The following is a 69,091-nucleotide window of genomic DNA, read 5'->3' as shown; positions in this document are numbered from 1 at the left end:
AAAATATACAAGAAAGCCGTTTTTACATTTAACAAATGTTGGATAAAGCATGTGGCATATCATATCGCTAGTTGTTCCTTGGACGCACAGGGACACAACACAATTTAATGTCTTTATTACGCCTTTCCATTCTGCAATAGGTTTAATATTTTGATGATTGAATGTGCAGAGACATTAATCTACGTAAAACAACTTTACATGACATAACTTTTAACATTAGAATTTTCTGTTGTATGACAGGTGTATTTATATTTTTAAAATGTATGTCTAGGACATAACATGGACTGGGATTCTAAACTAAATGATGTAACACAGGACACCATAATTGCAACTGGTGAATGAAATCATGGTCAAAAAACCATGAAGAAATCTTGAAACACCTCTATTTTGAAAATCTTTAAAGGTATCAGTTATTCTGTTGCACTTTAGAAGAAAAGGCATTTTCGTATATTAGTACCAAAACATACTTACTGATTGCAAAACATTATGTCCTGTTACGCGCTTTAATTAATTTTTCTGAATAAAACATATTTGATAGCTTAAAACTGAAATAACAAATTTTCATGGCAATACCTTATTTTGTCATGAATTTGACAGAAAGATGTACATGGGAAGGAAATCTACAAATGTACAGTTTTTGGTGTCCTGTTACATCAAGGAACTCTACATAAACAGATTTATCCTGTAACTGGTGTGGGCAGTGACAGAAAACAGTATTTAAGCAAGTGCGTTAATTCTGAAATTGCTTTAAAATAATATTTTTCTACAAAAAATAATTGTTGAAATATGCGATTTTCTATGTTGTAAAGTACAGGTTATGAGGCAAAATTCAACGTAACGTCAATGTAAGGTAAACAAAATTTGACAACAAAATAGTTTTCATTGTCAGATTTTCAATCAATGTTGCAGGATGAATAGAATACATGGTCAGTGTCTTAGAATATAGGCTGTATTTTTGTCTTTCTGTCCTGAGCCAAACTGCAGCTTAAATTTTAAGACACTGACCATGTATTCTCTTTGTGTTTTCTCCATCATTCAAAGCAAAACTATTTTCTTCTTTATTGTTCAGGATGCAACATCATTTTGTAATGTGAAATATATCATATCGTAGTGTTTCACTCTGTTGTAAATTTTAAAAAATGATTGTGCGGGACGTATCAAATATTTTATGATACCAAAGACTTGCTTCTCATGTTACATTGATATGAAAAGTGAAAAGAAAAAGGAACGTTGAATCATAGGAACTGTTGAATTTCTGTTTTATTGATGATTTTTTTATGTAAACCTTTCAAAATTAAGTGAGGTAATACAATATCAGTCTGAAGTGGGGAATAACACTATATCATTAATGTGCATACATCTTGATGTAAACTTAAAACAAAGCAGCTGAAAAGAAAGCTTCCACGGAAACTTATTCTTTATTGCTATTTCAGGTCAGATGGACAAGATGTGACAGAGGCTGAAACAAGGTCTTCAAAGCTGGATCAAGGATTAAAGGTTACAAATTATCAGATTAGGGAAGAGAACTGGCAAGAGGGAGAGAAGACAGTTTACTAAAAGCACAAGGGTTATTCAGAATCTTTACAGCTAGAGCAAGAAATGCAAGTGAGAACAAAGGACCAAAGTGGCAAGGATGGGACAGGATCCTCTCACCTAGAGCAAGACCAATTGGGGATAACAAATAGAATTGAAACTTCACTTAAAAAATAAAAGTGAAGAAACAGCAATTGAAAACAAAATATAACGTGGCTTCACTTTATCCTACTACACCGGTATTACTGTTGCAAGAAAAAATTGGACGCCTTACTGTATATATATACAATAGACATCATACACTTTGTACATATGTACACCATTTAATTGGTGTATATCTTTATCGAAATACACGATCTCGCGTGCAGCTTAAAGATATGAAGTTTCAAAATTTATACGATATACATGTAAATAATCTATACGTTCAAATACAAATACAATACAAGGGACATAACCCGTATGCAGCTATTGAGGACATACTGAGCACACTATGAGCATGCGCGGTTTTCACGTTCCAGGTGAACGATTATTTTACTATAGATTACATAGCGGCATTTCAGAAAAAATATTAATGTAACGTTTTGTAGCTAAAAATATCCCAAAGGTATGTCTCTGATCAGTAAATTTAACATTTCTTTGTTATAAATATACATATCCTTTATAATTTTAGATAGAAATTAATTGTGTCATTTTTTAGTTGAAACTTACATATGAATCTCCCATAGTCTTACGAATTTCTTAACAAAACGGTTATTTTGGCTACTTCAGTGTGAAATAAAAGCAATATTCAATATTACGAAAAATCTCCAAATGTATGACTACGGCTTTCCAGTATAGTAAGCTTCCAACACATTGATATAATTTTGATAAACTTTAATAAAAAAGAAAGCTAGTTGTGTCATTTTTTAAGTGAAAAAGGCACACAATTTCAGTTTACGGAAAGTTTCAAACTCCCGTCAATGTACGTGTATCGAGAAGTAATTAAGACGGACTGCTGTTTATATATACTAAAAGTAATATTGTTCTATGATCAAAGTACAATTGATATCTTAAAAATAAAGGATTCCATATGTGTTTAAGGAAATGCATGATAAGATATCAACGATCTTTCCATATAGCGTCAAATCTATAACCAAAACATAGTTCACTTTTAGCTTATTTTGATGTCTCGGTTATTATCTTTTTCTTCATTTATTTATCTGTAATTTTATCACTCTATACATATATATAGATAATGCAATATCAAATGGAATGTACAGTCTACGACTGACATTTGTAACCATTAAACTGACTGATTCACTTACAGTAAATAAAACAATAATGACGAATCATGTGAACATTGTGGAAGAAATGTACACTGTATATACGTTGTTGGTACTAACATGTACAATTATTTTTAACGAGGAGTGTACGATGCAGAAATGATCATAACAGACATTCATTCTTGATTTCGTTTTATCTCGGTTCAGAATATTTTCATATACTTTCAGGAATTTTAAAGAGATAGGCAAGACGTCCATATCATACAATAATAGATGTAAGAGCTATTCGATTAGATTAGTGTACGGACGTGATGACGTCATGGCTAATGCATTGTGGTTTGTTTGCTTTGTTTATTTTTCAATTGTTTCTCAGTCAATATCCATGTTTCTATAACTAATTTGTATAACCAGTTCCGTGTCAATAACTATCGGACGAAGTGATCATTAGGTAATGGCCGTAACGACAATTGTTGTACATTGCAAGATTATACAGAACATCCTCTCATTTGAAATTTATTCCATACCTCACTTTAATTAAAAAAAAAAAGTGTACAAACATTTGCACATATATCTATACATATGAATATGCAGGGAGATACTGAGTAACTCCAGTAAAATCTTCTAAATTGACAATTCATTAGATACCATGGACATTTATATCGGACAGTGAAAGCATAGTAATTATTTTATTATTTTGTTTTAAGCTCGTTGCTTGTTTTGCTGTCTTTATAAACCTGTTGCTTGTGTAGAACTGTCTTTATAAGCCCTGTGCTAGTGTGGTATTGTATATATAAGCCCTGTGCTGGTGTTGATGTGCCGTCTATATAAATCCGGCATTAGTGTTGTACCGTCTATTAAAACCTGGTGCTGGTAATTACAATGTATGTATACCATTACATAGAACATTTACTATTGTGCAGCCTTAAATGTAACTCTCCATTTTGAGGTAATAAAGTGGTTTTCTCCTGCCGACATGTTGTCGTTCAAACGTGGTTATATTGCAGTGCTTATGTTGAACTGTCTGAATATAAGCTTGGGGCTAATGTTGTACTGTCTATATAAGCCCAGTGCTAGTGTTGTATTGTCTATATGAGTCGATTGCTAGTTTTGATCTGTCTATTTAAACCTGATACTAGTGTAGTGTTGTATTGCTTACATAAACCTCACGGGTGTCAGTGTTGTATGTGTCTATAAGGTAGGTGCCAGTGTTGTATGTGTCTATAAGGTAGGTGCCAGTGTTGTATGTGTCTATAAGGTAGGTGTCAGTGTTGTATGTGTCTATAAGGTAGGTGCCAGTGTTGTATGTGTCTATAAGGTAGGTGCCAGTGTTGTATGTGTCTATAAAGTAGGTGTCAGTGTTGTATGTGTCTATAAGGTAGGTGCCAGTGTCGTGTGTCTATAAGGTAGGTGCGAGTGTTGTATGTGTCTATAAGGTAGGTGCCAGTGTTGTATGTGTCTATAAGGTAGGTGCCAGTGTTGTATGTGTCTATAGGGTAGGTGCCAGTGTTGTATGTGTCTATAAGGTAGGTGCCAGTGTTGTATGTGTCTATAGGGTAGGTGCCAGTGTTGTATGTGTCTATAGGGTAGGTGCCAGTGTTGTATGTGTCTATAAGGTAGGTGCTAGTGTTGTATTGATATTCGTACGCTGAAATTCCGATAGACTGTAATAGTGGATGTAAACCCCGTTAATTAGATTACATTAGTTTTACTCATTATATAAGGCAGTTGCTAGTGTTCAGGTTGTCCGAAGGAATGGATTATTTGATAAAGAAAGAGTTCCTGAAACTTTTGCTTAAGTGAGTAATGTCGCCAAATATGTTGTCACATTTATTTACCACTCAAACATACCCGATTATACTGACTTCGTTTGCTCCACCTGTCGTTATTCATATCATTCCTCTCATAACGAACTCAACACAACCATCTCCTGCAATGGAAGAATCCCTTGAATATTTTAATGAAGCTTAAGTATGAATATATTTCTCGTCATAGCAATCTATAAATGTTCAGAGAGATGAAATAATTCCTCTAGCTGATTCCTCAGTACATAAAAATGCGGCTGACATACGATGGAAGAAATAGATAACAAAACCAGAAAATTTGTAAGTGGGCATGAACATTATAGACTAAGGTCGAAAACGTGCTTTGTTTTTGCACTTTGCTGGAGAGGATGAAGTAAATGCCATTTTCGATACACTAACTCACATAGAAAATGATTATGAAACAGCAGTTGAAAAGCTAACTGAATATTTCGCGCCAAATAAAAAATGTGGAATTCGAAATATACAAGTTCCATCAAGCAAAGTAGATATCGAAAGAATCTATTGACAGCTTCCATACGAGACCCAGATAACTTGGACAAAGCTGAGTTTCCAGGTACCGAGAGAGAAAAATCAAATCACAGATTATTCAATGCTGTGTATCTCCAAAGTTAAGACGAAACGCTCTTCAAGATGACACGAATCTCCATAGGTTGATAACTATGACCTGCAGCTTAAAAATAGCTGAGAACGAAGCCAAGGAGATTGAACATGACATAGTTAAGAGAGAAGAAACCAACGCTGTTTAAGCAAAGACATCAAAATTAAGTAACTCAAAGTCATATAAATTTTAGCAACCACTATCCAAGAACATATCATCAGAAATATGCCGGAACTGCGGAGAAACGTTCCCTCAAAAGGACAAGCCCCGTCCTGCGAAAGCAAAGGTATGTTACTTTCGTAAAATAAGCATTCAGTTCTTAAAAGTATTTAAATCAAAGAAGCTGGTAAAAAGATAGAAAGTAAACCAACTCTACACAGCACAGAGACAGTCCGTCATTGATGAACATCTCTATGACATACAAAAAGTTGTGATTAACAAGAAACCAGAAAAACCCGACGTCACATTAACAGTTAATGGTTTCAAGACTAAACTCCTTGAAGACACTGTAGCAAGCGTAAATATATTTGGAAATGTTACCTACACAATGAATAAAGGCAAGTCAACTCTAAAGAAACCAAAAACAAAAATAACCGCTTATGGATCTTCAAACAAAATTACAACTGTGTTATTCTATGTTGTAAAAGGGAAACATGGTAATTTGTGCAGTTATGAAGCTGCAGTTAAGCTACAAATCATTTCTGTAATCGCGAATGTTTCAACAAAATCGAATCTGAAAAAAATAAGTTATCAGTACCGTTCATTTCGTCCGGAATCAGAAAGTGTAAGGATATCAAAATAAAGTTACACCTCAACACAGATATTCAACCAAACAGTCAACCTCAGCGCAGAATTCCATTTCATGTTAAAAATAAGTAGAAACGGAGATCGAACGGCTGGAAGACTTGGATATCATTGAATGAGTGTTTGGTCTTACACCATGGTTTTTCAAATACTAAAGTAGTAGTGGCACCCAAGTCGAAAAATCCTGGAGAAATACGACCTTGTGTGGATATGCGTAAAGCTAACAAGGTTATGCGAATGGAACGATACTTAACACAAACTATAGACGACATCGTCGTTGACCGGAATGGATATAAAGTTTTTAGCAAATTAAATCTCAACTCCGGTTATCACCTACTGGATTACAGAAACATCACAACTTTTAGAAATGTCATTGATTTGGAATATCGTCCGCAACGGAGATTTTTCAAAACACGATTAGGACTGTCCTCGAAAGACTGACAGGTGTAGGAAATGTTAGTGATGACGTCATAGTATAATGAAAAATCATAGCAGGAGCATGATGAAAACTTAAGTGCCGTGTTCGATCGACTCACAGAAAATAATCTGACACTTAATAAAAGTAAATGCGAGTTCAACAAGCAAAAGCTGGAATTCTATGGATATACATCCTGTGCTGACGAAATATCAGCTCATCCCAAAAACGTCGAGCCCATAAGGAAATATCCTGTAAACTAAAGCAGTAGAGGTACGTAGCGTTCTTGGTATGACAAATTATGTAGGTAGATTTTTATCAAACTATTCAACCATCACTGAACCGCTGAGACACTTAAATGTAAGAAGCAGTAGGACTTGGCGCCAGTTCAACAAAAACCTTTGACAAACTAAAGCACAATTGAACAGGTGACAAAGTAATGTCGTACTTTGGTCCATCTAAACACAGGAGACTTTTCGAGGATGCCAGCCCGGTTGAATTAGATACAATACTGTCACAGGATGGCAAGATCATCGCGTATATCAGTAAAGCATTGATAGAGGTCGAACAAAGATACTCATTAATTGAAAGGAAACGCTAGCAGTAGTGTGGAGTTGTGATCATTTCCTTTTGTATTTGTTCGGATACTCATTCACCCTAGAAAGTGACCAACAACCGCTTGAATGTATATTCAACAATCCGAAATCCAAACCTCCAGCAAGAATTGGACGTTCGTGATTACGCTTGCTTACAATTTCAAAGTCCAGGGCCTAAATCCATGAAACCATTCTCATGCTCAAGCATAGATTTTGTGCTCAAGCAGAATTTTTTTCTTAATTCGCCTAAATCATATAAAATAATACAAATGTCAAATATAAACATTGAATATAACTTTGATTTTAAGTCCTTTCAAAATTTTTTTTAATCTTTGGCAAAATCAGTCTTATTTATTAATTTTTAACTTTAACAAGACATAAGGCTTGAGCAAAAAATTCATGCTTGAGCACTAGAACGGTTTCATGAATACGGGCCCTGGACAAGCCAGAAAAGAACAGCGATGTTGATTATTGATCAAGGCATTCTGTTGAAAGTCCAAATGACCAACTTTCAAAACAAGCAGAAAAATATGTCAACTATATTGCTGTGAACTCTGTCCAAAAAGTCTTGGCACTTATAGAGCTATGTGCCGCAGCGAAAGATGACAAGATCCTGCAGAAAGTCATGAAATGTGTCAAAGATGAAAAGTAGAACAATATTAACAAGCAAGGCAATAGAAACATTCTCAAGAATAAAACATGAGTTAAGGATAGCATCATTGAATGAAGGTGAAATCTTACTTCGTGACAGAAGGATCGCAATACCTCATCCATTACAACAAAAAGCAATAAATTTAGCATACGAGGCACACCAAGGAATAGCTAAAACAAACAACAGATAAAATAAGGTTTTCCGGTATCAATAAGAAGTGGAGAAAATGTAAACCCTTTCTAGCGTCGTTAAAAAACCAAACATCGGAATCATTATGTATGCTGAATTCCCAAAGCCATCATCGACGCAATTAAGCATGGATTTTTATGGGCCGTTTCCATCAGGATGTTATCGAATGGTTCTCATTGATGACTACAGAAGATATCCTGTTGTTGAAACAGTAACTACCACCACTGTCCGTGCTGATGTACCCTTACTGGACAAAATATTCGCTGTTTTTGGAGTACCAGAAATCATCCGACGGATAGTTGACCTCCTTTTAATAGTGATGAATAAAGGACTTTCGCTGAATATGCTTGTTTTCCCTGCAGAAAAATTACACCATTATGGCCGCAAGCAAACGACAAAGTCGAGCGATTCATAAAAACAGTAGGCAAATATATCAGAGCGGCTTCTGCAGAAAACAAACCATGGAAACAGGAATTATCAAATTTTCTCAGAAACTACCGTACTACACCCTATGCAACGAGCTGTTTTCTTTTTGCTACCTTATCGTATGAGACAAACACAAATGACAAAGACATCAGAGGCCGTAATCAAACTCAAAAAGCAAAAATGAAACGGTTTACAGAAACGAGATTACATGCGAGAGAATCAAATCTACAGATCGGTGATATCGTCAATCAGGAAAAATCGTGACAAAAGTACATCTTCTTTCAACCCAAACACGTACACGATCATAGTAATGAAATAAGCATGATTACTGCGCGGAGACAAAAAATCACAGAAAAAAGCAGAAACACGTCATTATCCGAGAAGGTGTTAATGCCAAGTGATGCACAGATATTACCTTGCACTACACGTGATGGCAGACCATCAGTCATGATCAGCCAGGGAAGACCAAAATGATGGAGACTACATAGAAATCCACTATGGATACAAATCTCAGTAAGTCGTGTAAAAGGCTTACTCAGCTCTTGGTTCACTGCTAATTAATGCAACTACTCTTTGTACAGATCCATTATTCATTATGTGAATAAGTTAAGGGATAGTGTACGCTCTGGTTAAACTCTGATTCTGTACAAGAATATTTCATACACATTATTCTATAGTATACAGCTAGTGTGCCAGACCAAAGGAATTTCATTCAGTAGTTATGATGCTGAACCGTAAACTTTGAATTCTGAACTTTGTAACCCAGTGGTCGGAATTTCTCATTTGTAAAATCCTCCCAACACACCGAGGACATTAAATCACTGCTGATAACTGATTAGCCATATCCGAAGAGGAGGGAGACGAAGCGTTATCAGATTAACAGTTAATTGAATTGATGTTGACAATAACCATAAGGTCACTTGTTCACACGGTCTCAATCTCAGACAGCTTCGGTATTTATATCCGGTACCATGGACATATTGTACAATGTGGAGTCAGTTGTCGTAATTCTAAAACGGACACGATGGAACACTTAAAAATGGAGAACACAAAAGTAAACGAAAATCAAAATTTACATAAATGATCAAAGCAAATGATAAACTTGTCTACGATTATTTGTCACATTACTGAAATAGAAACAACACTGAACCAATTTCGACTACTACGAAATAATAAAATTAATTTGCGATGTCGCGAAGTTCAGAATACGCCAATCCCGGAAGACCTAACACTCAGACCAATTATTGCGGGATCAAACGCACCGACCAATCCGATCTCCCAGAGTTATTTTCCTTCGTTTCTCTCTATTAGCAGTATCTGTATAATTTATAGATGAGCTTGATGGCCGATAGTTGACGTGAATTTGAATGTTTATATTTTGTTATTTATTTATTTTTAACTAATTCATTTATCGATGAAAATAAATCCGTTGGGTTATGGTATATAGTGTTTCAGGAACTGCCACGGATCGATATAGCTAGTGTGTTTAGGTTATAACCAGTTAAAAGATATAATTTATACATGTGCAAACGGACAAAGGGAGACTACTCGTAGTGCTAAACAAAGAAGTGTGGCTTGGGAATATATTAAGAGCTAATTTTAATTTTTAAAATAGGTGTCACCCAAAGTAGTATATATAAAGTAATAAGGATTAGTGCATATATCAACAGATAATATATTGAGGCTATCTACCGAGAATTAGATGCAAATTTGTCTACAATTTTCACTAATTTGAACGTTTAAAGGTCAGTTTCTCCGGATTTGCTTCCTGTTTTATATATTAGAAAATCCGAGTCTTCTTCCGGTTTGAAAATCATTTGTGAGAAAATTTGTGAATCAAGACTTCATTATCACATGGTGTTGAGGAACGAGGTTTGTTGTGTTGTAGTTTTCTTCAATACTATTTGCTCAGTGCTTAAATAGTAATCTCGAATACCATGCGCTGTTCTGTGTATTAGATCGCAAAATATCTCAGTAACTTCATACACAAGGACCATTCTTGACTTCGATAAAAAAATGTGTTTTAATGAACATAGCCTTCAAATTTCACTACCTTTTGAGTGGTAAGTTAATGTGAAGGTACTTTATTTATTGAAAGCACTTGTGTTATTGAAACCAAGTACCTACTACATAGATCCAAGATGTTCATGATTGTCGGAGATGAAAACGGCGGGAGCAGACGGTGTCAGCTAGCGCTGCACGCCATTATTTTGTTTTGATTTGTGGAAATGTCACATTTGATAGATGTACGTGAGCAGTTTTCTTTGTCCAATTTTGATATTTGGTCGTGCACATGTTGATTTATTGCTGTCATAGCTTTATTTTGCTGTACTAACTACCTATTAATTATATTAATTATAGAGTTTTCCAAAATACGTTGATAGTGTTTGTAAGCACATTTACATCGAAACGAATATGTTAGGGAACATTAATTTCTCCATTTGAAAATTTCCAGGATATTTAAACATACTATAGAGTTCATTTTCCATAATAGACTTTGTTCAACTAGACATTTCAATTAATAGAGGTTGGGGAAATGTTTCTGTAAATGAGCAACAAACTTCCTTGGTATGCAAACATTTATGAGTTAAGTTTCAGATCAAATTGCTTTAAGTTAACAAATAAATTGCCGATACACAGTACACTTTACCTAAACGTTAAGCTTAAAACCTTAATATATGATAAAGGTCTTTTGGAATATGATGATATTCAAACAATAAAAGTTGAATATTATTTTCTGGTCAACCATGAATATCAATTATCCACCATCCATGATGTGTGTCCTGGCCAAATTCAACGTGTAAGTGTAACCCTGGCTGTAACTAACTACAATATACTACAGGGCTAGAGAGAACTTCTCTTTAGCTCGAATGGTTGAGCGTCAGACTAGTAAGCCAGGGGTCATGGGTTTGATTTCTAGTGGAAGCATCGAAATAAATAGTGACCTCTGTAACATTGGTGCCCATGTAGGGATCCGGGAATAGTATTTAGCCATGCCCAGCCAGCATCGCTGTAACCCCTAGGACCTTGAAAACAAGTTATTTCCTGGAGGAGGGGGAGGGGATGGTTTGCAACCCTGGTAAAATACTAGCCGCAATATACTACTTAGCTAGAGACAGCTTCTCTTTAGCTGGAATGGTTGAGCGTCCGACTGGTAAGCTAGGGGTCCCAGGTTGGATTCCTAGCAGAAGTATTGAAATAAATAGTGACCTCTGTTACATAAGATTTATTAATATCTCATGCAACACCATCTAGGTATAACTGATATGTCGAGCTACATTACATAAAGTTGTGTTTTCCAGAACAACTGTTAGAATTGGTTTGACTGTATTTGGAAGGGTAACTACCCTTTGTTGTTTTCAAAATGTTAATCTTGTCTGGAGATCTAGATTGTCTGTCTCAGTTTTCAACTGATATTTGTCGAATATATTAAACTTACAATGGATAGACTTGAACCTGCATAACATGAAGTGGTGTTTTTCTACACAGCAGTTTGATTAAAAAAATTTTGAAAGATGACTCTTTTGTTAGCTCTCCTGGCCTGAAGGACCAAGTGAGTTAAAAGCATTCTGTAATGTCCGTCGTCCATCAACTTCTTCCTGTAGGAATGTTTGTATTTTGGTCTGACACAATCTTAGGTGAAGAGGAATGTAGGTCAAGGCCAAACAAATATAGAGAAAAAAAGAAATGGCATTTACCTTTAATCCAGGTCATAAGTCATTGTTTAGAGTTGAGTGTCAGAAGCTCTTTTTATGGAACCTGGTTGAAGTTTATTGTATGTGCCCACTTTGTCAATATATTTGTCATATTAACACTGATTCTAGCTTTGGTGAACATTGAATACCAGATGAGCGATGCAGGCCCATTTGGCCTGTTGTACAATTTTGGCAAGAATTATTGCCTTTTTTACAGCATTATTATCTTTTCCAGATATATTTCCTCCCTCAGTTTTCAAACAATTTCTTTGAAACTTGATATGTTTTAATTTATCATTAAAATAAACAGCACTGCTTTCCCACTTGATATTTTGACTTATTATTACCATTTTCATATGTTTATTTTTTTCCATACAACAAATCATGAATATTTCTCTGATATCTTTTTTAACATAAAAACCCTCTTTGTGAGAAATTATTGAAAATGACATCATCACAAAATCACATTCTGTATTCACTTTGTTTGTTAGGCCTTGAAGGGCCAAGTTAACTTATTGCTGTGTTGCAGTGTTCATCACCAATCTGTTACCCACCAACTGCCACCTAACAATCTATCAACATTTCCCTTCAGGTGACTTTTACACAACAATCAAAAGGTCTAGAATTAAGATATTAATTGGGAAAGTTCCTGAGATGAAATCTGACAAAGTTTGCAATTTGCAAAAAGAAATAATCTTGACCCATATTAAAGGTCAAATGAGTCAAAGATAAGCCCTTCAAATAACCACTGATTGATAACCAAAAAGCCTGGAAATTTGCAAAAGGACATGGCTATACTCCACATTCAAGGTCATAGAGTTCAATTAAAAAAAATAAATGACTTCTTCACAATAATCAACATGCTGAGTTTACAGAAAAAAAGTAGATTGGCCCATATTCAAGGTTACAGGGATCAAATTTCTTAGAACCTTCAAATAATGTAGTATTTTAACAATACATTTTCTTGGATTTAGAGGCTGACAAAGTTGGCAGAAAAATTTTTCCTTGATCAATATTCAAGATCACAGAAGAAAAAATAATTTCAAATGGATTCTAATGAACCAAAAAGCCTAGAACGATGATATTTGACATATGTTGGCTTCTGGGCTGAAGCCTTGTCAAAATTTGTGAAAAAAAGACCATTTGGGACCTATATTAATTCTGACAAGGGTAACTTTTTCTTGAAACCTTCACACAACTTTATATAGTGAAGCAATAGACCTAGAATCATATTTGACTGATACATCAATGGATTAAGGTCAACAAAGAGGTCAATATCCAATGATTGTTTAAAACAAAAGTTCTTCCAATGCAATGAACCAAAATAACTACAATAATGATATTTGGTTAATAGGTTTCTGAGAAAAAGCCCATAAAAGTTAATGAAAAATGAATACTTTGATCAATAATCAATGCCAAAGCTAGGTGTCAAATTAACTGAAACTTTGTAATGACTTTGAATGCCAGTGATGTGAAATATATTTATATATTTCTTTTCATTTATTGGGCATGATGCAATATATTGAAGCATGCTTCAGTCTGGTCATATACCTTGGCCTGTGTGTGGTTGGATCTGTACTTTACTGCAATGATCAGACATTAGTGACGCATGTTCTAATGAAATATGAAGAAGTCACCTGTTCTTAACTATTGAAATAGGTCAAAAATAGATTTTGATATGTGGATATATGAGGAAAAAATACAAACCTGTCTATGTGTTTGCTTAGTTAACATGGATCTTTTTAAGATTTTGTTGGAATGACCAGTACAATATGGAGACTAGGAGACTTGCTTTCTGAAGTCATTTTGAATTTCTCCATATTTTCAGAAAGTTATCTCCCTTCAACATAAAAAAAAAATGAACACAAGTCTGGTCTCCTATGTAACTACTCAGTTTACAATGGATCATTTTAAAACTTTGTGGGAATTGTCAGTATAATATGGAGTTGTGCCCACTGAAGTAACTTTGAATTTCTCCTCCTTTTCAGAGAGTTATCCCCCTTTATATAAAGAATTAACAAAATTTTGTCCAGCTTTGCATTTTAACAAGAAGCTGTTTTTCCAGCACCTGACTTGAAACTTGGCATGATTGTCATTAAACAATACAATTTTTCCATGTTAAACAGTTTTTTTCACTTTTTTGAAATTGTAGTCGCAATGATACCTGGTTGCTATAAACATATTGTAATGTAAATAGCCATTACTCCTTGGTCATTCAATTCAATAAATGTCTATAGTAGGATACATTAGGCGTTCCAGAAACAGTAACTATAGTAACATAATTCTGGCCATTGATTCGTCAAAATTTAGATATTATCTGATTTTGACCAAATTTGGTATAATTGGATGCACCATATATCACTGTATATGATTCATTGCCATGGCAATTTTTCTAGATATTGTCTGATTTTTATATACAGTTTTGTATATAGAGGTATTATAGCCGAAAAATAGTTTCCATTGTTTTTGATTTTTCATTGAATTTTTACATATTTGTTACATAGAAGTCTTTGCATCTACAGAAGGTATTAATTATCATAAGGATGACAGTTAAAGTTGATCGTGGATTCTGTTTTAAAATACTGTGAATTTCCACATACACAATACCATAAAGCACGCACTGCACTTGCTATCAGACTTGTAGAGCTGGTAAATGGAAACATGCAGTCTAGTTAATTTCAAACACAATCCCATGACAACAATTTTGGCAATGACTACCAACCTCATTTCTGACACCTTAAGTAGTTGTGCAGTAATTTAGACTGACACATGCAGTCCTGGTGAATAAGTGGCTTCCTACCAACTTCTGAGGGAAGATTTTTGTTACGCTTAGTCAGTATTGTATTCTTGTGTTCCAGAAGACCCAGGGTTAATCCCTAGTTGAGGAATAACATGATATTTAAGTTCCTCTTGGTTCCTATTTGAATATTGTACCCTTTGCCTGTTTGAAAAAAAAATGACACTATGTGGCCATCTTGGATTTGACTTTTATAGTTTGTTCATGTTGTATCTGTCTTTTGAAGTACTAGATGAGTGATTCTCAAATTTATTACGTAAGTTCACCTTGATCATAAGTTTTGAACTGTCTATACAAGCCACATGGATTGGGCACAAATTCTCTACTCATGGTCCGTATATATGTATTATGATGATAATGGGCACTATTCCTCCGAAGGATAAACTGAACATATGGTGCACATTTTAATATATGATTTTTTTTTATATTCAAGGGGCCGTAGATCTTCGTAACAGTGAAATGTTTTATTTTTTCCAAGTGTGTTTGATGAAAGAGATTAATTAACCAAGTATATGTACTAAGTTAGGAACTGACCAATCTAGAAATTTAAGTAGAAATAGTCCGGTGGACATTTCCCTGTCCAGTTGAAACACGCTCTCAGCTCGGCTGGGTACCTCAATAACTAATGCATATATACGGACCGTGGGTCAAGAATTTGTGTGAAATAACAAGTCACAATTTTTCTGAGACAAGTAATTATGATACATTTTTCAACACTTTCATTCAGTTTTCAGAAATAAAAAAGCTTATTGTTATTATATGATCAAGCCTTAATGGACATAATTGTATTATTGGTATTTCCCTCCGAAAAATTCAAAATAATAAACATTTAGATTTTTTTTCTTTTTACTGTTAAAATTTGATTTTAAATGAAAAGCATGTTTACATCTTATCATGTTTGAACTTGTTCTGAAGACATTTTGTTTTGTTTTACAGATCGTCATGTGTGACCCTCATTGCTTTCAAAGTAGATTTGGAATTTCAACACAAGCTGCCAGCAGATTTCACTGAAATTTGAAAAAAGTGTGTTCACTTGATGAAGTGGTAATTACTTTTGTCATGGTCAGTAAAGAAATTTTACTTCCATTATTAATGTATCTTTGAAATCAATTGCATTATAGAAGGATAAGACACAACTTTAATCAAGAGTTATTATTCTATTTTTTCATCTCCATCGATTGAAGTTTAAGCAAATATTATTAATCATTATTAACTTGATTTGAGGAAAGCAATACACCATTGGCAACAGATAAAGAACAGTGTTTACTGCATTGTAAAAGTTGGTTTGTAGTCCAGAAAAGAAAAGAAATTCAAAATTTCATTAACAATAAATCAATCTGTGTATAAATAAACAATATCTATTCAAATTTTCATACATGGAAAATTTAAAAGGATTGTCGATTTGGAAATAATTTCCTTATTTGTGTAAGGGTGTCTGTTTCAAATCCAAGAATATGTCTAGTCTGCTTCAAGTATATGTTAGCCATGTTGGCTGAATGTTTGCTCACACCAAGACGCAAGTGAGCTTGTTGCTATGTTGTAGTGTCCGTCATTCATCAATGTTTTGCCTTAAGTGACTTCTCTACTACCAAAGTTCCTTGAAGCATTTAGTATTTAGCAGGAAGGTCCCTTAGTTCAAGGCTAGCGAAGTTATTGAAATGAAGTGACTTTGCCCCTAAACTAGTAAACTAGTACTGGAATGAAACACAATTTCCAATGGAATAACAGACTCCGTCTACTTGAACCATAAACGGCCTTTGGTGTTGTACTCTGCTATAAGATGTCAAAAACATTGTTCTGTACCCTTTTGGTTCACATGCTGTTTGATCATGTGAAGCATTATTCAACACACTGTGACAGGTATGGCTTGTTATCAGTTTCATTCCTGTTTACAATGTACTTCCGGAAAACTTTAAAACTAATATAAAAGAAATGTGCTACAGGTGTAACAAATGTACTGGTGAAGAATATTTCATTTATGTAGTTGTAATGTGTATGTCCTACTTACACATTTATGACTTCCAGTACAAGCTGGCTTGCTCATTTACACTTAGACAGATAGAGTTACTAAGTGTAAAAGAAGAACTTGTTTGATGGTCTATATATAGTTGTAGCAAACTTGGTGAAATTATGAAAATATTAACATTGTTGATATATACATTACTATTCTTTATGGGTACAATTTATACTATAAAGACTGGACCATCCTAAAGATCACTAGCCGAACACATATCCAATGTTTATTGCACTCAAGGGCAACGTCTTCAATGATATACCATGAAATATTAAGTGAAGTAAGAGACATGAAAAGATATGTACCTAATGTGGTCGTAATGCACTAATATAAAAGTTCCAGTTTCATGTATAAAAAAATGACAGAATTATGACTATTTTACCCTAACAAGAACAGCTTGGCACACTTTTGTACAAATAGTGAAGGTAAATGCGAAATGTCGTCAGACACTTGCCTAAAATAATCAAGGAGGTTAGGAACATCAAAGGATGTATTGTTGATATGATTGTAATATTTCCTTGTACCAAGTTCCATGCTGATACTTTTTAAAAATTGGTTGAGTTGCAGAGAGATGAATTTTCCTCAATCACTGATGGAACACATTTGTATTGTGTGTCACAATTGAGAGCAGTAATTTTTAGTATTAGTAGTTGTTATATATATATATATATATATATATACACCTGTTGGTTTAATAGGGAATGAAATCTATAGTGACAGTTTAATGGGATGCACCTATTGATCTTGGCTAACCTTAGGTGGGGCCAAAAATGAGTGAAATTGGCTGAAATTTAGAAATATCTTCTCAAATCCCAGGTATGTTAGAATCAGGAACTCTTCATGAATGGAAAGGCTGTAAGATGCTTTATCAAAAGCAGGGTTTTCCATAATTTTGTTAGTAGTAGGCTGTGTAGTGAAATTAGGAGGCTGGCTTGCCGTGTACGTGTAGTCGTGTACGGAACATTATTACGGAACTGGATTGGTGTAGGCGGCCAAATGATCAAAGTAGCCGGTCAAATTGGCCGGCGACCAGCTCTTATGGAAAACCCCGCAAAAGTGTAAATTTCATGACCCCAAGGTCTCCTATTTCCCCCCTTGGAAAGGGGTAAAGTTTACGATAGTTTATAATGGCAAATCACATTTTTAGGTCATCTGACCACAAGGGTCAGGAAGATCTATAGCCATCTTGTTTTGACCGTTGTCCTGCACTGTCCTCTGTCATGTGCCATGCTTGAAACCTTCCATTTAAATGATTTCTCAATAAACAGAAGGTTTTTTGTTTTTGTTAATATTAATGACTTAAACCGACTGTCAAGGTCAAAGGTGTCAAATATGTCAAAAACTTTAAACAACTTCTGAATAACCAAAAATACCAAGGAACTGATTTTAGGTTGGTAGCATGCTTGGATGAAGGGCTACCAAGTTTGTTCATATTATTGCCTTAGACCTACTTTCAAGGTCGAAGGTGTCAGATATATCAAAATCTTTAAACAACATCTTCTCAATTGACAAAAGGTTCATGGTACTGATATTGAGGCTTTAGCATGCTGAGATAAATGGCTACCAAGTTTGTTTAAATGAATAACCTTGATCTACTTTCAAGGTCACAGGGGTTAAATATGTTAAAATGTTTTAATGACTCCTCAATTGCCAAAAGGGCCAGGGTACTGATATTAGGTCAGTAGGATGCAAGGATGAAGGGCTACCAGGATTTTGTTTGCGAGTACACAAGGAATTATTTAGGTATAGAACTTGATCTTACTGTATAAAGAACACACATGTTTTTATGAGCTTCTTTTTAGCACATTACATATATAATGGCAGTCCCCATGTCAAGTAACATTACAGATGTACATGTGTGCCGACATTTGGATTGGTAAGACAATTTACAGGATCAGATAGGATTATGTTTTGTGTGACCATTTGTTTTCCTGCCCATAAACTTTATTTTTGTGATGTAAGTTTTTTTTTTTCAGTTTTGATTTTTTAAATTCCAGACATTCAGTACATGAGGAACCGTCTTGGGATGGAATGCATCAGCTATGTTCCTTTACATCTATACTCTCTTAATTAAGCATACGTTCAAGACGTAATTGTTCAAGATGTATTCGAATTTTGATAAAACATCATAACTAACATTTCTGAAAATAGTTCAAAGAGAACTTGTATTTCATATACCTGGATAAATCAATGTACAATAGATTGAATGAAATTAATTGAAAGGGAGATTGGGGGATATTTTGGTTCAAAAGCAGAAACTGATTGGGAAGAAGAAAGAAAGATAAGGATAAGAAAGCACAAGAAAAAAGTGAAAGAAAGAAAAAATGAGGAAAGAGAGAAAAGCTATGAATGTTTATGAAAGGATGATGGCATAACTATATCAGTTGTTGAAAAAACTCCAAACTTGTAATTTCAATCATATATAGGATGATAGAGAAAGTGAAACAAAGAATTGTTTAATAAATGCTTTTCTGTGCATAGTTGCTTGTATTTATAATTAATTTCATATACAATCTTCATACCTGTAGATGTTGATTTCCTTATTGTTCAAACCTACACATATATGGACATATATATGTAAATATATGAAGCTATGTAATAGGCACTGAAGTCTTTGGTAAAGGAAGCTTCCCTGTCATATATTTTTGCTATGTATTTTTCAATATTATATGCTTTTTAAGTTTATGTCACTTTGAATATCAGACGTGTAAAATCAGTACACTGAAGTTAGAATAATCAACACCGACTCACTTCAAAGGCATGCCAGTCATGTCAATATTGTACATTTTAGTAACAGAATCACAGGCTATAGTAGTGGTCTGTGTAAAAATCACATGACTGACAAATTGAATTAGTAGGGGAGGTAACTGTTGTCTATTTCCTCGGAAAGACATAGAACTACATATATAGGCTATAATCTGTCCGTTCTGGAGTGACAGCCTATTTTACATGTATTGTGATTGCAGCAAAATACTGTACTGTATACAACTCTTTGTAATACTTCATACAAAAAAAACTGCATCACCTTTCGTAGTTTATCATCTCGGAAAATGAGGTCCCTAGCATTATCGGAAGTATCTTGTACTATACAAACGTTTGTTGGATAGGGACTAAAATTCCATATTACATTTATTGGCAGAGTTGCGCATGGCAGGCAGGTGGGGGGATGGGTGGACAGCGAAAAGGGTACCAATTTGTAGAATCAAGTCCTCCTAGAGTTTTTGATGTAGAAGCTTGAAACTTTGTAGGATGTTTGTATATATGTTAAAGATGTGCACCTCTTATTATAGATTCATTCCGGACATTTTGCTGGATTTTCTGGGCTTTGGAACTCAGTCATTTTCTGCAGTTTGGCAGGGAAAAGGGATACCAGTTTTGTAGGATCTACTCCTCCTAGAGTTTTTGACGTAGAAACTTGAAATTTGTAGGATGTTTATATATATGTTTAAGATGTGCACCTCTTATTATGGATTCATTCCAGTCAATTTTCCGGGCTTTGGAACTTTGTCATTTTCTGGAACTTTTCTTGTTATCACAGTTTCTCAGAAACTACTACAAGAATCTTTCTGAAATTCCACATATAAATCACCTGGGGCCCGTAGATGTCCATTGTGTATTTTTTAAACATCTCTGAATCAAAAATGACTGCAACTTCTGTCTTCAAATGCCTTTCTTCTGCACCAATTCATAAAATACAACCAAACTTTCTCTCTTATAACAAATAATCTACATACTCAACAAATGAAACACCCTTAACTTTCTTATAAATACCATATAACATTGCACTCATCCCGCAACCCGGCCAATTGTGGCTTTGCCCCATTTTACTAAATGATTTTGACATGATCCTGACCAAAGTTTGTTAATTTCGGTTAGGTCCAAAATCCATCATGGCTACCATCATGAAAAGTTCAAAATTTGAAATCTTGTATTTTATGTCAGATGACCGTTACAGCCCATGGGCCTCTTGTTATATTTATGTAATAGATGTATATTCAAAATCATATGCATATTCTTTGTAATATGGGAATATGATTATTATTCCCTTTAAATATTTCTAATTAGTGACAGTAAATTCTTTAAACAATTTTTCTACCACAAACAGAACTCATGAGATGGAAACCATATTCTACCAGAATTCTAAAATTGTAGACCAGTCACCTATCTAGCAATCCTCAAGGGTTGTCAGCAATATATGTTACAATATGCTTTTTAAACATGTGCTTTTCCAACTCTTCTTATGGGATTTAATTGTAACTTGTCAAGAACGATCCTGAGATAATGATTACCAGTGCTATCATTTTAATTTTTCGAAAGGCACTGTTGTGCACATGCTCTGAAGTAGACATTTCATAATTGTGGCATGTGAACCATATTTATATATTTCAAGACATTATCACATTAAAAATTTAGGCAAGTATCTGCACTGAAATGTGGAAAGTTATTCATTCGAGACTGAATAGATTTTTGTATATGAAAAATTCATACCTTGTCTAGTAACATGATTCATAGAAAAAGTGTGAACATGGGGGCCGGGAGGGTGGGGGTGGGGTAAACCTGCCTGAACAGGTCTGGATTTTCCCTGATACTCTAGTTTCCTCCAACTGTAAGACTCCTTGTGTAACAAAATGAGTAGAAAAATAAGTTTAATGGTAACTTTGGAATAGTGTGTATCGTAGAGAACAGCATCTTAGTTTAAAGTACATAAGATCAAAAGTCAGTCAATGCTGGACCGAGAAAACAATCCTGTGAGTGACAGGTAGTGATATTCATCAGGACAGATAGATGCTCTCTCTTGTATGTCTCGCGCTGTCGAACAGATATATAAGTAAACAAGATAAGAAACAATGTACAAGGTAGATCAAGGGTGGGGAGTTGATAACAGGTACTCCTAAATTCATGTGTCTTTTTAATTGTATGCACAATAGGTGTGATGATAGGAAAGTTGTAAAGCTTAAGTATAGGGGATTATAGGTACTGTTAGAGAGTCTGAGGGGAAGTTGAAGCCGGGACACTGGGCAGAAAGGAGAGCGGGGCAATGGATGGCCCCGAGTTAGAGAGCGGGAGAAACATCTTGGATGGTTATGTACTATGACTTTTAACAAACAATGAACAACCAGCTTAGTGTTATCAAATACATTTGTGTGGTCACTATACGATGCTTTGCAACACAAGTGTATTTTTGGTGCCGTGACCAGGATGACACTATTTGTGACTGTTTTATACTCCGGAAAGGATTTACCTGGAAGATAATTGGTGTTTGGTGATAATTGGAATCTGCGACTTTAAATACTGTCTGTATGATGACAGGAAAACATACATTATCAATTGTCATAGGCTTTGTAATTTGTTGGACCTGTACATTGCACGGGAAATCATATCCGAACGTAAACAAGAGTTTGAAAATTTGGATACGGTTCATCGCTCGGTAAGAGAAAGATTCATCAAAGTTAAAACCATGAATAACAGGTATAAGCCAAGCTTACTGCCTATAGTAGGGAAAGCTTTGAGCTTTCTATTTAGTACAGTATCCGCAGGTGACATTGACACCATCCAACAAGGTGTCAAAAGTTTGGCATATCGCATGTAGTTGCAGAAAACATGTCAATCATGATCTCACACGAGTTCAAGTGGCAGAAAATAGAGATATGATTGCTCAACTGGTTGCAGCTTAGTGTTATCAAATACATTTGTGTGTTCACTATAAGATGCTATGCAACACTTGCATGCCAGGTTATCAAGAGTGGAACATGATTGAACAATCATGGCTTCCTTGAACAACAGCTATTTCAAAACTTCTCCTCAAGTTCCACAAGTGGGTTTGAGCATAAGCAAACCTTAGATGATCCTGGCCATCAAGGTCACAGGGGTCATATTACAGATTTTTTACAAAAATTGTAAATATATTGCACCAGCATATAGTATGTGAAATATTTTTGATGTTTTAACTACAACCTAATATATCAACATCAGCAATTTACTTCTTGTCACTAACCAAAAGGCCTAGGATTTTCAACCAAAGGCATACTACTATAACATAGAGAGTAAGGAATTGTTGATTTCTCACTTTTAAAATTTTAAAATATGTTATGGTTAAAACTTAATGAAATCAAATAGGGAGGAATTAACATAAACTACATATGTGTGCATGCAAAAATTCAAAAAAAGCTAACTGGGTCACCAGGTCAAAGATCAAGGTAACATTTTAACTGGAATATATATTATGGGCAGATGTTTGGTTATGTCATTATTAATCAAAGCTTCCCAGAATCTTTAATCCAGGTAATAACTGCCACTGATTAGTACTGAGAGTTAGAAACTAATGCTTGTTGTAAAAGTTGCAATTGTTTAACATTGATCGGATGTGCCAACTTTTAATACCAATGGTGTACCTGTGAACATGGAGTACTAGGTGAGCGATGCAGGACCATTGGGCCTCTTGTTTGAAAATCACTGTTGGCACTGTTCAAGTTTTAGAGTTGTTGGGTCAAGGTCAAGTTCACTTACTATTTTTAAAAAAAATATATATGTTTATATACAGTTCAATAGCTTTTGAGGCCTGTATCACTATTTCTTGAGAAGAACTGGAGGGATTTTCCTCAATTATAATTATACTCTCTGCAAAACAAGTTTAAGGGGTTATGTTTTAATAATCTTGTCTTTCCTTCAGTATATAGACAAAATTTGACTGAAAATATGCATTTGATTTTCAAGGGATTTACTTAAAAATATATTGAGTACCAGTACCATAAAGGATTGTGTCCTTTAGAATAATTTTGAATTTTTATGCAACCCGAATTGAGGGTACATAGCCACCACTTTATCTGTTCATCTGTTAGTCGGTCCGTCCACCCGTCTATATAATGTTGTCCGGAGCATAACACAAAAGCTATAAGAGGTATCAGCTTAAAACTTCATAGATATATAGATCTTAACAAGAAGTGCATTGCACAAGAACCTTCTCTCTCTTTTGCAAAATTTTGGAGTTATTTCCCTTTGTTATTTCACATACTTAAATTTTGTCCCATTCGGGTAGCATAACCAGTCTCTGATGGCCTTGTTGCATTTAAGTTCTTTTAAGTGGTCAGGAGTTATGCTCCTCTATGTGAAAATTAAATGAAATGAAACAATAATATCTTGTGTAAATAGATAAAAATCTTGGCAAAACGGGAAAGGGTCTTGATAGATCTTTCTCAAATTTCCAATATAAGTTCACCTTTATCCAACATTAGGCATGTTTGATTTGGGACTGATCATAAAACAAAATGGTTGACTGGTGACCATCTTTTAATTAGGTAATGCTAGTTTATTACTGCATTTTCCTGAAGAGTACTCAGAAAAGGTGATTCTCAAATTTCATTTGTAGGTTGACCTTGGCAGTAGTTGTGCATGTTTGATTTAGGAACTGTTCAAAAGGAAAAGGGCTGACAGGTGTTCATCTTGATGGCAGAAAGTAAGTTGCATCAAAGTTGTCATTAAAACACATTATAATTGCCTTTCAGATATCATCTGTAGGCCCCCTTGGTCTTACGTTTTGCATGTTTAATTACTGGATGATTGACATAAAACAAAAAAGGCAATATATTGTTGGCTTTGCTTCATTTGTCTGCAGATTATTTGAACAATTTCCTTAGATACACCAGATGCATTGTTTTAAAATTTCATATATAGATTTCCCTTATTTGGTCATGATATCGTTTGTGTGGTTCACCTGTTATTATTACAACAAAACTGAAGAGGAAAAGAAACAACTTTCTTCAAGAACACAATAAAGATCACATATGCATATATGGTGGTGGGCGCAATGAGAAATACATACATTTTGTGTATATATGTATTGACTGTGCTGTCTTCTGGATTTAATTATCTCCTGTTTTGATGTCATATTTAAAGTTTAAGATTCAATAACCTTTACTATAACTAGCATTATCAGTTTCATCTACAGTATCTTGTTATAAATTATTAATATCCTACTGAATAATTTTTTAGACCATCTGACCCAAAGGGTCAACGTGACATTGCTTTTAAGCATGGTCTGTCATTACAGCCGTCCGCCGTTTACCGTCTATAAACATTTCCTTTAAAACACTACTCATGTTTAATACCTTGGCAGATTTTAACCAAATTTGGTCTGAAACATTGATCACCCAAAGTAGGGAAATTAGACAATATTTTGCTCCAAAATGCTACTCCTCCTTGAAGCTTGATTCAGTCCCTAGGGACTTGGGGCGGGGCCCCAAAAGGGGAATTTAGACAATATTTTGTATCAAAATGCTACTCCTTCTTAATGCCTTGGTAGATTTTAACCAAATTTGGCCTTAAACATTATCAGGGAGTGGCAATGACATCAAACATGGATGAAGTGATCCTGAGATTGTCCTGTACAAGTCTTATTTTTATGTTTTGGTCCAAAATCCAACATAGAACAAATAGTCTTAACTTCTTCTCATGTTTAAATCACACCAATGAGGAATTGGAATTTGATTTTTCTTTTAAAGCAAAGAAAGAGATGATTTGATGTTACTTTACAATCTGATCAAAGCTTCAACATGATAACCACAGTAGTATTTTGTGTAACATGATGGTGCAACTGTTTTTTTTATGCTCAGAAAATTAAGAGTTTCTGATACTTTCAAAGAATGTTAAAAATTTGAATTCAACAGATTTGCCAGACTACCATCAGTGAATTCTATGGTTTGTCCATCCATTCGTCGATTGTGAGATGACTGTTAAGGGCCATGGCCCTCTTGTTTGAATAATTTGCTTGTTAGTTTGTTCTTGGTTGAGACACAAGCCACAAAAATGTTGGAATTTTAATGATGCTTTTAATGAATTTGTCATCACCGCTTGCTGTATGTAAAACCAGCAAGAGTTGATGAGCTTAAAAACAACACATTAGTTTGTTTTCTGTAACAGTTTTGTAAAAAAATTTTGAATTTCTTAATAATTTTGTTTGGATGATTTTTACTTATTTTACAATTTTAAAATTATAAAATTAATATAGGTATGAAACGAGAAACATCTGCAGGGATTGACAGAATATGACATCTTGATCTGGCACGATATGCTTCATTCAGATATTGGGCAAGCCAAGGCACTGCTGTAATACAGGAAGGCCGACAACACTTATACAGACAGAATGGACTTTCGAGGAATCTTGGTCCAAAACATTTCAGTTAACAGTTCAAGATCTTCAAAGGTCTAGGAGGACGGAAATTCGTTTCCTTTATCTTCAAAATCAAATATTATGTCATGAGAACTCAGAAAATTTCCTGAATGGATGATTAAACTCTTAATGAATTTAGAATTACCCAGACCTCAAAAGTATCCAATTTGAATAATATTGAAATCTGATCTTGTTGTTACTCTCAGATAGAAAAACAAAAATATAAAAAGATATTCGAGTTTCTGTTTGACACAAGAGGAATTACAGTTACGCAACAATTAACCCTAAATTAATTTAATTATTTTTACATGTTTTCAATTTTAATCGTTACAACCAAAAAAATTATTGCTGTACACCTGAAACAAATTTTCTTATTTTGACATTAACTACCTTTTGAAGGTGTCATGTCATCACTGAGTTTTTCATAAAAGACACATGTTGATTTCTTTATGGTAATTGTGTATATATATGGTAAATCGGTTTTGGAATTCTAATTTCCTTGTTGGTTAAATATCTATCAAACTGGCAGGGTTTCAATATGTATGTGAATTTATTTGAAATATGAACATTAAGTGGTGAGTGAGAAAAACAAGAATCAACTGGACAAAGGCACAAGGTCATATGTTAAACTAATTGAGAGAAATTGTAAATTTTGAGTAAGAAAAGAGATGGAAGCAGATTTGAAAGTTTCTGAAATTAATGAAAGGAAAATGAAAACCTCTAAGGAAAGCATGGAAAGAAAGAGAAACAGAAAGCCAGACATTGATGCTGAAAGCAAAATGCAAATAGAAACAGGAAAATCAAGAGAGGATATTTCTGAATTAAATCCATCTCCAAAAAAGCAAATGATAAAAGAAAAAGATGATAAATTGGTTGATGATGAAGATAAACCACAAACCTGTCATATCTGTTCAAAACTCATTAAGCATACTAAAAACTTTCGTAAACATATTATGAGTCATGATCCAGAATTTGTCAGAATGAGACAACAAACCCATCTATGTCATATCTGCGGTAAGAGGCTTCTTAATTCAACAGAACTTAATATACATTTGCGATCGCACTTTAACATCCTGTTGGACTCCTGTGAAATTTGTGGCAAGTCCTTTCTGAGACGATCCACGTTAAATAGGCATGTACGTACTGTGCACTCTAAAGAGCGAAGCTACAAATGTGAACAGTGTGACAAATCATACACTGGAAAGTGTGCTCTACAGAGGCATCAGAGAATCCATAGTGATCCGTCTACACACTTTTCATGCACTCATTGTGATAAAAAGTTTGCTCTCAAATCTGTTCTTGTTGAGCATGAAATGACTCATAGTCCAATGCAAGGTAAAATTTTCAATTGCAGCATTTGTCCAGCAAAGTTTTTTAAACCTTATCTTCTGAAGCAGCATATGAGAATCCACACCAAAGAGAAGCCATACATCTGTGAATGTGGCAAAAGTTTTAGTCAAAAAGGCAATCTGAATGTCCACCAAAAAACTCATAAAGGTTTCAAGAAGTTTCAGTGTACGCAGTGTGACAAAGGGTTTACCAGGGTAGAGTACTTACTGCGGCATGAGGAAGAGAAACATTCAGAAGAACCAGGACACTTGAAAAAGAAAATTGAGCAGAGTTCAAACATTCAGACTAGATCCCCATCTCTAGACGTTAAATTGGCATCTCATAATTTGAAAGCAAAGTTATCACAAACTGGAAATCCACCTTCCAAAAGAAAACAGAGCACAAAAATGGTTGAAGCAAACAAAATCAGTGTGATTCAGACTGATGAGGAACCAGTCAAAGAAGAAATGTCTATTGAGATTAAAAGTTTTGGTGAGGAATCTCTTAAAGAGGAAATGAATATTGAGTCAAAAAACTGTGTAAAATCCACTGTAGAGAAGACTAGTACTGTTAAAGAGGAGGAAACCACAATTGATCAGTGGATAACAGGTCTAAATTAATTTTTCAATTCATTAAGACAGAGTTATAGCAATCAAAAGTTAGCACTTTGGTCCTTGATCTGATCCCTATAGAAGTATGAAAAAAAAAGATAGCTGCTTTTGTTTGAAATAAAATGCTTTTAGTCATAGTGGAGTCACCAAATGGTGATCCCAGAAGAGAGTTAATCTGCTTCATACATATATCCTTTCAGGTATTGCATTTGAAATGAGACATTACATTGAGTGCCATTGCCTTGTCGAATTGTAGTAGTACCATTGCCTTGTCAAATTGTAGAAGCACTGACTCACAAAAAAGAAAATTCCAAATATTCCCGACCAAACAGTCTGAGTATTTAAGTTGATGAAAAGAGCAGCCAGAATGGTTTTCTGTTACCAGTGGATGCAATGTCAGTGAATGAACAGCGATTGTGTAGATTATAGACCAACCACAAGTTCCTATTCTCCATCAAATTAAAGTGGTTACTGGCGATTACATCAGTTACACTTAACCAAAATTTTGATACCCATTTAAATCTTCAAAAATTAGTACAGAGTTATCTCCCTTCCACTGTTATCAGCGGCAAGAGATAACAGGCAACAAAGTTCTTTGTCTGTGGTTTGTCGCTTAACTTTCACTTAAAAGTTTGATAATATCCCTTATTATGCGTAATGTATTTTTGGACTACTCAGAAGCTGAAAATATTTAAACCTTGATTTTGAGGATGATCATCACTTCATCAAAGGAAATACATGAGGGATTATTTGCAAACTCACTCTTGTAAGTTCCTATTAATCCCAACATGTGAGTGTAGTGGTATTGGTTTTCGGAGACTTATTTGTCAGCCATCTTTAATTTGAGATTGAAAGTTTATGCTATCCCTCAAGAAGAGTTGCAAAATAAGCTTGCAAATTTTGTGACCAATTGCAAGGCTTAACAGTTACAAGGCTCACATGGAATCAAATCAATCCTATTGTATTGTCTTTTTGGAAATTGAGACAGAAGTTTTTTCTCCACAAAATGCTTTTTCAGACTACTGGATATATCATCATCTGCAAAAATTTTACCACCAGGTTCTACTTGTTGGGTTTCTTTGGCAATGTATGGCTGTTGACCTTTTATATTGAATACTAAAGATGGTTTTTGCTGTTACAACAAGAGTGCAGGAGGAACAACGATGAAATCTTACACACAGATTTCTTCAATTCCATATTGATTTGAATTCCTAATAGTACATATGACATTTCTGAGGACTTATCATGATGAAAGCAATAAGATGGCTGAAGGGTTGCCATCTTTGGTAGTGAGTGCTCAATTTTCATATTTTTCTGTCCCAGAAAGAACTTGTAGGATCTTTTTAAAATGTAACATGTGCATTTTTCCTGATCCTTACATGTGCCTGTTGTAATGAATGAATGGAAACGAAGGTGGTTGAAAGATGGCCATCCTAGTTATGGACCATGAAAAATTGTAAATGCTACTGGGATTGGCTCAGAAATTCCAGAAAAGACACTTCTTATGTTTCACCAGTTAGTCTCCTTGTTCTTTAGTCTTTTTCTGTTTTTGTTTTATATGACAGTTGTATATTTACAAGTTGACTGATTTCCATTAGGAATATGATAGTTTTAAATGTATTACTCTTTGTATTTGCTGTAGTTGCATCTTAATAAGCATTGTGGATATTTCTCAAACAAAAATCCCTACTTTGGTATGTGTATCTTGTATTACCACAACGAAAGATGTCCCTCTTTCTCCTGCATAGCGAATGTCACTAACTGCATTCCAAGAAAACTTTGATGTAATTTTTTTTTTCTTTTATTGGTTTGATAATACTTGACATTGAATTTGAGAATTTTTATACTTTGCATTCTTTCCACAAGGAGCATTACTTTCTTTCTTGAACAATTTTTAGTGACATCTTGTCTTCAATTCTCTGTTTAGAGTTAAAACCAGAACTGACTAAGGATTGACAGCCATAATTATGTATTGGTGACTAGCATTGAGAGAATTATTGTTGAGGTGACAAGGATTGACAGTATTACTTTACAGGTGTCTAGTATTGACAGTATTACTTTACAGGTCACTAGGATTGACAGTGTTAGTCTATAAGTGACAAGAATTGGCAGTAAATATTGTTAAGGTGACAAGTATTGACAGAACTAGTGTGTAGGTGACATGGATTGACAGTACTTTTTGTTAGAAACTAAGATGGACAGTACAATTATATAGATAGCTAGGATTGACAGTTCTGATGTTTAGGTGAAAGGATTGACTACGATTTTATAAGCGACTAAGATTGACAGTTCTGTTGTATACATGTAGGTCACCAAAACTGACAACTCCATTGTATAGGTAACAAGGACATTACTAGTGTAAAGGTCACTAGGATTGATAGTAGTATTTGAGCCACATGCAAATTTCATGTGCTTGTTGTAACATATTTGATAAAAATTAGGGTACAGATAGGTAGGTAAAAATTTCAATCTTAGCAAATAATTTTATGTGGTTTATATAGAGGAGAAATATTTTGACTTAACAGTGCCTCTATGAAAATATTGCCATGAAAAACTTCGGGTAGATGGAGAATGTAGGTAGGTGCAATGGAAACATGAAATATTTCATGTTTGACCTACTGTATTGGTGACTTTGAATGACAGTGCAATTGTACAGATGACTGGGAATTGAGTGACAAGTATTGACAATTGACAGGCCTACTGTCTAGGTAACAAAGATTGACATTTCTAGTGTGTAGGTGACAAGGATTGACAATTTTACTGTGTAGGTGACAAGGATTGACATTTCTAGTGTGTAGGTGACAAGGATTGACATTTCTAGTGTGTAGGTGACAGGCATTGACATTTCTAGTGTGTAGGTGACAAGGATTGACATTTTACTGTGTAGGTAACACAGATTGACATTTTACTGTGTAGGTAACAAAGATTGACACTTTTACTGTGTAGGTGACAAGGATTGACATTTTACTGTGTAGGTAACAAAGATTGACATTTCTAGTGTGTAGGTGACAAAGATTGACTGTGCTTGTGTGTAGATCTCTAGGAAGAAAGACAAATGATGACAAAATATACCCGGTACTTAATGTATATTAAAAGATAAATGTGAAAGTTTGCATAAAATGACTAGAACTGGGACTAATTTGAAAAGGAAAAAAAAAGATCTTGTTGAATTGAAATTAACCTGTATGCTTCCATTGATGTATATTTGTAAATTGCATGAGTATTTTTTGTTTTTGCTTAAGTTTTTGCTTGTTTTTCATTATTACTGTTATTTTTATTTGTTTTGTCTCATTCTTCTGATTTTGAATGAATCTTTCTGTTGAATCAAATGTATTTTTTAGTGTTTTTTGTTACCAGGTCATTAGACCCTGAGGAAAATAATGATCAAGACCGACTATTAGAAGGATTCTTAAGCTTTAGAGTCAAGTTTTCAACACTGGAAAAATGTAGATTGATCCACAGATGTAGTAGTTTGACTATAGTTCAATTTGCTCCAACATATAATCGTCATTAGGTCAGATGGCCTATAGTCATAGTGTTTCGTCCTTCGTGCATCATCCAGTGTGTATAAAGTTTTCCTTTAAAACCCTACATCTCTTTCATTCTACCAAATTTGGTTTGCTGCATCATTGGATGTGAGTTTTCATTTCTTATGTTAAGATTGTTTTATTAAATCCCTGAGGGGTCGAGGGACAGGGACCCAAAGGGGTTGGTGCTGAAATTAGATTTAAAACCCTTATCTTCCTTTTTGCCTGGGTGGATTTCAACAAGCTTTGGCCTGATTTATCAGTTCGGGTAGGCAATTATTTTTTAAATTCATTTGATTTGACCCCTAGGGACTTGGGAACAGGGCCCAAAAAAGGAAAATAAGACCAAGTTTTGCTTCAAAAATGCTTCTCCTTTATAATGCTAGAATGGATTTCAACAAAAATGTGGTCTGAAAAATCATCGAGAGTGGGGAATCATTTCTTTAAATTCAGTAATTTGATTTGATCCCTACAGATTTTGGGGCGGGACCTGACCTGTAGGACTTGGGGACAGGGCGCCAAAAGAGGAATTTATACAAGGTTTTGCTACTCTTTCTTAATGCTTGAATGGATTTGAACCAAATTCAGATGAAAACATCACTGGTAGTGGCAAATCATTTCTTAAATTCTGAAAGTTGATTTGACCCCTAGTGAATAGGAATGACCTTGATCTGTTTAAAAGGTCACAGGGGTCAAATATGTCAAAATGGCTTCTTTTCAATAACCAAATGACCAAAGATGATGATATTAAGCCTGTAGCATGCTTGGATGAAGGACTACCAACTCGGAATGACATTAAGCCACTTTCAAGGTCACAGGTATCCTAAATGTTACAATGTGTGAATGGCTTCTTTTCAATACCTTAAAGGTCAAGCGCCTTGATATTGGGCCTTTGACTTGCTTTTTCAACAAGCAGTATGTCCCGAGTGGTGGCAGTTATGTAGAGCATGTAAAAAGAATATGATTTCAAGTTTACAGCAAAAAAAAAGAAAGAGGATTATTGGGGTTGGTTGGTCATTGTATATGATACTGTAGGAGGAACGTTTTAGAAGACAATGTACATGAAAATGTTTGAGAATTATGGGAGAGGACATGGTACATGAAATGTAGGAGAATTATCAGGAAGGGCATTGTACATGTTACTGTTGGAGGATCAGGGGAGGGGACATTGTACATGATACTGTTGGAGGATCAGGGGAGGGGACATTGTACATGATACTGTTGGAGGATCAGGGGAGGGGACATTGTACATGATACTGTTGGAGGATCAGGGGAGGGGACATTGTACATGATACTGTTGGAAGATCAGGGGAGGGGACATTGTACATGATAATATTCGACTGTGCAGACCATGTATGCTGATGCTAGAAGCCGAGTTTGAGTAGGGGACAGCTACAGCGATCAGTTTGATGTCAATGTTGGTGTCCATTAAGGATCAGTACTTTGTCCATTGTTATTCATCATCGTTCTGGAAGTGTTGTCACATCATTTCAGAGTAAGTTGCCCATGGGAGCTCCTGTACGCTGATGACCTTGTCATTGCTGACACTTCCATTGAATCGGTGATGGAGAGAGTGGCCACATGGAAGAAGAGTATGGAGGAGAAAGGGCTCCGAGTCAACATGAATAAGACCAAGGTAATGGTCTCAGGTCCAAATCTGGATACCCTAAGATGATCAGGAAAGTATCCATGTGCTGTCTGCCTCAACAGTATGGGAAGAAACTCCATCCTCTGCAAGAGTTGTTCTACTTTGATGCAAAAGAAGTGTAGTGGAATCAAGGGATCAAGTCTGACCTGAACTACAAATGCCCTGGCTGCAATGGACTTACTCGTCCCATCGATGGTAGACAAATGCCAGAAGTAACAGTTGATGAGCAAAAGCTTGAAGTAGTAACAGACTTCTACTACCTTGGTGATATGTTGTCATCTGGACTTGGATGTGAATGTACTGTAACAACAAGATGCAAGTCACCATGGAAAAAGTTCAGAAAGCCGCCTGGTCAAAACGGAAGACGCTGTTCTCATAGAGTCTCTTCTCGCTCAAGTAGACATCAAAGGTATCTCAGAACTTCTCCAGACTAGCAGGTTGAGATGGTTTGGCCATGTAGAACGCAGTGAAGGATGGATATCAAGGATCCTTACCCTAAATGTCACTTGTCATCGGTCCTCGGGTAGACCAAAACTGACCTGGGATGACCTAGAGAAATGGAACCGTACATCCCAAGGAATGGGTGACACTAATCCATTGGATTGCCGAACATGGAGAGGGAGACTTCGTTCTCGACTGGACAGCCAGGCGTCACCCTTGGATAAGAATTTATCAAAGGCCTGGATAATCTAAACTGGTTTATAATGGTTAATGATGAATATAGGAGGTTTGTTAGGGAGGACATTGTATTTGATGATATAGGAAGATCATTACGGACAAAATTGTTCGCGATGATGGTGAAAGATTGGAAAGAGAATATTGTACTAGGTAATGTAGGATGATCAAGGGAAGAGACATGCTGAGACAGAAGGATTGTGGGAGGGGCAATCAAAGTATATGGTTATGTTATCCATTTCATGTTACTTCCTGATTGAGTGTAATCACATCCATTCACATGTTACCAATTATTTCGCAACCTCTAGATCGATAAAAATGGGTAAGGAAGACATGCTTTTAACGTCATACTAAAATGGTGTTTGGCATCCATATCAGGTTCTGACAATGAAAGATTGTTATCATAATTTCCTGAGAAGTTCAGAAAAGATTTTTCCCAGATTTCACATGTAAATTTTCTGTTGTGAAATTTTGTTATCATTGTCTTGGTAGGATTGGATTGATCTTTCTAAGATTGACAGATATAGGTTCCCGTTTGGCCATTGCTGTGCCCTCTTCAATTTTGAGACCAATTTGCAAACTATTATGGACCACTGACAACCATCTTGGAATTGACAGTTAAAGATAATTATCACTATTTTCTGAAAAGGAATTTTCAAATGTCATTATATGAAACAAGCCAAGTCCAGAAAAGAGCACTTCATTTGAAAAGATACTTGTCAATATAAAGTTTTATTTCAGTTTTTGTTTTTGTTTTTGTTTTATTAATTCATCACATGAGATTAAAGTTACAAAGTAACATATTTTTCTGGTACCTTATATTGTTCATTTGTAAACTTTTTCATTTTCTACTTCTTTTGGAAAACATCTGAACTGATATTAGTGAATCATGGCAAAAACCCTCTGTGACCAAAGATGAACCAAAATTGTAAATTATATGGTGCCCGTTGCCAAAAATGTAAATTCTGTTACCCCAAATTCTCGCATTTTCCCCCAGGGCAGAAAGAGGTGAAGTTTATTATAGTTTATAAAGAAAAATCACACTTTAAGTATAATTTGTTTATTTTCTATTTGAAATAGATAAAACATAGTTCTTAGTATAGGATGACAGTTTGATTTTATGCTCGTAGGGACTCTGGCTGATTGGTATAGTCAAAAACTGTCAAAGATTAAAAATATCTTCTCAGTATCCACATATGGTAGAATCACCATTCACCGCTCATCATTGATATAAGGGTCTAAAGATGGATTATTAAGATAAAAAAATCCATGACCCCAGTTGCAACAACAGTAAAACTACTCTGTCCCTGTACAAATACCATATTTCATTTAATCTTCTCTGTATTACATATTCATTCTATATGTTTTAATTTGTGAGTTCACTTAGGTGACCATATACACCCCTAGGCCTCTTGTTGTCTATTAGGATTTTTCACCAACTGGTAATAACACCTATTGTTATTGTTATGTTTATTATTATTTTTCTATTATTATTATTGTCATTATTCTGAAATTTGTGAACTCCAGAACTTTAGCTAGTCATGGAATAGGTTTATAATCTACTTAGTATTTTGTAAGGAGGTATCTGAAGGTGTTAGTACAACTTTTTTTAAGTAATTCATAAATCCAATATGGCCACCATGATATCATATGTTAAAAAAAATTAAAATAGCCATATCTCGAAAATCAGTGATTTCACAGAGTTCATGCATTTATGCTATCGGAGATAATTTTCATATCTAAAATTTCAAGTGACATGTTGATACAAAATATGTCAAAGTTTAGGGTATTTTAGGGTAACTGACTTGCACAAACTTCTTGAAGTTAGGCAAGGTCTAGAGCCTTGGTGTTTGATATATTGGAAGCTCTTGTTGTTTGCTATCTAGGTTCTTAATATAAATGATTTTGACCACATTCTAGGCCATAGGAGTCAATTTTCTTAAAATCTTAAATCAGCATTTTTACAATAACCAAGTGCCACAGGGTGATAAAATTTGATTAGCTGCATACTGTGTTCATTTGCTATTGAATGTTTTAATAACACACTGTCTGAAAGATCAACTTCTGGTTTGCTGTTATGGTTAAAAAAAAGCTATTTTTGGTAACAAATTTTGGCAAAATCTACAAGATCTTGAGACTGGATATTTCATTAATAAGACGCTCAGGTTATTGGCTATAAAGGTTGTTAATATGATTGACCTTTGACCCACTTTCAAGGTCACAAGTGTCAATATGTATTTTTTTTACTTTAATCAGATTTTCTTAATAACTTAGAGGCATACAGTGATGAAATTTTTTCAGCAGCATGCTGTGATCAATTGCTATTGAAAGTATTTTAAAAACTTTGCCTGAAAATTCATCTTCTGGTTCCCAATTCGAATCAAAAATATAATGTGCTAGTTTTGACAAACTTCTTCTGTTTTCGATAATCAAGTTTCACAGAAAGATGATATTTGGTCTTCCGTGACCAATTGCTATGGATACTAAGAAGACAACATTCTGTAAAGAGTCAACTTCTAGCTTTAGTTAGAGGTCAAAGTTCAAAGGTATACTTAACGATAAACAAAGCTTACTGCAGCACTCCGATTCTATTTTCCTTTTCTTCATCAACAGAAAAAAGAACATGGGGTTGAAAATAAGTTTGTGATGAAATACTAATCCAGTCCAAACAGTGAAAATCCTGCTAAACGGTTAAGAAATAATTTATAGTAAATATGTTTAAAATACTTATGTGTAATTTCCATGATTTAATGCTACTTTCACTTTGATTTGAGTTGTAAGATACTAAATGGGTAGTTGTTGTTTACTCTCTGAATTTTGCAAAACAATAACCGGTGTCAAGCTTTGTAAAAAGATGTTCATTAAGAGTAATCACTAGAACCGTGATGGCAGGAAATTCTGCTGTATCTGATAGATGTTTGTACTATGTTAGATATTGGTAAAAACCATAACAAACTTCCATGTAAATTTTTTTTTTTTTTTTTTTTTATTCGCAACACCTTACTTTTTACCAACTTTAGACTGTAAATAGATCAGACCATGGAGAGAAATTACGTTTACAATTGGCAAGTATTTTATTTTAGATGTCCTGGATTCCTATGTTTGCCAAAATGCATTGACTGATTGATAATACAATTTTTATGATAGTATTGTTTTATGTTTTTATATATTTTGTGACATCATGATGCTTATGTTGGCATTGTAATACTTAGGGGAATGAAGAACAGATTTCTTCACATAATTTTACCGTTTGATGGCCCTAATGACCTTTTATGTGTTGACGGGTCATTAAGAATGTAATAATAATAATAATAATTCTTCACATAAACACAGAGAAAACTCTGATTTAAATCAAATATATTAAAAACTTAGATAAATTTGTGTTTTTGGGGGGTACTTTTATATTAGTGTCAAAACTACATTTCACTTTGGTTTCAAGAGTATTATTTCAGATAACCTTACGAGATCGGCTTCTCTTTTGATGAACTATAGCATTTTCAGAGGTAACATGTACGGGAAGGGAGGTGTCTCCTTCATCAGTCATATAAGCTAGTCTTTATAGAGCTATGCTCTGTTGTCTGCAGCACTCAAGATGTACATCCTTATTATTAAGACAAAAAACGATATTGGAAAGGAAGTGAAAATGTCCCTGTTAAAGACTTTTGAATATCAAATAATGATCAAACTATTGGGATGGATAGAAAAAAAAATCTGTGAGTCAGATCCCTTCATATATTGTTCTTTTTAGATGCCATTTTGTCATCTGTGCCTTTCTACTTTCATAATTCTAATATTCCAGATATTAGAACTTCAGGGGTTCATTATAAAAACAAACAAATCAAGAAGTTGTCTTCACTTTAACTGACAAATAGTTATCTTAGGGGAATTAAGCAAACAAAAATGAATTTTCTAATTTTCTAGGGTTGTATGCAGAAGGATTGGCAAAGAGACTCTCTTTTCTATATATAACATATTTCTTGAAGTCAAGAAGACCACTTCCTATGCCTTTTATTTTTCCATTTACACTTTTTTTCATCTTTATCTCTGATATGTATTCTGTATATTTAGATTGAAATGATGATGAAAATAATAAACTTTTAATGTAATTTTACAGTTGAAGACATACTTGGATGTTCAACTATAGTTGTAGTCACATAAGTGCAGTGGCTTTGTGTTAGAATTTGGTGTCAGGACTAAAACCCATGGACTGATAACGGTTTAGTGTCGGGACTTAAGACCGGAGGACTGACAACCACACCATTACAACTGAGTGACATCAGACATGCAATCCTGGCACAGACCACCAATTTCTTTATTCCCAAGGAAATGTCACCAGACATGGTTCTACGATTCATATAAGGATGTAGAAAGACTTGAGCTGGATTTAAGTGTTATGGAGGTGGCTGAGTTTGCTATCAATTATTAATTTGTTATTCTTACGGAATCTAACATGGATAGTAACCAAACCTAAAAACACAAGCAATGGAGAAAACATCAAATCTGTGGCATCACATCTTGTGAATTTGCCTGCTCTAGTTTCAAGTGGTCCAAAAGTTTAGGAATGTATCTCCTGCACCTTGTGTGTACAATTTGTTTTTTTTTTTTTTAAATTTTGAAATAATTTCTATAGACTGTGATGACATGCTTTCTTCAAACTTCTTAAGATTTTTCTACTTTGATTGTTTTTTATTATAATTTATCTACATTGTTGGGATGAATCACCTTTTTAATCTTTGAAGGTTTTATATGTTGTCCTCAGTCTCTCAGCTGTTGATTATAAATGGTTCCTTAGCTCCAAGCTATAGAACTTTCTTTTCTTCAAATATATTTCTGAAATATGTATCTATTTTATCGCGGGCGGTAACGGTATTGCAGTTCTTTGATTGATTTTTGAAATTTTGATTGACATAAATGTTTTAGGCATCAGTGAGATATCTGTAAAAATATCATGAATAATTTTAAGATTTAAATGTAGCAAAGAAAGCTAACTAAAACTTGATAATGATTTGAAAAGGAAGAGGTTGTGATTTAAACTCATTACTTAATGCCAAATCAAATTTGACTAAGTAAAAGTTTTTTAATCATAATATTTACTCGATACTGTTATTGTAAATGCAGTTGTCAATACTGAACGTAATGACTAGAAATACAATAAAAGTATAAATTACTTTAAATATATATTTTAAATTAATTATGAAATTAATATAAATCATTGCAGGAAAATGAATTGTATGTTATATTGCATTAGGGCATATGATAAAGTACTGTTACTTTGACATTTGCTACCAAGCATTCAATGTCAGCAAACCTAATTATCAATTTAGAATTGAAAATATCATTTTAATTTTATTGACCTTTTAAGAAATGTTTGTCAAATATTTCTCTCTACTTTGTGTCAAACGAATCTACAATTTCGCAAAATTTCAAAATTATTTTCCAATTTACCATCAACTTAATGTTAGTTATCACAGTATTAATAATTGTTAAGAATTTTTTTTAAATATGTCTTTTATATATGTGGAGAATCAAACTGCTCAGATTTCAATCATTTTGGAATACCATTAGCCTGAGTTAGTGTTAGTGAATTAACCATGGATATACCGGAGACTGTGTTGAACAGCTTGTCAGAGAAGTTTCTCCCCGGCAGTATGGGTATGAACTTTCCATCTGCTGACAACCTGTCCATGGGATCCTCCATGGACTACCCTTCTCAAGACCGTCTTGGGGCAAGAGGAAACACAAATTATTCCCTTGCGGATCCATTGTCCACTAGTTCAGGGCCAGGTCTGGACTATTCTCTGCATGGACGGTTAGTTCAGAATTCGGCATCAAATTATGTGGATCGTCAGGCATCTGGTGGGAATACTGACTACTCCCTGCCGGAAAGGTTACAATCTACAGCAGGGCCTACCTTCATGCCTGATCGCCTGACTCAAGGAGGAAGTGCCACCAGTTACACTGCTTCAGAAAGACTCACTCCAGGGGCCACTGCCACAAACTACTCTCTCTCAGAGCGTCTCACACCAGGTAGTATTTCAAATTTTGCTGTTCCTGAAAGGTTAACAGCTGGAGTAGGCACAAACTATAATTTGTCGGAGAGGCTGACTCCGAATGCAGCATCATCAAATTATGCCCTGTCAGACAGGCTCACTCCATGCTCTGGTTCAAATTATAGTTTATCTGACCGTGGACTACAAACCAACAATCCTGAAGCAGATTACCCTTCACTTCGGGATGGATTGTCAGCCAATCTAGCAGCAGAATTTTCCAATAGACCCACATCTAGTACAAATAGCTATGCTTCCACTTTAACTGAAAGACATCATAGTGCTACCAACAACACATTTGCTCACTCTGAAAGACTTACTCCCAATTCTAACTATCCTGATAATATGGCCAGTGCAAATCCAGACTTTTCACTCTCAGATCGTTTGACACCATCTGAAGGTGCTAGCTACACTTTATCTCAGAGGATACAAAACCCAGTATATTCTAAGCAGAACCGAATCTCTACCAGTTCTGCGTCTTCTCACTATGCCAACACAACTGGTGGTCCAGTGCCACCTAGTGCTCACACTGTTCAGCAGCCACCTGCAGCCCATTCCAGCCACAGTGGTCCTCAAAATGCTCATAGTGGTATAAACTACAGTCTTCAGCATGGGTTGCTTACAACTGCCAGCTCCACCTATCCTACATCAGGTTTACTGCCAAGCAGTGAAGGAGGCTCCTATCCCTCGACCCAGCCAAAACAGTTGTCAACCACATCCAACTCTCCCTACTCTCGAGGGCCCCCATCAGGTGATGGCAGTGCCAGCTATTCATTGTCTGAAAGTGTGGACCCTCGATTTCTTAGTCTACCCCCGGGAAGCAGACTTCCCCCTGGAGCAGGATCATTTACAAGCTCTGAGGGCACAATAGATGCAGGGAGTCCTTATTCATATTATCAGCACCAGGGCAAAATGTCACCAGTATTAAACCCAGAGTTCATGTATTCTCTGCAAGGAAGACTCCCAATGACCTCTAGTCCATCAGTATATGGACATCCAGATACTTTGACACAGAGTGCAAACTCCTACTACTCGCAACTGGAGAAACTACCAGGTTGTGGAAGTCCTTACTACCCAATGATGGACAGGGGGGCCCCAGTGGCCAACAGCTACTACATGTCACAACAACGCCAGCTACAATATGGCCAGTTTCCACCAGGAATGATGCCATATGGACAACAACAACCTTCAAATTATGATGACCTCGTGAAACATCAACAGGGCTACGGCAAAAGTCCGGAAAAACGCAGCAAGGGATATGGAAAACGTAAGATGAAAGAGGAAGATCCAGATGGTGATGACGATTATGACTATAGTTTGTGTAATCATTGGTACATGGTTTCAGAACACCGAACAGAAGCACCATTTGAGAATAATTTAGTAAAAACTTCCGAAAAATCTCAGGATGATACAGAATCAAAGGATGGTGAAGTGAAAAGTGTTGCTATTAAACAGGAACCAGAAACAAGACGACCAATTTTGACAATATTTAACTTTTCCGTTTTAGATGGGGAATATTCTCTCTCTGACCAATATTTGATGCTCGAACAAAAGTTATGTAATCAACTTCGCGGGATCCAGTTTCAGAAACCTGTTTCCCATATCTACAATCCACTAGTGTACGCTTTTGAGACTCATGCAGACTTTGTCAGAAGGTTCACCAACAAACAGAAACCTATACTTTTCCTTGGGATGAACCCTGGGCCTTTTGGGATGTCTCAGAATGGAGTAAGTATATGTACTCTTTATCTATCTATCTATACCAAATACCAAGTTTGAACTTTTTACTAGATTCACTGAGTCAAATATATATTCATGTATTCAAACTATGTTAACTAGACAGACATCATTAACCCTTTCAGGGCCAATTATCTCATACAATGTACAGCTCAGCGCCAAATATCTCTTACAATGTACAGCTCAGCACCAAATATTTTCAGGAAAATATCCGAAACAATGGCAGCATTACTGAAACAAGCATATCTTGGCTGATGATAAAGATATAAAAATTGTCAACCAAAGTCGCCTACGGTGGCCTGTCTGCATGTGGACTTTAGTCGCCTATGGCGGCCTCTCTGCATGTCCACTTTACTCGCCTACGGCGCCGAAAGGGTTAATCCTGTGTAACTCTTATTTGTATTTCATTTGGGTTCACAAAATCTTAGTTATGTATAATCTAGAATGTTGAAGTATGCATGGTTTTCTTCTTTTAGGTACCATTTGGTGAGGTGGGGACTGTGCGAGACTGGCTCGGTATACAGGGCACTGTGCACAAACCAGCGCGGGAACATCCCAAGCGACCTGTAATGGGGCTATCCTGCCATCGCTCAGAGGTCTGTATACTGACAGAAAGTTGTTTTTCTTGGTCGTCTTGATATATCCAGGAACTCAGCAGAATTAAATATAAATGTTATGGTAAAATTCTGAATTCTTTGGCTATTTCATCACAGGAATTTCCATTGATATTGTTTGTATACCAGTCATAAAAATCTGTCTAAATTTGATAATAATTGTGAACTTGAAAATTCTTATAATAGGTTATGCCAGGTTTTGGTGACAGCTAAACTTTGCAGTCAGTTGATCGAATAATGATAGCTATTGGTGTCACTTATTTATAGGTTTAAACCCTCTGATATCAAAACTAATGTACTGGACTGAATAATAGATGTATATGGCATGTGTGCATCACTTTTGATCTATGTCCTGTCAAATTGTACTGTAAATAATTTCTTAGGTCTCCTTGAAACTTTGTGAACATTTTCATTATTGTTTGTGGATATGCCTGTCATCTATTAAGTTTAATCAGATTCTCTAAATCACCACCATTTGCCATTTTGAATTTTGACACTAGGTCTGATGAAAGTGACAGTACAATATGTAGTCCTGGAATGGTCACACAAATTTGTTCTAACTCTCTTTCTTAGCACTAGGAATCCATAGTTTTTAGCTCACCTGGGATACGCGGCGGCCGTCGTCTGTCAACTTTTTCTGCAAAATGCTACTTATCATGAACGCCTGAGGGAATTTTGACCAAATCTGGTTAGAAGTATCACTTGGGAAATAGGAACAGATTTTGCATAAATGGTGTATCCAGACCCCTAAGGGCTAAAAGGGCTAGGCAAAAAGTTCTTTAGAATCCTAATCCTCCTATAGGAATGATTGGATTTTGCCCAGATTTGGTCTGAATCATGTCTGGGTGAAGGGGAATAAATTTTATATAAACGATGGGTTTTCGCCCCCTGTAGCGGAAGGGGCGAGGCCCAATATGGTAAATAGATCTAATTATTTAAGATCCTGCTCCTTCTGGTCAACAGACTGGATTTTGCCTAAATTTGACCTGAAGGATGTTTAGGTGAAAGGGAATCAATTTTGTGGAAATGGTGTGTCTCGCTCCAGTCCCAAGTGGTAGGGGCGGGGCCCAATAAGGTAATTAGAGAAAGTCCTTTTAAATCCATTTCCTTCTGCTGGAATTGTTGGATTTTGTCCAAATTTGGTCTGAATCATGTTTTGGCAAAAAGGAATCAATTTTGTATAAAGGATGGGACTTGGCCAGCAGAGTGGGAGGCGCAGGGCCTAATAGGTAAAAATAGAGCAAATACATAAAAATCTTACTCTTCATGAAGGAATGTTTGGATTTTGTCCAAATTTGGTCTGAATCATCTTTAGGCGAAGGGGAATCCGGTTTGTATAATCAATGGGTCTTGCCCTCCATTTCCCCCTGAGTGAGATGGGCATGACCTATTACAGGAAATCCTACTCCTCATGTAGAAATTATTAGATTTTGCCAAATTTGTTGTGAAAGATGTTTTGGTGAAAGGAAAATAATTTTGTATAAATGGTGGGTCTCAGCACCCTGTGGCAGAAGGGGTGGGGTCTAATAGGGGAAATGTCTTATATCTTTGATACAGTTGAGATCCCCATCCCATAACCATATATAGCCATGATGGACATAAAAAAAGAAACACATTGATGATGTAATAACAGGCCCTTGGATGTGGCTCCATCCCTCTGGACATAATTTCTGGGTTCAAAGACGTCATTATGCCACCATGAATTAGGGTACCCAAATATATATAAAGTTGAAATAACAGTAGTTGTCAGGTGGATCCCTTATGCTGTATGTGTCCTCCCCAAATAGCAAGGGTGGCTATTTCTGCATGGCATGGAGTTCATAAGGACATTGACTGTCCATAGAGGAATGATATTCCATTCGATTAATCTCCTTACTCATATGTTGGCAAGCCTAATGAAGTGATCTTTATGTTAAACAATGACTACCAGACCTTGGTCACTCATCAACTCTTCGTGTGGCATTAAGACATATAACTTACTGACTTATAGTTAAACAATGACTACCAGACCTTGGTTTGTCATCAACTCTTCGTGTGGCATTAAGACATATAACTAACTGACTTATAGTTAAACAATGACTACCAGATCTTGGTTTGTCATCAACTCTTTGTGTAGCATTAAGACATAAAACTAACTGACTTATAGTTGATTTTTTAACTCGGATGTGAGTAGCGACCTGCTGTTGATTGCTACCTCTCATGAGCATTGTGGGTGCCCTTTCTCTACCAAGTTGAGATAGCCATGGCATTTTTGTAAAAATATTGATGGATTGCAAATGTATTTGTGATCATGCTTCTTAGTGATATTCAGAAATTGATGCTTTTTTGAATGTGAAAGAACACATGCATCTGTACACTCATGGTACATTGGTAATTTAGGTGCACTGGATGTGAACAAGTTTTCTGTGATGAATGACAAGACTTTTAATATTTATTTGGGAATACATATCATGAGGGGCCCTAATTTCCTCTTGTTTTTAAACAGCTATGTATATTCAATATGAAATATTTTACAATTAAAGAAGTTGCATTTCTTCATCATTTCAGTATACTAGACTTAGGATTTGTCCTTGTGAATATTTCTGTTTTGTATCCATATAGATTACTACGTCGTAATGTTTCATTCCATTTGAAATGTGCTGTAAATACTTTAACAGGCTAGTGATTAACAATAGATATATAATAAATGCCTTTCACTTGGAGAACATTTTGTGCGCTAAGTGACTAACACATAGTTTGTTTTATTTTCCAGGTTAGTGGCTCAAGGTTTTGGGGATTTTTCAAGAACTACTGCAAGTCTCCAGAGAATTTTTTTAGGAACTGCCTTATCCATAACATGTGTCCACTGGCATTCATGGCACGATCAGGGCGAAACCTTACTCCCCCAGAGCTTTTTGTCTGGGACAGAAACATGCTGACTCAAGCGTGTTCTGCTGCGTTGCTTGAACTCATTGATATGTTCAATGTCCAGGTCATTGTTGCTATAGGGCGTTATGTTGAAGCACGAGCTCTTCAAGCACTGAAGGAGGCGAATATAACAAATATCAAAGTTCACTGTCTCCAACACCCAAGTCCGCTGAACCCGCAGGCAAATAAGGGCTGGGACAGTATCGCAATGAGAACTTTACAGGAGTTCGACCTCTTGCATTACATTGTTCCTGAACAACCACCTACCAACGAACATCCCCAAGAATAATCCATATTGTACAGAGATCTTAGGGCTTGAGAAATTTCACTGAAAAGGATTTGTCGAATCATGATGGTATCCATATGAAGAGACAAATGACTGTCAGGTTGCAGTAATAGAATTTTGTTACATTAAAAAAAACATAATAAGAACATTGTATAAATGTATCACATTTTAGTTAGAAATTATACATGTATTTCGTCCATAAGATGAACATAAATCCAAAGTAATTTTTTTTAGTTACATGTCTTTATACTTTTTCTTGTGATCAAGTGATTCTGTTCTTGTTTTACATGTTTGTATGTCAAAGTTTCCAAAGGAAAATGTGTTTTTATCATCATAAAGTTTATTGGCTACTAAAGTTGATCGTGTTGTGTTTCATACTATAAATGTTTATGAGAGATCGTGCTTGTCAGGCAATAAATGTCATTATCAGGGATTGCCATTGTCTTCTCGGATCAGGTAATATGAAACTGGAGTCACTCAGACGATTAAACATCAATAAAATGGGTGGAAATTGTGTCCTTAGAGTGGACTCTAATATGTCATAACCATATAGCAATTATTCACTGAGTAAGTTAGATGTATAGTACTCCAGAACATAATGCTGTATCCTATATTATGAAGGGTTCTGACTTTCTATCTGCGGTTTCATTTTTTGTCCTGTCTCGACCGATCTTTTATAGAGGAAGGAATTCTGACAATCAACCTTGACTAAGGCAGCAACAGAATCATGGATAGGTAATCTGAATCTTTTGACCTAAGTAAAACAGAGCAGAGTGTAATATCTTAGTGTCAGGTAGAGTATCCCAAAGTCAAATACAGTATCCTATAGTTAAGAACAGTATTCCATTGTTAAGTTATACGAGCCAAAGTGAAGAACAGAATCCCATAAATCAAGTATAGGATGGCAAAAGTCAAGTATAGGATTGCATAAATCAAGTATAGGATGTCATAAGTCAAGTATACGATGCCATAATTTAAGTAGAGGATGTGATAATCAAGTATAGGATGCTATAAGTAGATTATAGAATGCTATAAGTCAAATATAGGATGTCATAAGTCAAGTATAGGGTGTCATAAGTCAAGTATAGGGTGTCATAAGTCAAGTATAGGATGTCATAAGTCAAGTATATGATGGCATAAGTCAATTATAGCATGGCATAAGTCATGTATAGGATGCCATAAGTCAGGTATTGGATACCATAAGTCAGGTATTGGATACCATAAGTGAAATATAGGATGGCAAAAGTCAATTATAGCATGGCATAAGTCAAGTATAGGGTGCCATTAGTCAGGTATTGGATACCATAAGTCAGGTATTGGATACCATAAGTGAAATATAGGATGGCAAAAGTCAATTATAGCATGGCATAAGTCATGTATAGGATGTCATAAATCAAGTATATGATGTCATAAGTCAAGTATAGGATGCCATCAATCCACTATAGGATTCCTATGCATAAGTCAAATATAGGATGGCATAAGTCAAGTAGAGGATGCCAAAAGTCAGGTATTGGATACCATAAGTCAGGTATTGGATACCATAAGTGAAATATAGGATGTCATAAGTCAAGTATAGGATGCCATAAGTCAAGTATAGGGTGCCATTAGTCAAGTATAGGATGCCATAAGTCAAGTATAGGATGGCATATGTCAAGTATATGATGTCATAAGTCAAGTATATGATGTCATAAGTCTAGTATAGGATGTCATCAGTCAAGTGTAGGGTGCCATAAGTCAAGTATAGGATGTCATAAATCAAGTATATGATGTCATAAGTCAAGCATAAGTTGCCATCAATCCAGTATAGGATTCCTATGCATAAGTCAAATATAGGATGGCATAAGTCAAGTAGAGGATGTCATAAGTCTAGTATAGGATGTCATCAGTCAAGTGTAGGGTGCCATAAGTCAAGTATAGGATGTCATTAGTCAAATATAGGATGGCATATGTCAAGTATAGGATGGCACAAGTCAAGTATAGTATGCCATAAGTCAAGTATAGGATGTCATCAGTCACAATTAGAGGATGTCATATGTCAAGTATATGATGGCATAAATCAAGTGTATGATGGCATAAGTCAAGTATAGGATGTCATAAGTCAAGTATAGGATGTCATCAGTCAAGTAGAGGATGTCATATGTCAAGTATATGATGGCATAAATCAGGTATAGGATGTCATAAGTCAAGTAGAGGATGCCATAAGTCAAGTAGAGGATGGCATAAATCTAGTATAGCATGCAATAAGCAAAGTATAGGACGTCATAAGTCAAGCATAGAACGTCATAAGTCAAGTATAGGATGTCATAAATGAAGGATAGGATGCCCTCAATCCAATATAGAATGCTATAAGTCAAGCATAAGATGCCATCAATCCAGTATAGGATTCCTATGCATAAGTCAAGTAGAGGATGCTATAAGTCAAATATAGGATGGCATGAGTCAAGTAGAGGATGTCATAAGTCAAATATAGGATGGCATAAGTCAGGTAGAGGATGTCATAAGTGAAATATAGGATAGCATCAGTCAAGTATAGGATGGCAAAAGTCAAGTATAGCATGGCATAAGTCAAGTATATGATGGCATAAATCAAGTATAGCATGCCATAAGTCAAGTATATGATGGCATAAATCAAGTATAACATGCCAGAAGTCAAGTTTAGCATGCCATAAGTCAGGTATAGAATGCCATAAGTCAAGTATAGGATGTCATAAGTCAAGTATAGGATGTCATAAGTCAAGTAGAGGATGTCATAAGTCAAGTATAGGATGCTATAAGTCAAATATAGGATGTCATAAGTCAAGTATGATGGCATAAATCAAGTAAAGTATGCCAAAAGTCAAGTATAGCATGCCATAAGTCAGGTATAGAATGCCATAAGTCAAGTATAGGATGTCATAAGTCAAGTATATGATGGCATAAATCAAGTATAGCATGCCATAAGCAAAGTATAGGACGTCATAAGTCAAGCATAGAACGTCATAAGTCAAGTATAGGATGTCATAAATGAAGGATAGGATGCCCTCAATCCAGTATAGAATGCTATAAGTCAAGCATAAGATGCAATCAATCCAGTATAGGATTCCTATGCATAAGTCAAGCAGAGGATGCTATAAGACAAATATAGGATGGCATAAGTCAAGTAGAGGATGTCATAAGTCAAATATAGGATGGCATAAGTCAGGTAGAGGACGTCATAAGTGAAATATAGGATGGCATATGTCAAGTATAGGATGGCACAAGTCAAGTATAGTATGCCATAAGTCAAGTATAGGATGTCATCAGTCACAATTAGAGGATGTCATATGTCAAGTATATGATGGCATAAATCAAGTGTATGATGGCATAAGTCAAGTATAGGATGTCATAAGTCAAGTATAGGATGCCATAAGTCAAGTATAGAGTCATATGATGGCATAAATCAGGTATAGGATGTCATAAGTCAAGTAGAGGATGCCATAAGTCAAGTAGAGGATGGCATAAATCTAGTATAGCATGCAATAAGCAAAGTATAGGACGTCATAAGTCAAGCATAGAACGTCATAAGTCAAGTATAGGATGTCATAAATGAAGGATAGGATGCCCTCAATCCAATATAGAATGCTATAAGTCAAGCATAAGATGCCATCAATCCAGTATAGGATTCCTATGCATAAGTCAAGTAGAGGATGCTATAAGTCAAATATAGGATGGCATGAGTCAAGTAGAGGATGTCATAAGTCAAATATAGGATGGCATAAGTCAGGTAGAGGATGTCATAAGTGAAATATAGGATAGCATCAGTCAAGTATAGGATGGCAAAAGTCAAGTATAGCATGGCATAAGTCAAGTATATGATGGCATAAATCAAGTATAGCATGCCATAAGTCAAGTATATGATGGCATAAATCAAGTATAACATGCAATAAGCAAAGTTAGGACGTCATAAGTCAAGTATAGGATGTCATAAGTCAACCATATGATGGCATAAATCAAGTATAGCATGCCAGAAGTCAAGTTTAGCATGCCATAAGTCAGGTATAGAATGCCATAAGTCAAGTATAGGATGTCATAAGTCAAGTATAGGATGGCATAAGTCAGGGATAGGATGTCATAAGTCAACTATATGATGGCATAAATCAAGTATAGCATGCCAAAAGTCAAGTATAGCATGCCATAAGTCAGGTATAGAATGCCATAAGTCAAGTATAGGATGTCATAAGTCAAGTATATGATGGCATAAATCAAGTATAGCATGCCATAAGCAAAGTATAGGACGTCATAAGTCAAGCATAGAACGTCATAAGTCAAGTATAGGATGTCATAAATGAAGGATAGGATGCCCTGGATCCAGTATAGAATGCTATAAGTCAAGCATAAGATGCAATCAATCCAGTATAGGATTCCTATGCATAAGTCAAGCAGAGGATGCTATAAGACAAATATAGGATGGCATAAGTCAAGTAGAGGATGTCATAAGTCAAATATAGGATGGCATAAGTCAGGTAGAGGATGTCATAAGTGAAATATAGGATGGCATAAGTCAGGTATAGGATGCCATAAGTGAAATATATGATATCATAAGTCAAGTATAGGATGTCATATGTCAAGTATAGGATGGCATAAATCAAAGCAGGATGCCATAAGTCAAGCATAGGATGTCATAAGTCAAGTATATGATGGCATAAGTCAAGTATAGCACGGCATAAGTCAAGTATAGGATGCCATATGTCAAGTAGCATAAATCAAGTATAGCATGCCATAAGTCAGGTATAGAATGCCATAAGTCAATTATAGGATGTCATAAGTCAAGTATATGATGGCATAAGTCAGGTATAGGATGCCATAAGTGAAATATAGCATGGCATATGTATAATATGTCAAGTATAGGATGCCATAAGTCAAGTATAGGATGGCATAAGTCAATATAGTCAAGCATATGGCATAAGTCAAGTATATGATGGCATAAGTCATAAGTCAAAGTATATGATGGCATAAATCAAGTATAGGATGCCATAAGTCAAGTATAGGATGTCATATAGTCAAAGTCATATAGGATGGCATAAGTCAAGTATAGGATGTCATAAGTCAAGTCATATAGATGCCCTCATCCAAATATAATGCATAAGTCAAGCATATGCCATAGATGCATAAGTCAAGTATAGGATGTCATAAGTCAAATATAGGATGGCATAAGTCAAGTAGAGGATGTCATAAGTCAAATATAGGATGGCATAAGTCAGTAGAGGATGTCATAAGTCAAATATAGGATAGTCGTATAGGTCATGTGCATAAGTCAAGTATAGGATGGCATAAGTCAAATATGATATAAGGTATAGGATGCCATAAGTCAAGTATATGGATGGCATAAGTAAATATATGTATATCATAAGTCAAGTATAGGATGTCATAAGTCAAATATAGGATATCATAAGTCAAGTATAGGATGGCATCAGTCAAGTATAGGATGGCAAAAGTCAAGTATATGATGGCATAAGTCAAGTATAGCACGGCATAAGTCAAGTATAGTATGGCATAAGTCAAGTATATGATGTCATAAGTCAAGTATATGATGTTATAAGTCAAGTATAGGATGTCACCAGTCAAGTATAGGGTGCCATAAGTCAAGTATAGGATGTCATAAATGATAGTATAGTCAAGTATAGCATAAGTCATGGCAAATAGTGCATATAAGTCAAGTATATGATGGCATAAGTCAAGTATAGCACGGCATAAGTCAAGTATAGGATGCCATATGTCAAGTATAGGGTGCCATAAGTCAAGTATAGGATGTCATAAGTCAAGTATAGGATGGCATAAGTCAGGGATAGGATGTCATAAGTCAACTATAGTATATAAGATGGCATAAATATCATAAGTATAGGATGCATAAGTCAAGTATAGCATGCCAAGTCAAGTCATAATAAGTCAAGTATATGATGGCATAAATCAGGTATAGGATGTCATAAGTCAAGTAGAGGATGCCATAAGTCAAGTAGAGGATGGCATAAATCTAGTATAGGATGTCATAAGTCAAATATAGCATGCCATAAGTCAAGTATAGGATGGCATAAATCAGGGATAGGATGTCCTAAGTCAACTATATGATGGCATAAATCAAGTATAGCATGCCAAAAGTAGGATGCATAAGTATAGGATGGCATAAGTCATATAGGATGCCATAAGTCAAGTATAGGATGTCATAAGTCAAGTATAGGATGTCATAAGTCAAGTATAGTGGCATAGTCAAGTATAGGATGTCAAATAAGGATGTCATAAGTGAAATACAGGATGGCATCAGTCAAGTATAGGATGGCAAAAGTCAAGTATAGCATGGCATAAGTCAGGTATAGGATGCCATAAATCAAGTATATGATGGCATAAGTCAGGTATAGGATGCCATAAGTGAAATATAGCATGGCAAAAGTCATGTATAATATGTCATCAGTCAAGCATAGGATGCCATAAGTCAAGTATAGGATGTCATAAGTCAAATATAGGATGGCATAAGTCAAGTATAGGATGTCATAAGTCAAATATAGGATATAGGATGCATACAATAAGTCAAATATAGTCAACGCATAAGTCAAGTATAGATGCCATAAGTCCTATATAGGATGTCATAAGTCAAATATAGGATGGCATAAGTCAAGTATAGGATGTCATAAGTCAAATATAGGATGGCATAAGTCAAGTAGAGGAAGTAAAAAGACAAATAAAGGATGTCATAATTCAAGTATAGGATGTCATAAGTCAAGTATAGGATGGCATAAGTCAGTATAAGTCAGGTATAGATGCCATGTGAAATATAGCATGGCATAAGTCAAGTATAGGATGTCATAATTCAAGTATATGATTGCATAAGCAAGTATATTATTTAATAAGTCAAGTATATGATGTGACCAGTAAAATATAGGATGGCATAAGTCAAGTATAGGATGTCATAAGTCAAATATAGGATGTCATAGGTCAAATATAGGATGTCATAAGTCAAATATAGGATGTCATAAGTCAAGTATAGGATGTCATAAGTCAAATATAGGATGTCATAAGTCAAGTATAGGATGTCATAAGTCAAATATAGGATGGCATAAGTCAAGTATAGGATGTCATAGGTCAAATATAGGATGTCATAAGTCAAATATAGGATGTCATAAGTCAAATATAGGATATCATAAGTCAAGTATAGGATGTCATAAGTCAAGTATATGATGGCATAAGTCAAGTATAGTACGGCATAAGTCAAGTATAGGATGCCATATGTCAAGTATAGGGTGCCATAAGTCAAGTATAGGATGGCATAAGTCAAGTATATGATGTCATAAGTCAAGTATAGGATGTCACCAGTCAAGTATAGGGTGCCATAAGTCAAGTATAGGATGTCATAAGTCAAGCATAGGATGCCATAAGTCAAGTATAGGATGTCATAAGTCAAATATAGGATGGCATAAGTCAAGTATAGGATGTCATAAGTCAAATATAGGATGTCATAGGTCAAATATAGGATGTCATAAGTCAAATATAGGATGCCATAAGTGAAATATATGATATCATAAGTCAAGTATAGGATGTCATAAGTCAACTATATGATGGCATAAATCAAGTATAGCATGCCAGAAGTCAAGTTTAGCATGCCATAAGTCAGGTATAGAATGCCATAAGTCAAGTATAGGATGTCATAAGTCAAGTATAGGATGTCATAAGTCAAGTATATGATGGCATAAGCAAGTATATGATGTCATAAGTCAAGTATAGGATGTCACCAGTCAAGTATAGGGTGCCATAAGTCAAGTATAGGATATCTTAAGTCAAGTATAGCATGGCAAAAGTCATATATAATATGTCATCAGTCAAGCATAGGATGCCATTAGTCAAGTATAGGATGTCATAAGTCAAACATAGGATGTCATAAGTCAAGTATAGGATGTCATAAGTCAAATATAGGATGTCATAGGTCAAATATAGGATGTCATAAGTCAAGTATAGGATGTCATAAGTCAAATATAGGATATCATAAGTCAAGTATAGGATGGCATAAATCAAGTATAGGATGTCATGCTAGAGTATAGTATTACCTAATCAGGTATAATTCCCAAGGGTCAAGTACCGTATTCCAGAGTTAAGTTCATTATCCTCTTATCGCAAATTGTATCCCAGAATAAATTAGAGTATCCCAGATTTAAGCATATTATCTCATCAAGTTCACTGTCACAAAGTCAAGTATAGTATCCCATAGAGAAGTGCTGTTCACCAGTATAAAGTACACTATCCCAAATTCAAGTGTACTATTTTTACATTGTAAAGTAAACTATCCAAGAATCAAGAAGGCTTTCTTATATCTCATAGTCACGTTAAGTATCCCACAGTACAGTTTCCTAGAGTCAAGTAGAAATTCTAAGAGTTCAGTACAGTATTCCAATATCTCGTTATCATGCAAGTGCACTATTGTCAAGTACTATATCTAATAGTCAAGTTCAATATCCCAAAGTCATGCATAATAAACCGTAGTCAAGTAACTATTCAAAGGTCAAATAAAGTGTTTTGTCAAGTTCAGTACCCCAAAGTCAAGTACATCTTCAAAGAGCCAAGTACATAATACTAGAGTCAAGTACAGTATCCTAAAGTCATGTACAGTATCTCATAGTGGAGTACAGTATTTCAAAGTTAATTACAGTGTCGTGGAGTCAAGTACAGTATCCTTCAGCCATGTACAGCATCTCAGAGTCAGGACCTGTATCCCAGATTCATGTACACTATCTCATAGTAGAGTACAGTATCGCATAGCGAAGTACAGTATTGCATAATCAAGACCTGTATCTCAAAGTCATGAAGTACAGTTTTTAAGAATCAAGAACAATATCCTTAAGACAAATACAATACTGCAGAGACAATTATAGTATACCGGAGTGAAGTACAGTATCCCAGGATCAAGAACTGTATCGCAGAGACAAGTATACTACCCCAAAGGCATGAAGTACAGTTTCCAAGAGCCAAGTATAGTATCCCATATTCAAGTACGTATCACAGAGTGGAGTACAATATCCCAGACTCCCAGACTCAAGAACTGCATCCCAGAGACAAGTATACTACCCCAAAGGCATGAAGTACAGTTTCCAAGAGCCAAGTATAGTATCCCATAGTCAAGTACGTATCACAGAGTGGAGTACAATATCCCAGACTCCCAGACTCAAGAACTGCATCCCAGAGACAAGTATACTACCCCAAAGTCATGAAGTACAGTTTCTAAGAGCCAAGTATAGTATCCTAGTCAAGACAAGTATACTACCCCAAAGTCATGAAGTACAGTTTCCAAGAGCCAAGTATAGTATCCCATAGTCAAGTACGTATCACAGAGTGGAGTACAATATCCCAGACTCCCAGACTCAAGAACTGCATCCCAGAGACAAGTATACTACCCCAAAGTCATGAAGTACAGTTTCTAAGAGCCAAGTATAGTATCTCATAGTCAAGTACGTATCGCAGAGTGGAGTACAATATCCCAGAGCCAAGTAACATTTCCCATAGTGGAGTACAATATCCCAGACTCCCAGACTCAAGAACTGTATCCCAGAGATCCCAAAATCATGTAGTAGTTTCCAACTATCAAGTTTGGTATCCAAGGGCCAAATACAGTATCCCATTAAAATGTTTCTTTTCCAAAATGCTTCAATCAAAGTCAGTCAGAGTCATTACCTGAGGAGGGCAATCTATTCACAAATTACGAAAGTTCATTTGACTCTTTGGGACAGAATGAAAGGGGCCCGACAAACGTTTCCCCCAAAATAGCATGTGTATCCCCCCCCCTTCCCAACATGATATTGCTATTCAATTTTGTTGTTCTATATAATTATTGAAATATTCTTAAAGCGCCATTAATACATTATGTGTACTTCGGTAGTTGTATATGTAAATGATTACACCTGGTCAGGTATGATTATGTAACAGCTATAGCCAGTGATGGAGCAGACTCGGCTGTCAATACAGGTGTATAGCCAATAGCTGGGAGGCAATTAGCAGATGGTTGGCTTAAGGTCACACCAGAATATCTAACATCAGAACATCAGTAATAGATGCATACATATTCTCTCAAATACCGAAGTATTGAAGTATGCAGTATTAATTAAGATGGTTTATAAAACACATATTTTTTTTAAATCGTGTATATTCTGTTTTAATTGTTTTTTAATTGTTAAGTATGAACCGTGATCTAAAAGAGATTTGTTGACGAAATTTGGGCACAGAAACTGTATAGTAGCTTACACAAAGAGATATTATGAAATGTGTAACAAGTCCAAAATATTCTTTATATTGCTTTGCGCTAAACATGAAAGAAACTTTCAGAACAAAAGTATAAATTTCAGTTTTATTTGCATATTATAAATCATTGCTGATCATAGATGTCTATTCACATGTTAAACGATCAGTATGATTTAGTTTGCATGATAGATGAAAATAAACTTAAAAATTGTAACTCTATACCTTTAACTAGATACTAAGAGGAAAAACATTTTTTAAAAAGAAAGAAAAAAAAAAAAAAAAAAAAAAATTAGCAAATGAAATATATCAATTCGTAACATTATACCATGAATATATTTAACCGGTATGAATTCAAAGATGATATCTCAAAAAATACAAATTCCTTATTTTACTCGATTTTTGTTGCATTTCGCAAAATGCTTTATGCACTAGTTTAGAACCTTCATCACTTGAAGAATCATTTTCTTTTATTGCATAGATTAAGAGAGGGTAGGGCTTATTAGCATGCTCCAAGTCGGCGCAACATATCGCGAGGTTGCAACTCAGTTGGGTGTCACTTAAAAGACAGTATATCATTCATGGCAACGTTTTAATGCAACTGTTTTAAAACTCGACCGTCCAAAAGCGGTCGACCACAAGATAAAACCCCTCACGAAGACCATCTAATACTGCTGCAGCATCTTAAGGATCAGTTTTCTTCCTGCAACTGTAACAGCAAGGACTTAAATTGGTCGACGGGTAAGCAACCAGACTATTCGTAACAGACTGGATTGTCACAGAATGTGTGCACAAAGGCCTTACATATGAACACAAGACCCGTCCTTCGGCAACACCATCACACCAATCGCCTTGATTGGGCTTGGCGACAATGTAGATGACTATACTCCACCGCCGCAATATTTTGTTCACTAACGAGTCGAGATTTTGTTACATGTACAATTATTGGATGCATTTAGATATCTACCATGGCAGGAATGCTGCAGATTGCTGTGTAGTCCAGCATGAAGGAGATGATTGAGGTAGCGTGATGATTTTGGGCGGCATACCAGGTGGAAATCGAACCGTATTTGTCATTATCAATGCCAATTTAAATGCAATTCTGTATCGGGACGGAAATTTAGCACCCGTCGATGTTTCAAGGAACTAGTTTGCAGCATAAAATGGGACACCTCACACTAGTCACGTGACGAAGACGTTCTTACAGCAGAACATTGTCCAAGTTTTCTGAACCCAATAGAGCAATAGAAAAGTATCTCGAAATTTGTACATTTGTACTTCATCTTGAAGTGGCACATACTATTATCAATTGTCAATGCAAAGTGACATCAGTATATAAATATGCGTCGAACCAATGAGGTATCATTAGACTAATATGTTACAATATAGTATATAGATATTTGTCAGTGCCATGTGGCTTCAGTGTATATTTGCGTTGATGCAATAAATATTAATATTTGTTAATGCAGTATGATATCATTACATAAATATATGCAGTGTGGTTTCATTAACATGTGTCAACGTGCTGTTATACGAGTGGATTAATGTACAATTTTGTCTGTTCTCTACTTGTTACGAACTTTGACTTTTCTAGAACGAATTTATAAATATGTCTGTAATATATATATATTCTTTGTTTATCATTCAATTAGTACTTATTATTCACGTCATATGTATATGTATACATATATATGTTCCTACTCTATATGAAATTACCTACTACATAAATTATATAGACCCACTCTTTAGACACCAGAATAGCATTTACTGTTTATCTCCTCATGCAGTTGACTCGTTATTTGAGATGAATATCTTTGTATATGATGTTTTTCCTCTTGAGCTTTTCTAGTTTTTCCTTTCTGTTTCGTTTTCGTTCATTGCTCTTCTACCAAATGTTTCCAAACATGCCTGATGCCTCTATATGTAATTGTGTTCCCAGGAATTGTCGCCCAGTTCAGTGGTTATGTTCCGCGATGTTCATTGATATATCCATGTACAGGCTGGCAATATTTCTATACTAGATGAAATGTCACACATACACACGTGGTACATATAACGACAATAAAAGATAAATTGTCCTCTATTATGATAACCTATATCTTGAGGTGTGTTGTTACAACACTCCAGTCTTTATTGTCAAGAACAAATATTGTACATGTTTTTTTTTCCATATACGTTTTCTATATAATGGTGTAGAACAAAATACGTGCCCGCAATGCAGTCCAAATTAGTTTGACGATGTATAAACTTTTTTTCACATCGACTTGGAGTCCGTGATCGTTAAATCTCTCCCTATAAATAGCGGGGGAAATTATCGACCCATGCATGGTCGACATTCAAACTGTAGATGTGGAACGAAATTGTCATTTTCAAATGTATAGCGATAAACCTTGACTTCTTCCGAAAGTTCGACATGAAATAGGGAAAAGAAACAGATTTACAATATATATTCTAGAAACAATAGTAACTCAAACATAGAAAAGTTTATAGCTCAAAGGTGTCTACGATAGACACATTAACATTTAGAGTTCAAAGATAATATATGAATGCTCATTACCTTATTAAAGAATCAGCATTATAAAGCTTCCAAACGATCATATTCAAAAGTAAGGGGTAATTGCAAAATGAATGCATAATTTAGATAGAAGTGGCGCATTGTGACTGTGAACAGACACCATAGTTTGAAGCTCAGTTGGGATATGCAACTTCAACTGCACGGTAATATAAAATAATATTTATGAGCTATATGCGTTAATGTGAAATACCACAACTCACTTTGAATGTTGGACCATCCGTCTTTAGATTTTATGAGATCTTTAAACCATTTGAGGCAAAGTCTTTTGGTGACCAATTGCGATCACCTTTGTCGTTAACCGTGCGTCCGTAACTTTTAATTGTTTCGAATTCTCAAAAAACGCTTTAAACCATTTGAGGCAAAGTCTTTTGGTGACCAATTGCGATCACCTTTGTCGTTAACCGTGCGTCCGTAACTTTTAATTGTTTCGACTTCTCAAAAAACGCTTTAAACCATTTGAGGCAAAGTCTTTTTGTGACCAATTGCGATCACCTTTGTCGTTAATCGTGCGTCCGTAACTTTTAATTGTTTCGACTTCTCAAAAAACGCTTTAAACCATTTGAGGCAAAGTCTTTTTGTGACCAATTGCGATCACCTTTGTCGTTAATCGTGCGTCCGTAACTTTTAATTGTTTCGACTTCTCAAAAAACGCTTTAAACCATTTGAGGCAAAGTCTTTTTGTGACCAATTGCGATCACCTTTGTCGTTAATCGTGCGTCCGTAACTTTTAATTGTTTCGACTTCTCAAAAAACGCTTTAAACCATTTGAGGCAAAGTCTTTTTGTGACCAATTGCGATCACCTTTGTCGTTAATCGTGCGTCCGTAACTTTTAATTGTTTCGACTTCTCAAAAAACGCTGAACCAATTTCAATGTAATTATGGAGGAATCTTTCCTGGCCTAAAATGAACGAAGATAGTGAATTATATTGTCCCCACTCCATAGGGGTCTGAGGGGCTTGACCAAAGGTGTAAAATTGACTCCGATTTCAATAAAATCAAATGCTCTTCATGGATGGAAGCATCTTACCAAAGTTGTGAATTCCATGGCCCCAGGGTTTCACATTTCCCCATGGAAAGGGGTAAATTTTTACTGAAGTTTATATATGAAAAAATAAATTTTTGAGCATAATTTGTTAAATGTCCATTGAATACACTTGCAATTTGGTTAGAATTATGAGCAAAAACAGATGACGGCTTGACGGTATGCACATATTGAACCTGGCTGACCCCAGGGGGCAGATTGATGGGGTCAAAAGGGATCATTATGACTCAGATTTCAAACATTTTCTAAACACCCTGATATGGTAGAATCAAATGCTCTACAATGATGGAAACGTCTTTAGGTGCTTTACCAAAATGGGTATCCCATTTCTTCCCGAGAAGGAGGTCAAATTTACTATAATTTTGTAGAAAAAAATAGATTTTTGAGCAGAAGGTTGTTTATTTCCCATTTGAAATAAATTTTTAGGAATTATACGAGTAGGATTAAAGTTTTGATAGTATACATGTATTGACACTGGCGTAATGTCACCAATGTCGCAATTTCTTTTTCATGACACTTGAACGATACATACCTTTTGACCTTTACATTCAGTATTGTTTATCTCTGGTCCCATGGATTACTAAGTTGAACTAACAGTAGTTGTCAGAGTATCTCAAATATCGGGGGTGCCCTCACCGAACATCTAAAGTGTCTCTAATTCTGCGTTTTATGGAGTTCATAAGAACATTGACTGGTCGTACAGAAATGTTTGTTCATTCCTCGATGAGTGCATTAGCCTATTTGAATGTTTGCTTAATTTAGACTCTTCTGTCTAATTAATTCTATAAGTGTTTGATTAAGGACATATCGAGACTATATGGAGTCCAATCAATAGTGACAATTGTCTGGGTTGCAGAAAAGTCCCAAACAACTGTAGCAAAGTGTGACCACGCGTTATTATGCTGAACGGTCAAAGGCACACCATGAGGCCTCAATATTTCATTTCGATAGATACAATTACAAATTTTGATAATATAAACTGGGTAATTGAAATTTAGAAATCCATATTGCCTAATGAAGCATTTTGTAGCATGTTATTGCGAAAAGTATATCTGATTGAATTATTACAGCATGTATTGTCTGATTATTCTCTGTAAAATATCAATATTTCATTATAATCGTGAATAGTTCCATTGGCTGGGTGTCCACATATCTGTTTTAATCTGTTTAAAATAAACAATTTGCAAACACTACAACTACAAAACACATTTAATCTACGCACTATTTACGTATTTATATCTGACAGCTTGCTCAATGAAGCTACGCCTCAACGGATTATTGTTAATAACTTAGAACAAATGAAACACAACAATTACGATGCAGTTGAGGGATAGGGGGGATTGAATTGGGTAGGCGAATGGTTATATGAGGGGAGGGGGTGGCGGTACCAACAGGGCTTTATAAGGAAAACGGGTTTTACTTAAATTATGTCGATAATCTGGGTTGGCGATATAATGGGGAAGATGTATACCCGGGGTTTGCTTTATTCTACAATTCATTTTTAAAACTGCTGATCACATTTCGCAATCCTTATATGATATATGCTGCTGCTGAATTTCGCTGGCAAAGACTAGGAAAAGAACGACTGAACAATTTCAAATTGAATATCGAACAATATTTCCCTTGGAACATGTAAATTGCCAGCAGACACAGCTCAATCATATCATCTAATTACTGTAGGTAAACATGATGTATTTCATTTTCCTCCCGATCGTTATTGCTGACATATTTCCTTTAATAATCTTTCTTGTCGATCCCAATTGAAGAGCGTGGCATTCTTCCTGTCAATAATTCCCCTGTGCTTTAATTGAGCGACTATTAAATTAGTGCTAGTAGTCAATAGACACGCCCTCTTGAATATATGGACACGCCCCTTCACTCGTTCTATCATGACTAGCATTGACCAGATCTATACAAAATTGTCATCTCCAAGAACAACCAGTGATAGGTTTCTACGCTATTCGATATATCTGTCGTTTGAAATACACAAGGCATCTAATTACAAACTAAGGCTATGGTATAATAGAATGACGTAGCGTTTCTTAGAACTGATTATCATCTACCTGGACATAGCTCCACTCAACGTGGCTTTCAACTTCAGAAAAGAAAAGGACATTGTAATATCGAAAACATGTTTCTAAGGAACTGCCATGCTTCCTTCACCAATATGGTACGTGAATTTAGTTGTCTTTCAGAGTTTGTATTGGTAGTCAAGCTAATTGTACTGATAACGCCTTGTATTAAAGGAAACTGCAATTATGTCATCACAAAGCAGAACGACGTCGAATTCAACAGCTCTCAACAGACAATACATAAAACCAAGGGGCTTCAACAATGCTTGAAGGAGTGTAGTGTCCGTGCAGGTTGTCTATCAGTCAACTTTGACAAATCCACTCTGACATGTACATTGCAAACCGAGTCTGCATCCTCTACCGGTGGCCATACAGACGAAGCCCCAGGGATGGTGTACTTAGAGAGAGACCAGTGGGATCAGGTAGGCTGATGTTATTATGTTACACTTACTGTTACATAACATAATAGAACCATCTGCTCTTTTCACACAGCCGACATGTCGTATTGTAGAAATGAGTTTGACTGAAATTTTAGTACGTTTAATGCATTCACTTCTAGTCTTTATTTAGATGTAAGTTTTTGAAACACAAAAAATAAAACATTGTTGTAACATTTTGCAATTTTGATATATATTTCTTACTTATTTGACTTGAAAATTAATTTCTTAGAACAATAGTATCGTAATTGATAGTCATTGATACTTTATTCTGTCACATTTTAATTCAGTTGTTTAATCACATTACAGCTCATTAGTAAACATGTACATGTTAAATGTTCACAAGTCGAATAGGAGACACTTTAATTCGTACAGAAATAAAAAAATAAATTGCATAACGATTTTTTAAAATCAATTGCATCATATACAAAATTAATCTGTAAATCATAACCTTTGACGCCTTTATAACAAGTACTGAAAAGTTTACCTAGCTTCAAACTGAACGCAGTATTATAAGATAAAGAACGATTCGTTCATGATATCTTAACAAGGATAGCAAGTCTAATACGTGTTATCATTCTGTTTGATTGATAGCAAAGTCATTGCTAATTGTCTTCGGTAAATACTTGGTCGAGTAATGTCGCAAAAAAGGTCACATAATGATTATATACTTCTTGGTCTGTGACACTTGAAATAATATCATAGTATAAGAGATAACTCTTGGTAGGGGATATTATCAATTCAAAGCTTTATCAATAAAACAAATAACTAGCTAGATTTATTTCTCATCACTGATATATATAAATTCAACCATTTGTAAATATTAGATAAACAAAATCGCACATTTTGATCAATCGGGTCATCAAAAGACAAAAATCAACACAAAAGTAAACTACAGGTATAATTAGTCCCGATAAGGTCCGTGTCGCTCGCGTGGTTAAGTAGATTGAAATTGCTTCAGCTAAACTTATATACACTTTATATTTATTTTTCATGTCATGCCCCTCTTTCCCATAAGTTGCAGGTTTTTACGTCGGAAGTTCCCTAAGTCTAAGATGTGTATATATATGAAAACACACACACATATATATATGAAAACACACACACACACACACACCCTCACACACCCACCCACCCACCCACCCACCCACACACACACACATATATATATCGAGTTTTATGGATGAAGCAGAAGTTACTTACATTTCAGGAACGTCTGGTCTTATTCTCCATGTACTTTTTAATGGTCTGTCACAGATTATCTAAGATTCCATTCTGTTGCCGTGTCAGTATTTTCGGTATGTTTATAGTATAATGTTAGAAAAGGAGATAAAATAAAGTAACAGTACAAAATAACACGAAAAAGTTTGAAAATTAATGTACTTATCACGTAAAGCTATATGCATAAAACAGGAACGACACTATTGAATAGTTTCATTCATGAATGATTATTTACAGTACATTACGATATATAGAGTGGAAGTATTCTTCTGTGAATCCCAAAAAATATCCTGTATTACACATTTTTTATCGTATTTCCGAAAAACTTTAAATTTAGAAAGTCCTTTAAAAGAAGTAAAAAACTTGTCCGCGCTACTTTTTTCCGTACGGGCGTCAGAATATGTGTAACAGGAAAATTATTTTCTAATAATGTTCTTATTTTCCCCCGGAATAACAAGTATTCTATGCTTTTTTTTTCATGGCAAACTCTTTTAGAATATGTTTTTATCTTTTATTACAAGTTAAAGGTATCAAAGAAGGAAATTAAGACAAAAGTAATGTAAAAATGTTCAGTTTTCAGTTTTGATTAAAAGAGCACTAAACTTCATGGCAATTAAGAAATGAAAATGTTCTTATATAGATTAATTTTTTTATTTGACTTTCTTCTAGTATCAAACTTTTTAAAGATTTTACGTTTGGAGAGAGAGATTTTCGAGGACAATTTTCATGCTTTAAAAAGAAGGGATCTCCGTACTTTATTTTGGGCAATTTTCACTCAAAAAGCCAGTTTTTCCAAGATCAAGAAACAAGCAGAAATATTTGCTTTCGGATTTGAAAATCTTTGATGGTGGTCTATTTAGTCGGAATTGATGAATTTTGGAATCAATGATTTGTGATGATAACTCATGCAAAATTTAGTTGAAATATAAGCAAAACTTACAGAATAATGCCTAAGACAGATACCTCAGCAAATCAGAAAATGCTGAAGTTGTGAACGCTCTTATTCGAATAACGACGTCAACTACGCCGTCACAAAGACTGGTCCACAAGCGACATTATGTTGGAATTCATTTCGAATTGACATCTTTAAACGCACACTGGAAAAACGACTCTATTGATTCAGATACCATGCGCACCATAACATCAAAGATCTAAGGACGCCATACTGTAAGCATTGAGAGGAGAAGAACATACAACTTTCTGACTCTACAACGTATTATATGTACACTGTCTTTCTTAACTTTTTAAGGGCGACATTGTTGCAGTCATTCTCATCAATATTGATTCTTTAGAAACCTTTAAGGGACAACCATATTCGAAAGATAGTTTGTGTTCGCTTCATCTTTCTGTGTGTATACTGTACACTTGAGCGCCGTAGTTGTTCCTCCTAACCATTAGAAACTTAGACTTTTCAAATTATCATCAAACATAACTACACACCTACTATTTCCAGAAAACGACAGATAACTGAATATGTCAGTGATTTGCTTAATATTCCATTGTCTAAGTTCTGACCTTCGACCGCGCCGTGCCATGTCATTAACTACCCTTGGTGATTTAAATGAGTGTTTTATTAATAAAACACTATGCATTTCATACATCATTTTAAAAGTATTTTATGTGTAAAGATATCACAATAAACATTTAATAGGCCATCTAAAATGTAACTTCATAACGAAAGATATTTTGCCTTGTACCATCTAATACTGACATAAGATATTCACCGCTTACGAATAGAATATGTTTGAAACCATTAATGAGAGACGTCGGCTTCATTCTCAAATTAATGATAAACACATATATTGATATTTGATACTTCGATCGCAGTTATATTGAATAAACGATCAATTTTGATGTAAATCATGGATGATCAATTTTCTTACGTTGTTTGTTTTGTGATCTCGTTCCTAATTTATTTGCTCATCGGCCAGAATCAAACTGACCCATTCTTTGAAGAACACTCCAATAATAATAATCCATTTATGACGTAGGTCAGATACAAACACATGTATTGATATTTGATAATTAGATCGCAGTTATATTGAACAAACGATCAATTAAGATGTTATTTATGGATGATCAATTTGCTTACGTTCTTTGTTTTGTGTCCTAATTCATTTATCCATCGGCCTGTATAAACATGTAGGTCAAATACAAACTGTGGAATGTCTTATGTCCAAGAACAAGAACATGATATAAAGATGTATACGAGAATGAAGCACAAGTATAAATGTATGGCATTTCAATAGGTTTAAGTATCTAATATCCCTTTTAGCTCCCCGCCCCATCTCTTTCTCTTTCTTTCCCTCCCGTATCACTGAGAATGCATTTTCTTTCAATCTTTATCTTCGTGTTAGAAAATAATTTTTAAAAATTCTTCTATTTATGATGTTTGTAATAACAAGGGATAAATGTGATACTCATCTGTGATGAGATCTGAATCTGGTGTCGTTAATAAAGCTATTTTATTTAAGTATCTTACCCCTATAGAATTCTGCGCCCTCTAGTTTGCATTGGTTTATTGTAAACCTTTTTTCGAAGTCATCCTGTCTGTGTTTCAGGAATAACAAGACAATGTTTTGTTAACCAACTCAAAATCGTCGAAACATGGGCAACATTTAAACAAACGTAATATCTATACTATCAGGGGAATAAGACAATTTCATCAGGATGAGTAAACCTCCTCTGTTTCACCAAGGTCACCCACCACATAAATATTGTACATACATGTAAGTCTCGTTCTCAACAGGTTTACGAAGTTATCATGCCCGTTGACTTTGCGTTCAAATATATATAATTTCTCACTAAAGCATGCGCTATTGAAAGGACAGGGATCAATATAACCAATTTTCCTCAGTTAGTTTAAATAGTTACATAAGAATCAATGATATTCTTTGCTGCTAATGACCTTATCAGTTAAAGCATAATCATGAAGAAATAAAACCAAACAAACAAACATACGGGGCGTTCACATTTTTTGGGAATTCGAAACTTAAAATCTGGCTGTTCCAGCGATTTAATTGAACAAATATACGTTTGAAATTACTTAAACGAAATAACGGTAGCTTAAAGGCTTTAAAATTCAAATGTCGTTAATTTCATTTTATAACACGATAAGACTGTAAACTTGATTTGATAACGCAATAATGATTCTGAGATATTGCGATAAATGTTACTAGAGGAATCAAGTAGGAAATGTTGTTTTGTGTGTGTTTTTTAAAACCAAATATTAAACAGAGAAAGGTTTATATCATAACCATTATCTGGCATTCTTAATCATCAAAATATCTAAATACCTAATATTGGCCTCCTCGGAATACAAGACTATAAATTCATAACCAACGTAGATTTAAATCTCTCATTTTACATTGTGTATGTTCCAGGCGATTGCTGGTCCATGTAATGACACGGTGTGTCCAACTAACTCTCTATGTGTTGCATTGTCGAGTGGACAGACATCATGTGTAGCCTTCGGTAAGTCTGTTTATTTATCGTAAACATTACGGCACAACGATATCCGAATACACGAAAACAAGAAAACAAGAAAACCTCTCTCTCTCTCTCTCTCTCTCTCTCTCTCTCTCTCTCTCTCTCTCTCTCTCTCTCTCTCTCTCTCTCTCTCTCTCTCTCTCTCTCTCTCTCTCTCTCTCTCTCTCTCTCTCTCTGTCTCTCTACTTTATTTGTTATTTGACGCTATTTCCGTTTTCTTTACATGAAAGGTATAATTAATGTCTGATCATTTGAATATCGATATCAAAGTTCATGGTTTGATACAGTTTGATTGCGCATCACATTAAGGAGTGAATATCTTATAATACTGACTCAAGGAAAAAGATGTCAAATTATTTCCGAGTATACTATTTTTAAATCTGTCTTCAGAATGTCCCGATCCCATCGTATACTATAATTCGTATATAACTACTCCGGAGGTATCAAAGGGTTTCGGCTCAACCATTGAATACGCATGTCCGACTGGCTACGTGTGGGTTGGTGGTGTCGTCACTTGCTCATTATCGGGATCCTGGCAAGGTGCCAATCAGGTTGAAGGTTGCTTAGGTAAGTAATATGATATTTACTATTACCAAATCTTACTTGTGATGGCTCTCTTTAGTTTCGTTTTAGCATTAGCGTAATTATACAACACAATCAGTTAAAGAAGTGTTATTTAATATATAATTTTCAGCGTCCGTCCATGCGTCCTTGTAGTACAATATATATCATTAACCTAATGACAGATTTGATTCATATTCAAACCCTAACATCCTATTATCAGGATCTATTCTTGCTTCGATTGAGGTGTTCAGGGTTAGAGATCAATTTAGACCACTTTTGAAATGAAAAATGAAACATGATATCAAAATATATCCTGCACCAACGAAAATATTTGATTCATATACAAACCATATCGCACCATCGAATTATACACCTAATTAGATTATGATGGTCTTCATTCAGTGTTAACAGTCAAAGTTGACCACTTTTTAGATATAACTTGTGGTCATTTCTCATTTTCTTCTTTAGTGGTTTTGAAATATTAAACATTCACTACTGATTCCCTAGTTTATTATTTCATAGTTTTCGCTTCTGATGATCATTGTGTGGACGATGATGCCGTTTGCTCACATATTACCTCCGCTAGGTGTAAGGCTGGTGTTTGCGTCTGTCAAGACGGCTATTCATTTATAACAGAAACGTCTAGATGCATAAAGGGTGAGTATCAAATGACATCTACCTTTTGCAAATATTTATTTAAGTTTTTTGAAAGTCTATGAGTAAATATTATCCCCATTTATCTGTTACTGATATAATGATGTCATGTAATGTGTTTTATTTCAAATTTTTAAAAAAATATTACCTTCAAAAGACATTTTTTCAAATTTTCTTACTATATATTCCACTCGTCAACAATGATTACAACTATCAAAGTTCAGGTACTTTTAAAACAAATTTATCTTCAACTGTTGCAAACTCGTTCTTTTGACAGACTGCAAGAGCCTTTTTACTGCTGGTAACAAAACGAATGGTGCTTATGAAATAGCACCTGACGGAATAAATTCAATCACGACTTTCTGTGACATGGACAATGGTGGTTGGACTGTTTTTGAACGACGCTATGTTGGAGATGTGAATTTTATGAGAGATTGGGCAGATTATCGTTTTTCCTTTGGTTTACCGGATGGAGACTTTTGGCTCGGGTTAGAATACCTCAACGCCCTCACAATGTCAGACAGTGATGTATATTTTGACTTCATAACAACCTCAGACCAACCCTATTTTGCACTGTACCACAATTTCAGTGTTGCTGATAACAGCAGTCTATACAAATTGTCCTTGTCCAGTAATTTTGATATGACTCCCGAGTATAACAATATTAGAAATGGAGGTTTCTATGATCATAACAATATGTTTTTCTCTACCCCAGATATGGATAATGACATTTCGAGTTCAAACTGTGCAACTACTCGCGGCGCCTGGTGGTGGAACAAATGTTACACATTTGGATTGTTCCTAAACAATTTTAATGACATGCGTATGTACATGGGGTTTAATAATACATATATATACTTCAAGAACACAACAATGAAAGTGCGACGCACAAAATAGTTGACTCATTATAAATGTGAACACTGATTCCCTGAGGTAACGACAATAAGGACCATGAAGAGCTCACTTAGTTAATTCTATGATTGCCTGTCCAAAACAAAGATGGCGTATCCATTAATTAGCGTAAACATACACATTTATAATGTTTACAAATCTTATCAATTTTCTTTCAGTTTAAGCATTTCCGGTGCACACATTAAGTTAAAAAGTGTTGTCCGACTTTAATGACAAGAAGAAAACCCAATGAGATAGAATATACTGCATTTATAAACCTTTTTGACGGCAATTTGTCTATTTACCCGTAGCCGTCATATTTCTCAAGGGCAGCATTCTGCTGTTTGTACGTCCTTGTACATTTCTTATGGTGGAAGTGTCTCTTTTTAAAATGAGTGGAACTCCATAAAGTTATGGCAAGTATTACCACATGAAAATTGGTTTTACATGAAAAAACCTCAATTTCATTTCAGTAATACTTACCATAACTTTAGTATGCGAATTCGTTTTACCGTAGTTGTAACTAGAAGCCAGGCAGCCAATCCAGAACAACAGAAGTAGTCA

At 35.2% G+C, this 69,091-nt stretch overlaps 3 protein-coding genes across 7 annotated transcripts; all 3 read left to right on the top strand.

The window, feature by feature from the left end:
• The first annotated feature begins 10,121 nt into the window (after positions 1 to 10,121).
• Positions 10,122 to 45,652, top strand: LOC132547545 (uncharacterized). Of its 5 annotated transcripts, none has more exons than XM_060211334.1 (7): positions 10,122 to 10,170; positions 15,727 to 15,813; positions 24,171 to 24,257; positions 25,809 to 26,003; positions 37,875 to 41,535; positions 42,021 to 42,140; positions 44,911 to 45,652. In XM_060211334.1, the coding sequence occupies exons 5-7, from the start codon at positions 39,352 to 39,354 to the stop codon at positions 45,352 to 45,354; spliced, it is 2,748 nt and encodes a 915-aa protein (XP_060067317.1). In that variant the 5' UTR covers positions 10,122 to 10,170; positions 15,727 to 15,813; positions 24,171 to 24,257; positions 25,809 to 26,003; positions 37,875 to 39,351; the 3' UTR covers positions 45,355 to 45,652. The 5 variants fall into 5 exon arrangements, with proteins under 5 accessions (XP_060067317.1, XP_060067332.1, XP_060067301.1 ...); XM_060211349.1 differs by having other exon boundaries at positions 15,727 to 15,834; positions 25,882 to 26,003; XM_060211318.1 differs by having other exon boundaries at positions 15,727 to 15,834.
• Positions 26,893 to 27,976, top strand: LOC132548075 (zinc finger protein 429-like). Its single transcript, XM_060211902.1, has one exon. The coding sequence runs from the start codon at positions 26,924 to 26,926 to the stop codon at positions 27,917 to 27,919; it is 996 nt and encodes a 331-aa protein (XP_060067885.1). The 5' UTR covers positions 26,893 to 26,923; the 3' UTR covers positions 27,920 to 27,976.
• A 15,714-nt stretch (positions 45,653 to 61,366) lies between the features above and the next one.
• Positions 61,367 to 68,533, top strand: LOC132547805 (uncharacterized). The gene is made up of 5 exons (XM_060211611.1): positions 61,367 to 61,693; positions 66,313 to 66,403; positions 66,809 to 66,985; positions 67,505 to 67,639; positions 67,914 to 68,533. Exons 1-5 carry the CDS (start codon positions 61,367 to 61,369, stop codon positions 68,531 to 68,533), a joined length of 1,350 nt encoding a protein of 449 aa, XP_060067594.1.
• Positions 68,534 to 69,091: the final 558 nt, after the last annotated feature.

The sequence above is a fragment of the Ylistrum balloti genome, unplaced genomic scaffold (assembly GCF_031769215.1).
Source record: "Ylistrum balloti isolate Yb309-2 unplaced genomic scaffold, AGI_CSIRO_Ybal_v1 Utg369614, whole genome shotgun sequence".
NCBI lineage: Eukaryota > Metazoa > Mollusca > Bivalvia > Pectinida > Pectinidae > Ylistrum > Ylistrum balloti.
This window is presented reverse-complemented; position numbering and strand designations above follow the sequence as displayed.

Coding starts and splice junctions, on each gene's coding strand:
- LOC132548075 (XM_060211902.1), top strand. CDS start 26,924: ATGAGTCATGATCCAGAATTTGTCAGAATGAGACAACAAACCCATCTA.
- LOC132547805 (XM_060211611.1), top strand. CDS start 61,367: ATGGTACGTGAATTTAGTTGTCTTTCAGAGTTTGTATTGGTAGTCAAG. Junction 66,404..66,808: donor GACATCATGTGTAGCCTTCG/GTAAGTCTGTTT, acceptor ATCTGTCTTCAG/AATGTCCCGATCCCATCGTA. Junction 66,986..67,504: donor TCAGGTTGAAGGTTGCTTAG/GTAAGTAATATG, acceptor ATTATTTCATAG/TTTTCGCTTCTGATGATCAT.
- LOC132547545 (XM_060211334.1), top strand. CDS start 39,352: ATGGATATACCGGAGACTGTGTTGAACAGCTTGTCAGAGAAGTTTCTC. Junction 41,536..42,020: donor TTGGGATGTCTCAGAATGGA/GTAAGTATATGT, acceptor TTCTTCTTTTAG/GTACCATTTGGTGAGGTGGG. Junction 42,141..44,910: donor TATCCTGCCATCGCTCAGAG/GTCTGTATACTG, acceptor TTTATTTTCCAG/GTTAGTGGCTCAAGGTTTTG.